The sequence below is a fragment of the Pongo abelii genome, chromosome 5, assembly GCF_028885655.2.
Source record: "Pongo abelii isolate AG06213 chromosome 5, NHGRI_mPonAbe1-v2.0_pri, whole genome shotgun sequence".
In the NCBI taxonomy this organism is placed as follows: Eukaryota; Metazoa; Chordata; class Mammalia; order Primates; family Hominidae; genus Pongo; species Pongo abelii.
In genome coordinates this window covers 6,813,187-6,877,500 of record NC_071990.2, presented here as the reverse complement: position 1 = coordinate 6,877,500, position 64,314 = coordinate 6,813,187, and the positions used below count along the sequence as shown (strand labels likewise).

Sequence of the window (64,314 nt, the reverse complement as noted above, 5' to 3'; positions counted from 1 at the left end):
CGGGGTTTCTCCATGTTGGTGAGGCTGGTCTCGAACTCCCGACCTCAGGTGATTTGTCCACCTCGGCCTCCCAAAGTGCTGGGATTACAGGCATGAGCCACCATGCCCGGCCTCATATCCTATTTATTTTTCTTTATCTTTGACTTTGTGTGTGTGTGTGTGTTTGTGTGAGATAGGGCTTGCTCTGTCACCCAGGCTGGAGTGCAGTGGCATGAACACGTCTCATTGCAGCCGACCTCCTGGGCTCAAGTGATCCTCCTGCCTTAGCCTCCTCATGCAGTTGGGACCACAGGCACGTGCTACCATGTCTGGCCAATTTTAAAATTATTTTGTAGAGATGGGGTTTCCCTATGTTGCCCAGGCTGGTCTCAAACCTCTGGGCTCCAGGGGTCCTCTCATTCTGGTCTCCCCAAATGCTGGGATTACAGGCATGAGCCACTGCACCCAGCCTTATTTTGATTTTTAAAATTTCTTTTTTATTTTCTATTCCCTTTAAGGCATTATTGGCTGTATTTATTCATTCTAGTTTTTCTTCATTTTTGAAATGATGTTATCTTTGATATACAATTAACTTCCTGAGTTCTATCACCTCATTTCTAAGTTTTTCCTAGTTTTAATTTATGTTGTTCTTTTATGTCTTATAACCTTTTAAAATGTATTTTAGTTTTTTTTTTTTTTTAACTAGAAAGTGATATTTTTGATATTTTCTTTGGGCATGTCTTTCAGTAGATTTTCATTATATAGATGTTTTTCAGCTTCTTATTCTTTTTTTTCTTATAATAACTTCAGATGGGATTTGATCTTTTTTTCTGCTTACTTTTAAAATTAAGGCCGGGTTCGGTGGCTCAGGCCTGGAATCCCAGCATTTTGGGAGGCCAGGAGTTCGAGGCCAGCCTGGCCAACATGGTGAAACCCGACTCTACTAAAAATACAAATATTAGCCAGGTGAGGTGGTGGGCGCCTGTAATCCCAGCTACTCGGCAGGCTGAGGCAGGAGAATCGCTTGAACCTGGGAGGTGGAGGTTGCAGTGAGCTGAGATTGTGCCACTGCACTCCAGCCTGAGCAACAGAGTGGGACTCTGTCTCAAAGAAAAAAAAAAAAAAGAAAATAAATAAATAAATAAATAAATAAAATTAAGTCTCTTGACCTTTTAGGAGGAGGCATGGTTAAGAGTACTGTTTCTAATTTTATCTCCTGCCGAGCATGGTGGCAGGTACTGTAATTCCAGGTACTCTGGAGGCTAAGGTGGAAGGATTAAAGCCCAGGAGTTCAAGACCAGGCTGGGCAATGCAGTGAGACTGTGCCTCAATTAAAAAAAATAAATTAGGCTGGGATCAGTGGCTTATGCCTGTAATCCCAGCACTCTGAGAGGCCGATATGAGAGGATCTCATGAGCCCAGGAGTCCAAGGTTGCAATGAGCTATAATTGTACCACTGCACTCTTGCCTGGGTGACACAGTGAGACCCAGTCTCTAGAGAAAAAAAATTAATTAAAACAAATTTTATCTTTGGCTCTTTTCTTTTTTTTTTTTTTCCTGAGGAGTCTTGCTTTGTTGCCCAGGCTGGAGTACAATGGCACAATCTTGGCTCACTTCAACCTCACCTCCGGGTTCAGGCAATTCTCCTGCCTCAGCCTCCCGAGCAGCTGGGATTACAGGCACCCACCACCGTGCCCGACTAATTTTTGTATTTTTAGTAGAGACAGGGTTTTGCCGTGTTGGCCAGGCTGGTTTCGAACTCCTGACCTTGTGATCTGCCCTCCTTGGCCTCCCAAAGTGCTGGGATTACAGGCATGGGCCACCACGCCCGGCCTTTCGGCTATTTTCATGCAGCATTTAAAAATATGTTAGTTTCGTTTCCCAAGATTTCCTCTCTTCTTTCTCACTTTTAACTGGACTCTTTCCTCTGTCCCTACCCACCTTTTTAAAAAAAATTCCACTCCCAGAAGTGTCTCAGTGAGGAGTCCTGTCCTGAAAGGGAGCCTGACTTGCTGGTTTCTAGAATTCATAGGAGCTGGATTTCTGCAGACCCATTGATCCTTACTGAAAGCCTCTTACACTCACCTACTCAGCGAAAGCCCTTCCAGTTCAGCTGCTATTCCCAGATGGCCTCACTGAGCTCTCTGTTAAATACCATAGCTACTTTCAGGTTCTCCAATTTTCAGACCCACTGGAACACCCTTTTGTGTTGCTCTGCTTCCTCCCACAGAGACGATGCAGCTTATGTGACTACTGGTGCCGTATCCTCATGAGCTTGTATTTTGGGGTCTGTGGGGAAAATGTTGTGACCTAATTTTGTTGTAATTGTCCATGGTAACTTGGTTTTGCTTTCTAGTTGCTTTATCTGTTTTGTTTGTTTGTTTGTGGGAATTCAGAGAGATAAACAAACTGTGACCCTGCCTCCATCGTCTCCGAATTTCTCTCTATTATTCCTGTTTGGAACTTTTTGTAACACAACTGGAAAAATAAGGCACGCAGGTATATCTGATTGGTTGAGGTTAAAACCATGTTTTTGCCGTAGTTGCAGAGGAAGGAGGCTGGCTTCCACCTTGGGAAAGTGGGGCTCATAGATTTGGAAATGCCCTAACATGGAAGGATATTGAAAATGCACGACATATATCCACTATGGATCTATCTGCCCAGGCTTGGCTTTTGCACACATAAGCCAGGTTGATGCCTTTGCAGTGTCATTTGAAGGGCCTCAAAGTTTCCATTTGCCTAAAATATTTGTCCTAATAACTTCCCAGAAATGAGAGACAACAGAGTTACTCCTAGGATAAAGATATTGTCTATTAAAGATTCCACATTTCATTTTATTAATGAAATTATGATATTTAGGAGGTTAGATTGGTTTATCTGATCAGAGGACTGGGAAACCAGTTAAATGTTCATCTCATAAACTGGCCTTTGTGACAACTGGTTTTTGGATTGACTTGAGCTTCATAAATTAGCTATGTGTATACACAGAACTTTTGACTCTGGAGATTAACAGAAGCACCTTGAGTTGACTCTTGCACTGTAGAAATCTTGAATATTTCTACGGACTGAGGACAAACTAGGCTGCCTTTCTTAGGACCCTGCATATTGTAGTTCTGGTCATCTTCCTTGCTTGTGCTAGTAGTGCAGTTCAATTGATTTTGACCCTTCCTTGGCATATCCCAACATGTTTAGCTTCCCCACTGGCCTGCTACAGGAGTCCTAACATGCTTTGGATAAACTCTTACAGCTTATAAATCAAGACTTTTAGGAAAATACATTTAAAATCTGTATTTATCTGCCAGTTAACTAAAGCACACACAGTTTCATCAATCCTTTCATCACAATGGCCTAAGTTGCATAGGGATTCAATAAGCATCCTAGGGATGAAATCAACAAGTTTTCGATGTACAACATCTATCTAATCCCTTTCAGTAAATAGACCATTTGTTTCTGCACCAGCCAAGGTTTCCTGGTAGTACATGTTATTTATAGCACCACATACATGTGCCTCCCAGTACCGTGTGAGCAATGCAACATGATGAATGCAAGTTCATTCCTGGGGGAGAGAGGCTTCCTTTAACATTGACTTGTTTCCTGTTTTGCTGCTATATTTACAAAAAGTGTCCAAAGCATGTCATTTTATGAGTGCCTAGTCTGAAAATGTTTTTCACCAAGACAAGCCAGGACTACCACTGACTGTCTTCTAAGGAGCTGTTGCTTCCCTGCAGTGGAGATCACTATTGCTTCTGAGAGCAGATGGAGCTGAGAAGTGGATGCAAAATCCTACCAGGTATTGAGCTCCTACTATATGAGTCAGGTTCATTGTATACACATGCTTATCATTTCATTCTCCCTAGAACATCACGAAACAAGTACTGTTAGCTTCACTTTACAGGGGAGCACTTTAAAGCCTGGAGAAATGAAACTGTCTGAGCTCACAAACCTGGCAAGTGGCAGAAGCGAAATTCAGATCCAGCTCTGGCTGATTCCTAAGTCCAGGCTCTAAATGGCTACACGACCCTGGGCCTCAGAGCTGAAAGGCAGGGCCAGCTTCATGGGCAATGCACTGGTTCCTGCGCTTAGAACATCTCGGTGTTTGGTTTAAGGCTCTACTATCACAGTCTTGAAATTCTTTTTTGTTGTTGTTGAGACGGGGTTTCACCATGTTGCCCAGGCTGGTCTCAAACTCCTGGGCTCAAGCGATCTGCCCGCTTCAGCCTCCTAAAGTGCTGGAATTACAGATGTGAGGCACCATGTCCCTGGCCACCTTTTTTTTTGGAGGAGGCTTTGCATTTTTATTTTGCAGTGAGCCCCAGAAATGATGCAGCGCTAACCAAACCACTGACGTTTGCACTTACCAAATGCCCATGACTTTTTCTATGGTGGTGCCGACTGTATTCAACCTCCCAGACCTCAAGAGGCAGGCTGAGCAGCTCTGCTACGTGATGAAAGGTGTTTCCTGAGCAGGAGGAAGATGATTATAGGGGTAAGAAGGAGGTTGGGAGGAATTCCTGTAGGTGCTAGCTTCACCCTGCTCCTGGCCTACACCTCTTTCTCTCCAGCTATCCTTCCTTTCCCCCCAACTTTGCTTGCCCTCACCATACTGGAGTATATAAGGTGTGGAGTAAGAATTCTGGAATTGGGACCCAGTTCTCCTGGTTCCTAAGCCCACGCTCTCCTCACTAAGGATACCTGTGGACAGAGAGGTGTGCTTCAGACTTCCGAATGTCTTAGCAATGTTGAATTAGCCCAGATTCACACCCGCTACATGCAACATTTTGTGTTCTGCCTGGACTCCTTTGCGCTTGGAAGGACGCCTAGCCCAGAACTCTATTCTGAACTCCAGACATTTATTTCTGGAAACCAACTGGACAAATGTTCCTGGAAGTTCTGCAGGCACCTCAGGCACATTGTCCCCTCTCTGGCAACTTGCTGTGATCTCGGTTAAAGGATCACCTCTGGGCCAAACGCCTCAGCTGAGTGTCTTAAAGTTGTCTTAGCTCTTTCCTGTCTCTTATTTTCAACATCACCAAATCTCACTGAATCCTATGGATTTCTTCTTTTTTTTTTCCTGGAAAAGCCGGATCCTTTAGACTACTGCCTTTGTGTGTCCCTTGGCCACGTCTGTTGGCTTCTACAGCTGTGGAACTGGCCTCTTTGTCCTACAATCTCCTCTTCCAGGCCATGCTCCACCCCACTGCAGAGTGAGCCATTGATAAGACAATCCTGACCATTCACTCTCTTGCTCAAAACCTCTATAAAATCTCCATGGGCTCCCTGTTTGCCACAGGACAAAGTCCAAACGCCATCTGGCCGCATTCTGCCTTCTCAGCTTCATCTCCTTTCGTTTCCCTACCGTATTCGGCGCATCAGCGTTTCCCAATACAAGTACCCTTGAAGCCTCTCTGCGCGTGTGCTGTTTCAGCCTGGAATCCGTCATGTTGCCCTGCTCCATCCGCTTAGTTATAGATGCATTCTCCAAGGCTCAGCTCCAACATTGGCAGTGCCTGAACATTTTCCCAGACTCCCACCCACCCACCTCCCGACCTCTTCTTACTCATTGCCCTCATTGCCTGTCACACTATCCTGTAAGCATTGGGTCAAGTGTCTATCTGTCCACAGTTGGATCATGGTTCTTGATGTTTGTATTCCCAGTGACTAGCACGATGCCAGGCACACAAAGGGGTGAATGATGTGTGTGTGTAACGTTTGGAATGACTATATAGTTCTTAAAAGTTATTTTGATTTTTGAATTTTCAAACAGATAATTGACACATGCAGTACTTTTAAATCAGAAAAAAATGCTGTCAGTAGATGCATTTCAAAATGTTATGTGTGCGTGTATATATATATATATACATATGTGTGTATGTGTATATATATATACAGAGCCAGACCCTATCTCAAAAAAATGTATTTTATTATATATATATAAATAATAATATTATATATATAAAATATATAAATATATATATATATATTTTTTGAGATAGGGTCTGGCTCTGTATCCCAGGCTGGAGTGTTAACAGTTTAATCTTGGCTCACTGCAACCTTGCCTCTCAGGCTCAAGCGATCCTCCCACCCTCAGCCTCCCCAGTTGCTGGGACTACAGATGTGCACCACCACACCCGGCTAATTTTTGTATTATTTGTAGAGACAGGGTTTCGCCATGTTGCCCAGCCTGATCTCAGACTTGTGCTCAAGTGATTTGCCCACCTGGGCCTCCCAAAGTGCTGGGATTATAGGCGTGAGCCACTGTGCCCAGACTCATGGCACAACCCTTCCTGGCATGGATACCTCGTCAAAGGTACAGTTTAGCTGTACTAGCCAGACAGCTAAACTGTATAATTAATAGACAATAAAATGGCTGAGCACAGTGGCTCATGCCTATAATCTCAGCACTTTGGGAGGCTGAGGCTGGTGGATCACTTGAGACCAGGAGTTCAAGATCAGCCTGGCCAAGACAGTGAAACCCCCACCTCTACTAAAAATACAAAAAAAAAAAAAAAAAAAAAAGCTGGATGTGGTGGTGCACGCCTATAGTCCCAGCAAGTCAGGAGGCTGAGGCAGGAGAATCACTTGAACCCGGGACGTGACAATTGCAGCGATCTGAGATCACGCCACTGCACTCCAGCCTGGGTGACAGAGCGAGACTCCATCTCAAAAAACCAAAAACTAAATACCATAGACAATAAAATGTACAGACCTCGTGTTTAGTTTGATATGTTTTGCAAATTGGCATGCACCTGTGTAACCACCACAAGGAAGACAGATGCTTCTGTCGTCTTATTTTATTTTGAGACAGGGTCTTGCTCTGTCACCCAGGTTGGAATGCAGTGGTGGGATCATCGCTCCCTACAATCTCCAACTCTTGGCCTCAAGGGATCCTCCCACCTTAGTCTCCCAAGGGGCTGAGACTACCGGTGTGCACCACCATGCTCAGCTGCTTCCGCCATTTTAGAAATTCCTTGTGTGTCACCTTTCCAGTCAAATCCTTCATGCCCTCCAGAATGGCTCACTTTCTGCTTTCTGCCATCACAAGTGAGTTTTACCTGTTCTAGAATTTCATGCTAATGGAATCATATGGTATAAATTCTTTTACATCTGCCCCTTCCCCCTACATCACAATGTTTTTGAGATGGTTCTGCTTAGTAATGGTTTGTTCCTTTTTGCTGCTGAGTAGTTCATTGTATGAACACACCACAGTTCATTCACCGATTCTCCCAGGATGAGTGGGTGTGTGGGTGAGTGAGGGAGGGATCTTGAACATCTATAAGGCATAAGTCATCATGCAAACTTGAAGCATGGATCAATGAGAGTGGAACAGTCTGTCTGGCTCTGATCTTGGACCCTCAAGGTCTAGGTAAACAGGTTTATGGTAAATGGCCCCAGACAGATCTGTTCTTTCTTTTGTATTTGTTTTCTCCATTGACTGATGGTTAATACACCTTTCTTCTCAGAGTGCCTGTGATGGCACTTCTTGTGCTAATTTTTGGCGTCTGTGTTGCAATGGAAGACAGATCACAAAACGTCTTAGAATCGTGATCCGCGTCATGGTATAAGAGGGGGTCTCGTATGGGGACTGCAATGTGGGTTTGGGCTCCTCTGAGACCTTTTCTTCCCTTCATATTGTGAGTTTCTCAGCTATGTTCCCATGGCTGAAATGGCTCCTGGATGGTACCCTCTAGGCAGTTTGGGTCTCTGAGCTCTGACTTCCTGCTGCTCTGAACACGGGCCTCCCGTGCCTACCACCCAGCTTGCCTCTCTCTCTGCCTGCCCCAGCCTGCACACCCTCCATGCCCGGCTCATCCTCTTGCTTAGCATCTTCAGCACTGACCCAGTCTCCTGCTTCTATATTGAAACTTGTTCATGTCCTTGAGCTCAACCTGGTGTTCCAGACCCTGACTTCAGCTTTGCCCTCATGACTCATGGCACAACCCTTCCTGGCATGGATACCTCGTCAAAGTGCAGCTCTACACAGGGCCAAGGTGTGAGCACCGGAATTGGGCAGCCACACCTTGGCTCATCACACCTGCCCATTACCCCTCCTGATGCGGCAAAGTACTGGCTCTGCGCTCTCACACAAAGGGAATCCCTTAACCCTCACAGGGGAGCTCTGAGGCTAGTGATAGTATCCCTGCTTTAGGACACATGCAGAAAAGAAGTGCAGAAAAATGAAGTGACTTAACCAAGAAAAAACCCCCATCCCCAAAGGCCAGGCACTTCACAATGCTTAACAAGTTTCCCATCATGGAACTGGGTGACTAACTGTCCCCATTTGCCTGGGACTCTGCCAGTTTTACCACCTGAAGTTCTGCATCCTGAGAAAACCCCTCCAATTCTGCACAAACTAGGATAGTTAACCTAAAACTTAAAGACAACTTTGAAAAACACAGCCTATTTTAATTAGAAGACCCCCTTGCATTTAGTTCACCCATTGAAACAATGATACTGTCATCTCGAAGTGCATTTATTAACCCAAAGGAGGTAACTGTTTAAATAGTACAGCTTGTGCAGAGTATGCCTGTCCATAGTATCCACCAGCTGCATGACTATTTGTCAGATCATCAGGGTTTGGACTAGGCTGGATTGAGAAGGGGTCAGGGCTTGCCTCCCCAGAGTCCAATAACTCACGTGATCATGTCTGGAATTTAACACACTGTCGAATCACTACTGCTTTGGGCACTGTGTTCCTAGAACGTATGTAATACACAATACTGCACTATGGGAGGGGCGTTTACTCCATCTCCCCATACTCAGGAAGTGCCAGCTTGCAGGATCTCTTTATTTTGGAAAATCTCCTAGAAGAAAGCCAAAACAAAAACAAGGAACGCTTTCCATTCTTCTTGCACAGGAACGCATGCCCTGGGCAAGGGAGACGTGGCCTTCTGGCTTTCAGACTGCAGAGATTTGTAGCTCTTTGCTTCATGTTTTTTCAGCCTTGGGAGAAGGATGTTGCAATATCACCAAGATTTAGGCTGTTATCAATGAAATGATTTCTTCTCCACAGATGTGTAAGGTTTGGGGAAGACTTATTTGTTACAGTTTTTATTATTTTATTTTATATTTTTTCTTTTTCTTTTTTTGTTTTGTCTTTTCTAATTTTTTTTTTTTTAATTTTCTATTTTCTGGGGAAGACTTTTAAAAACAAATCTGGGCTGGGCGTGGTGGCTTATGCCAGTAATTCTAGCACTTTGGGAGGCCAAGGCAGATGGATCACTTGAGCCCAGGGGTTTGAGACCAGCCTGGGCAACATGGTGAAACTCCGCCTCTACAAAAAATACAAAAAATGAGTGAGGCATGGTGGTGGGCACCTGTAGTCCCAGCTACTGGGGAAGCTGAGGCAGGAGGATCACTTGAGCCCAGGAGGTTGAGGCTGCAGTGACCTGAGATCGCGCCACTGCACTCCAGCCTGGGCGACAGAGCAAGACTCCATCTCAAAACAAAACAAAATACCCCAAACAAACAGAAAATCTGGAACTATTGTGGCAAGCAGAGAAAGTGCAGAACAGAATCAGACTTAGGTGCGAGCAGGGATGGCTGAGATCCATGAAACTGAACAACTCTCTAGGCAGAAAGGGATTTGTTTTCAAGCAAGTGGTAGACACATCTCGGAAGAGGGCAACTCATCATGGGCTATGAGGCCTTGGGGGAGCAGAGGTCACCTAACTTCTGTACAGAAGGGAAGCTGTATATGAGAGAAGGCAAGAAGGCAGGGAAGTGTGGCATTGTGTATGCATGGGCACAGGCGCTTGTGTTTCTGACTCCCAAGGCCACCTGCTTTTCCTTCCAGTGGGGTCTCCCACTTTTGTACTCCCCCTGGTGAAGTGTCATACAAGTACTAAGTACATTATATACGATTTTACTGGAACCAGTAACTTTTTTATTTTTGTGAAGGATCTTGGAGTCCCACAGACCTGGTTTTGATTTCTTGCTCTGCTACTTAACAGTTTCATATCCCTGGTGAGTTGTGGAATCCCCTGGCCCTTGGATTCCTCCTCTGTATGATGCGGCAACACGTGCTTGTCTATCTCCAGATGTGTTGCAAGGATAAGAAATGAAATATGAGAGTGCTTTGAAAACTATCAACTGCAAGGTAAATAGTGCAGCAAGTTGTTATGGATTGGATTGGATTTCCCCAAATTTCCTATGCAGAAGCTCCAGCCCCCAGTGTGACTGTATTTGGAGGCGGGCTTTAAAAAAGATAATTATGATTAAATGAGATAAGAAGGATGGGGCTCTAATCTGACAGAATTGGTGTCTTTATAAGAAGAGGAAGACACCAGTGATCTCTCTGTGCGCAATCACAGAGGAAAGGACGTGAGGATGCAGTGAGAAGACAGCCGTCTGCAGGTCAGGAAGAGAGGCCTCACCAGGAACCAGCCCTGCTGCCACCTTGATCTTGGACTTCCAGCCTCCAAATTGTGACAAAATAAATTTCTGCTGTTTAAGTCACCCAGCCTGTGGTCTTCTGTTCTGGCAGCCCTAGCAGACTGATAAACAAGTTAGCTAACAATTACAAGTTACATAGCAATTTAAAGCTTGCAGAATACTTCCTTTGTGCAACTTCTTTTAAAAATTGTTATGTTTTGTTAAAGGGGTAACAAAATACTGTCAGGTGGCATGTAAAAATCTGTTTTCTTTTTAAAAAATTAAAAAAAAATTTTTTGTAGAGACTGGAAGTGGTGGGGGGGCGTGTGCCGAGGGTCAGGGCAGCAATTGTCACTATGTTGCCCAGGCTGGTCTCAAACTCCTGGGCTCAAGTGATCCTCCTGCCTTGGCCTCCCAAAGTGTTGGGATTAGAGGCATGAGCTACCATACCTGGATGAAATCTATTTTAATTAAGCGCATACATTTCTTGCATCATGAAGTGTTATTGAGAAGTGCTATAAAGCAGGTGGAAATGTTTGACAATTAAGTAGTGAAGCTAAAAGTGCAGTACAATAGGTATTCCTTGGGAGAAGCTCCTTGTGCTGTTTACCCTAAATCTCCTACTCTGTGTTTCCCTGCATGTTGCTAGTACTTCTGGGGCTGATATAATTTTTTTTCCAGCTACAGTGTGCAATGCTGCTTCAAGACAAGAGGCTACAGTTTTGTGGAAGGACTTCCAGAAACACGAATTCCTCCTTCCACACCCTAATCTTGACTTCTTGGATTAGTGAATCACAGACACAGTCATTGTGCTCTGGTACCAGCTTGTTGGTCCCAGCTGTTTACACGAATTTACCTTTCCTCCCTTCCTCTTTGCGCTCTACTGACACTTTTCCTTTTGCACGTAAGCTCCTTCCTCTCCCTCATAGTTTTAGTAAGAACCATGGGCAGCTGGAGGTGAGGGACCATCTCCTGTCCCCATACTTCAGAAGGGCCTGGGAAAGGTAGGAAGAAAGTGTCACCTTTGTCCTACCAGTGAGATACACTAGGTACTTAGGCACTTTGGCTTATATCAACACTGTTGGAGTTATGAGTTCAGTCTTGGAAAACGAGGTCTCTTCAGGCCCTTTCTTTCTCCTTTATGAAATGTGTTAAACTTGTCTGGCCGGAGTAAATTCCCATCCTCCCAAGCCTTTGAGCACCTCCCTGTTGCCTATGAGGGTGACGGTTTTTAAGATCCGGGTAGGAAGGATCAGTGCCTGGGTGGCCCCAGGCATTAAGGGTTTGGAGGGTTGGATTATCCTCAGGGCAGGCTCTGCTTTTCTTTTCCTTTATTATAGTAAAACATACATAAAATTTACCATTTCAACTATTCTTCCAACTCAGTGGCATTAAATGCATTCATGTTGTCCTGCTACTATCACCACCATTCATCTCTAGGAATTTTTCATCTTCCCAAACTGAAACTCTGTCCCCATTAAACAATTGCTTCCCATTTTTCCCTCCCTCCAGCCCCTGGCAACCACCATTCTATTTTGTGTCTCTAGGAATTTGATGATCGTAGGTGCCTCGTGTGAGTGGAAGGACATTTGTCCTTCTGTGTCTGGCTTATTTCACTGCGTATAATGTCTTCGAGGCGCATGCATGCTGTAGCATCGGTCAGAATGTCCTTCCTTGTTAAGGCTGAATCGTATTCCATGGCGTGGATAGACCACATTTTCTTCATCCATTCACCTGCCGATGGACACCTGGGTTGGGTCCATCTTTTGGCTATTGCCAATAGTGCTGCTATGAACATGGGTGTACAAGCATCTGTTCAAGTCTCTGCTTTCAATTCGCCCGGGTGTACACCCAGAGGAGAATTGCTGAGTCATATGGTAATTCTCTGTTTAACTTTTTGAGGAACCCTCAAACTGGTTTCCACAGAGGCTGAGCCATTTTACATTCCCACCAACCATGATAGGCACCTTTTTAATATGTGTGGTAATTTATTGGGCACCTTCAGCTGCTCGATTAAAGCTATAGGGAAACAACAGGAACACTGTGTAAAATGTGCAATGGCTATATATAATGGGTTATGTGCCAAACAAAAATCTATTTTCTTCAAGTTTTCTCTTCCAAACAGCTTTAGGTTTAGGATTCATTTTGAACTTTTTTGTTTTGTTTTGTTTTGTTTTTGTTTTTAAGACAGGGTCTCACTCTGTTGCTGCTCAGGCTGCAGTGCAGTGGCACAATCATGGGTCAGTGCAGTCTCAACTTCCTAGGCCCAAGTGATCCTCCCACCTCAGCCTCCTGAGTAGCTGAAACTATAGGCGTGTGCCACCATACCCAGCTAATTTTTGTGTATATACATTTTTTTTTTTTTTTTAAGAGAATGGGTTTCGCTGTGTTGCCCAGGCTGGTCTCAAACTCTGGGCTCAAGAGATCCTCCTGCCTCAGGCTCCAAAATGTGGGGATTACAGGAGTGAGTCACTGTGCCCATTTTGAACCCTAATACATAGAAATATTTGACCAAAGAGAAACCAAACTCTCCCTGCTCTATTGAAAGTGATCTTCTAACAAATTCCTTGGGCCAGACTTGTGGCTTTCTGTGCAAATGTGACATAGCAGTTATATATTCAATAACAAAGTTAATTTCCTCACTTATTCCACATGTTTGTTGAGCTTATTAGGAAAAATTATTCTTTAATCGAAGTTTTTACCCTTTGCTTTGAAATCAAATAAATACATACTTATTATGCAAGTTAAAATTCTTATAACAAACTGTGCAGGCATCTGGAAGGTGGTATGTAAAGGTGCTCAGTAAGTCTCTGAGAATGGAACAGATTCTTTTTTTTTTGAGACAGAATCTTACTCTGTCACCCAGGCCGGAGTACAGTGGCGTGATCTCGTCTCACTGCGACCTCTGCCTCCCAGGTTCAAGCAATTATCCTGCCTCAGCCTCCTGAGTGGCTGGGATTACAGGCACATGCCACCATGCCCAGCTCATTTTTTGTAGTTTTAGTAGAGACAGGGTTTTGCGATGTTGGCCAGGCTGGTCTTGAACTCCTGAGCTCAAGCCATCTGCCCGCCTCGGCCTCCCAAAGTGCTAGGATTAATAAGCGTGAGCCACCTCGCCTGCCTAGGAACAGATTCTTTCTCATTAGGTTTTGGAACCAGTGGTACATCACCTCCTCTCTTCCCCTAAAGCTCTGGGGTAGAAGAAAGGGAGAATTTAGTTCCATGTGGCTGTTTTAGAGAGGTTTTTAAAGTGTGACTGATGTGCTTGCCAGTGACAAGCCGAACACTTTTTAAAAATTGATTGATGATGGAGACAGAGTCTTGCTCTGTTGCCCAGTCTGGAGTGCAGTGACATGATCACGGCTCACTGCAGCTTTAGACTCCTGGGCTCAATGGATCCTCTTACCTCAGCCTCCTGAGTAGCTGGGACTACAGGTGCACATGGCCACTCTCAGCTAATTTTTTATAGAGTTGGGATTTTACTGTGCTGCCTAGGCTGGTCTCGAACTTCTGGACTCAAGTGATCCACCCACCTCAGCCTCCCAAAGTGTTGGGATTACAGGCGTGAGCCACCGCACCCAGTCAGAACACTTGTTTTTGAAGTGACCCTCTGCTTGGCTCCAGGTGACTCTGTGACACGGCGCTGACTACGTTGTATTTATCAAGGGAAGCTGAGAGGCTTAAAATAAAAGCTGATGATGCACAAGATAGCCCTGTGCCAACTGCAATGGGCTGTGAGCAGGTGCTGTATGTTTCTCTACTAGCAGAGGTGAAGCCAGAACAAGGCTCTTGTATAGGAGCTTCCTGTTCCTGACCCTTTACTGCCCTGGTCCTCCCATGGGAGAGAATGCCACTTCCGATGATAACTTTGGCTCCATTGGTGAATCTGCCTTCAGCCTGAGGTTTCTTATTTGTCTCTTTGATAATGGTACTTAAGAAGCTACCAAGGAGGTTAGGTCCAGTCTAATTTGGGGACTAAAAGATAAGGGTTGAGGATTCTTTTGCAACTCTTTATCTACTACTATGGAAGTTGGTCTCAAATTAAAAAAAAAGAAACTGGAACTAGAGGAGACTAAAATAGGTTGTGTTCCAGGATTATATGGAGCAACCTAATTTGGACTAGAAACGGTGGAGAGAAAGTTCATGGCCTTGACCTGAAGAACTGTAGGCACTTCCCCTTTGGTCAATAGGCACCGACTTTGCACCATATCACATTAGGGCAATCATCCAGGAAAGATTTTTAAGTTCAAGAACTTCTAGGTAACTCTGCTGTACTTTGTATTTCAGCATCTTCTTCTTATACTCACTGGCTATGGAGACATGAATTATGCCAAGCCCTGGTTACTGTTGTCACTTCGTTATCCTCTTTTTGACCCCTTTTACATAATGACTCCTCATTTCATCTTCAATATATTTTTCACCCATTTAACTGTGTCTGCATTCTGAAAGAGCAATGCATCAATTAAGAGTGCATTTAGCTGCAAGTAACAGAAAAAACCCAACTATAGTTCCTGCATCAAATTAGGATTTCTTTTTTTCCACTTAACAAGAAGTATGAAGGGGGCAGACCAGAGCTGGCACATCTATTCCACATTACCACCAGGGATTGGGGTCTTTCTGCTTTTTCATTTTGCCATTCTTGGTCCATTGGCTTTCATCATATTCTCTTCAGGGTCACCAGATAGCTGCTGTGCCTCCAGGTATCGTGTCTGAATTCCAAAGAGGAAGAAAGGGGCAGGGAGAAGGGGAGTGTGGATGTAGGTTGGGAGAAACCAGGAGAGACAGCCTTGCAAAATGCTGTAGTAATCATTTTTTTAGATGAGTAAGAACATTTATTAATTTATTCAACAGACATGTAAAAACTACCTACTACGAACAGTGTTAAGTTCTAAAGATACAGAGATAATAATTATAACGTACTCCTCAGCACATGATAGTTTGTCTAGACTTTACATCCATCATCTCATTCTCTTGAGCATTAAACTCAGTTCTAAAACGTAGTGGTGCGATCTCAGCTGATTGCAACCTCTGCCTCCTGGGTTCAAGCAAGTCTCCTGTCTCAGCCTCCTGAGTAGCTGGGACTACAGGCGCCCACCACCACACCCGGCTAATTTTTGTATTTTTAGTAGAGAGGGGTTTCACCATATTGGTCAGGCAGGTCTTGAACTCCTGACCTCAAGTGATCCGCCTGCCTTGGCTTTCCAAGGTGCTAGGATTACGGGTGTAAACCACCACGCCCAGTCCAGAATTCTTTTTGGTGGCATCAAGAAGACAGGTGGACTGCCCTTGCAGTAGTCCAGTTGCTAAAGTTTTGCCCTTTCATGGCAGCAGGCTGGGTTCCACTCTCAGTCAGGAAAGAGTTTGTTCTGGTTAAATTTTTAAAACAGAAAAAAATAAAAATAAAAAGACATTTGGTTAAGCTGGTTGGGACCAGAGCAGATTTGTTTTACATTTTCCTTACTTTTTCTCACACAGGCTTCCCTACCAATGGACTTGAATTAGTCATTGGAATCGGGGTAAGTCAGCTGTGTAGAGGATGCTTTGTTTTGGGGAAATTTTGCCTTTTTCCTTCTACAGCTTTCGTGTCTGCTTTGTGGCCAAGTGGGAGGGTAGTTCCTCCTGGGGTTCTTTTTTTTTTTTTTTTTTTTGGAGACAAGAGTCTTGCTCTGTCACCCAGGCTGGGGTGCAGTGGCGTGATCTCGGCTCACTGCAAGCTCCACCTCCCAGGTTCAAGGGTTCCTCCTCTCTCAGTCTCCTGAGTAGCTGGGATTACAGGCACCCGCCATCACGCCTGGCTAATTTTTGTGTTTTTAGTAGAGATGGGGTTTCGTCATGTTAGCCAGGCTGGTCTCGAACTCCTGACTTCGGTTGATCTGCCCCTCTCTGCCTCCCAAAGTGCTGGGATTACGGGCATGAGCCACCGCATCCGGCTCCTCCTAGGGTTCTGAGGGCTTTTTCTTTATACAGTCTTCCCAAGAATGTGTTCTTCTGACTGATGCTCCTGTCTCCATTTCCTCACTTTTCTCAAGGCAGCACATGCACTGAGCACGGATATGTATTTTTTGTGGTTGGCTAAGAGCAATAGTTGATATTTGAACTACTCTTTTGACTTTGATATACTGACTCACCAGCTAGTTTTAATGTGTAAGCTGAAGTGAAAAACAATTGTGTCTAAAATCTATGTTCTTTGGGATACTTAGCACATGGCAGTCTTCATATGTTAAATGTCACTAGTGATTATATGTTGCTTGTCACTCGTGATAGTGTAAATAAGAGAGTGTGAATCTTGGTGGGTAGACGTTATTCTTAGATGCATTATATAATTACTTCTGGCTTTGAACAGACGCAGTTATTTTTTTCTTTGAATGTCAGTCACTGAGACCTTACGATGTGTTATGTTCTGTGTCATAAAGAGATTAAGAAGACACGGCCGGGCGCGGTGGCTCACGCCTGTAATCACAGCACTTCGGGAGGTCGAGGTGGGTGGATCATGAGGTCAAGGGATCGAGGCCATCCTGGCCAACATGGTGAAACCCCGTCTCTGCTAAAAATGCAAAAAATTAGCTGGGCGTGGTGGGCGCCTGTAGTCCCAGCTACTTGGGAGGCTGAGGCAGGAGAATGGTGTGAACCCGGGAGGCAGAGCTTGCAGTGGGCCGAGATCGTGCCACTGCACTCCAGCCTGAGTGACAGAGCAAGACTCCGTCTCAAAAAAAAAAAAAAAAAAAAAAGACACATTTCTTGCCCTCAAGGAACTTAGGAAAGGGCCTGAGAAGAAAACAGTCACGTCAATGTGATCATTGCTGCAAGAGAGTTTTGGACCTGAAGCAGGAAGTCTGCTGCTCTTGGTTTCACGGAGGAGAAGAAAACTTCTGAATAGCCGGGTTGGGGAGAGTTAAGCTGAATCTGGACCAGAGTTCTCCACCTCGGCACTACTGACATTCTGGGCTGGATAATTCTCTGTGGTGGGGGCTGCCCTGTTCATTGTAGGATGTTTAGCAGCATCCCTGGCTTCTACTCGCTAGATGCTAGTGATAGCAACCCTGCATTCTCCAGGTTGTGTCCATGAAAAAAGTCTCCAGGCATTGCTGGGAGACAAAACTGGCCCTGATGCAGAATCACTGGGTCACCAGGGAAACCAGAGGGGACCACATCATGGTCAGACGTGGAGGGAGGAGAGAGCACGGTCCATTCCAACACCCTCAAGTGGATCAAAACTGAGTGGAACTTGGTGTACCTGGAGGCTGGAAGGTAGCTGGGCCTGACCTTGAAAGTCTCATCTGCAGATCCCAAATGAACTACGTGGGTGCAGGGGCAGCAACAGGAAACAGCACTTTCAAATCAACTCGGAGAGTCCTTGGGTGGCCTTCCAATGGGTGTCATTAATAATATGAACCATCTGGCAGCTTCCTATTTTAACTAATTAGTCTTGCTAAGTACATGCTAAGCTTTTAAAATCATTATTTTAAAATGCTGTGCACACTATAGTTCGGTGCCTTGGGGCAAAGCCCAGGTCTCTCAGTTTATGGCCATGCTTTGAAGAGAGGGTTTCATGTGTGTTCACCACTGAAGGGTTTAGTAGAAGATTGTTTTTGCTTCTTTGTTTGTTTGTTTGGTGTTATTGTTGTTGGCAGACAGGGTCTTGCTCTGTTTCTCAGGCTGGAGTGTAGTGACATGATCATGGCTCACTGCAGCCTCAGACTCCTGGGCTCAAACAATCCTCCTGCCTGAGCCTCCTGAGTAGCTGGGACTACAGGTGTATGCCACTGTGCCCAGATAGTTTTTTATTTTTTGGTAGAGATGGGGTCTTGCTACGTTGGTCTTGAACTCCTGGTCTTAAAAGATCCTTCTGCTTTGGCCTCCCAAAGTGTTAGGATTACGGGCATGAGGCACCGTATCTGGCCAAGTAGAAGACTGTTTTAGCAAGACTGACCTGTTATGAAAAGTCAGAGGGTACCAAGACCAGAGTTTGGGCAACCCGGAAGAAGGCAACAGAAATAATGAGTACTTGGGGTGGACAGGAGGGCTGGCTTGTGATCAATTAGAGGGTACGGCGGGCTGGGCTTGGACACGGGGCAGCAGGAGGAGGAGTCTAGGATGAACCCAGGTTGTCTGTGTGGGCCTCTCACTTTGGTAGGTGCACAGCAATGGGAGATAGGCAGGTAGCCAAAGCAGGCACAGCAGAGAGAAAAAAGATGGTAAGTTAGAGTCTCTAGTTAGGATGGAGGGAAGTTACCTCACAGACCACTGGAGTCTGGAGTTGAGGAGAAAGGGCCAGACTGGAGATAAAGGTTTATGAGTCATCCTGTCGAGGTAGTAGTTGGAGCTGTGGGTGAGATTGCCCAGGGGGAGTGTGGAGAAAGAGAGTCAGGAGACTAGGATGCAGCTGGGAGAGTAGCAGCTGTTTTCCATTCTGATTCAAAGCCTCTTTAGTAAGTTCTTTGTCTCACCATCCCTTTCCAAACCCACAGCCCACAATGATTACTCTTCTTTATTATTTTTTAAATTAACAAGATTTTTTTTTCTTTTAGAGAGATGGAATCTCTCCATGTCCTGGGCTCAAGTGATCCTCCCACCTTGGCCTCCCAAAGTGCCAGGATTGCAAGTGACAGCCACTGCTCCTGGCCTGCCCTGTCTTCTATGGAAACCCCCAATCCGCTTTTAAAAATCTAAGCTGCTCGCTTTCCACCTAAACAATGACCATACTGGAGAGGCCTTGGGTCCAACAACTGTGTATTTTTGTTACCTTTTCTGTGTTTTGCTCTTGTCTTCTGAACTCCCCTGGAAGCTCACAAAGGCTTGGGCTGCATTTTTGTATCCTGCACCCCCCTTACCCCAAGTCAGCTACACCTAGTAACAGTCTCCCCTTTGGATGTTTTGATGGCCCATGCTAGAGGATCCTTAAAGATTCTAGGTCCGGTTGAACATTTTGGCCAGACGACAAAGTTCAGGTCCCCTTGGAAGAGCCCTATACCTGTATCCCTGATGCCAGCAACTGGAGCTCAGGGGTGACTCTGAATATCAGCATTTCCTAGGTCCGCTTGGTGAATCCCAAACCCTGATTCCACGAGCAGCCTGAAAGCAGAAGAATCTCCTTGACTTTACCTCTGAAAACACTGCTTGGAAGATGGGAGGTTTATTTCACTAAAAATAAGCTAGATGTTGAAGCAGTGTGTTGGAAAATAAAACACCAAGCTCATTGTTTATTTTGGAAAAAATTGTTAAAATTCTGTTAATGCAGTTGTAATTGGTGATCAGTACAGAAAGACTGGTTAGAGGCCTTCATGAGTGAGGCTGCTGGAAGAACAGCTCAGAGGTGGTGTAAAATGTTTTCACTCGTGCTGGGGTTATCTGCCAGGAAAGGTGCAGCTTATCACCAGGGATGTTTTTACCAGGCCGCTTCTGAACCTTAACCCACTGTCGAAACCAGGGTCATGCCAGGGAGCCACAGCTTCTGGGCCCCCAGCACAGCTAACCCAGACTGCAGGCCTGATGTCAGCCACGTGATGTGACCTGCAGCTGGGGCATGGGCTGGCGAGGGATGCTGCGGCCCCGTGGGTTAGTTCTGGTGCCCAAGTCAGGGTGTCACAGCAATGGGAAAGGGTGATGCCAGGGAGAAGCCTGTGTAGTCCAGAGAGAGCTCGGCTTCTCCACCTGTGGCTTTCCTCTGCTCCAGGGGGGACATGTAGACATCATTTGGAACAGAAAGTGGGCTGAGCAGCCACACCATTTGTTTCTCCATCCGTGTATTCCGAGGTTGCGTGCTCTTCAGTTTTTGCCCAGAGTGCTGGGCCCTGGATGATTTTGCTTCTTGCCCAAGTGCTGGTTTAATAACGGTGTGAATCAGAGGGGCGATGAGCCAGCGCCCACAGCGCAGAGCATCCAGGCATGTTGCAGCGGAGCAGAAGCGATGTGAGTTCCAGCTCCCGAAAGCCAGGGCTTTATTTCAGGGCTGTGGCCGAGGGCTGGATTGACTGTGGCCGGTGCCTGGCACCCTCCCTTCTGCCCAGGGGTGGTTCTCGCCTTCCTCCCTGAACTACCCTGAGCCGATTTCACCTTCCTCCAGTACCCCTTGCTCAGGGGTGGGAGTGGCTTTATTTGAACTCACTGAGGTTTCTAACACTCTTGGGAACATCACAGTAGAGAGGATGGCTGCACGCGTGCCAACATACCCATGCCTGTCTCAGCATTGCCCAGTCTCTTAGATTTAAAGGCATCCCTGAGAAGCAGGGCAAGCTTCCATTCAGGATAATGAGATTTAAGTTTGTTGGTCCTACTCTCTCTCGTGTTTGTTATCGCACATCACATTTTCATTTGGTTTTGATGAGAGGCACACAGGGGCAGGAAGAAGGGAGCTCAGTTTCCCCATCCTCCCTAGAGACCTTCCAACATGAAAGCCCCAGGTGCTGTCTGGACAGAGGGTGAGGGTGGAGCGAGGGGCAGGTTGACCTGGGGCCTTGGCCTTTGGAATCCTCACGCTCGCTTTGGAGGTCCTGAGCACCCTGCAGGGTAGCATTAAGCCCTTCCTCGTTTCTGCCAGTGCGCTTTTTGTAAATCTTCACGCCACAGCATCCCAACCTCCCCTTGCGTGTTAGTTGGTGTGATTGGGTAAAAGCAGATCAATCTTTTAGAGATGTAAAAGGCAGAGGGGACAGTGGGAAGCCATCTCATGGAAGCTTTTTGTGAAGCTGCTCAGAATTCCTTCTCCCTCCATTGCTAACAGCCCCTCCAGCCTCCCTCCTCCAATGGAGACACTGAAAACAGCAGCTTCCCCTTCCTTGCCCTAATCAGGGGTCTCCTCCCGTTAGCCCGTAGGACACAGGAGGCGCCTGCTGGCTGCTGCTGCTGGGAGCTGTGGAAACATGTGGCTGCCACGTAGGCTGTGAGTCAGCATCCCACCTTCCACAGGGGCCTTGGGAACCTGAAGGTGCTCAGTGCTCGTTAACATTAACCGTCCCAGGCAGGCCCAGGGCAAATCCAGGAAGAGAGGCGTGGCAGCCTCAGGGCAGGGTGGTGGGTGGAGACGCCAGAAGCCAGGTGTCCTCTTGGCTCTTCAAGTCACCTGGCTTATTCCCTCCTGAAAATGCATTCTGTCTTTCCCTATTTGGGTGAACGGCTGCTGGCAGGGCCGTGGAAGGGAGGGGCCGGAGATTAAGAAAGGCTTTGGAGTCAGAGCTGAGTTAGGGTTATGGTCCACTGTAGGATCTTGGAAAAGATATTCTCTTTTGTTTTTTTGAGACAGAGTCTCGCTCTGTTGCCCAGGCTGGAGTGCAGAGGAGTTTTCTCTGCTCAATGCAGTCTCCGCCTCCAGGTTTCAAGCGATTCTCCTGCCTCAGCCTCCCAAGTAGCTGGGATTGCAGATGCCCACCACCACACCCGGCTAATTTTTGTATTTTTGGTAGAGACAGGGTTTTACTGTATGTTGGCTAGGCTGGTCTCAAACTTCTGGCCTCTAGTGACCCACCTATCTCGGCCTCCCAAAGCGCTGGGATTACAGGTGTGAGCCACCACACATCTGGCTGGAAAAGTTACTCTCTAAGCCTTAGTTTCCTTATTTTGAGGAACGGTCATCATGATGTGTACATTTTAGGCTTATGAGTGTTTCCCTGAGATAAAATGAGCACCAGTTGGTGTGAGAAGCAGCGATAATCTTTCTTTTTTCTGAATGGCTGTTTCTCTTGTCTCTTCCCCCAAGATCTGCCTTTCCTGCCCTTTTGACTAATAAGGGAAGAACTTCTCAAACAATTCTGCTATGTAACCTGGAGATGGGACTTTATGCATCATAATGACAACCGGCTTCTGCTTCCCTGGGTGTGGTAGTTAGTGGAGAAGGGGAGGGTGCCCTGAGGAAGGGAGGACTCTGCAGAGGAATGGGCGGCCAAAAGTTGGTTCACCTGTACAGGGAATCTCCTTGGTAATCCTGAATCCATTCATGAGTCCAGGATGTCTCGGTGGTGGAACAACATCAGGCCTCTGAAATAGGGAAAGGTGAGTTCAGCATGATTGTGAGGGGGCACTCCAGCCTTGGGGATTTGGGCGAAGGGGACATGGGGTCAGGCTGTGCCGCATTCACCTCCTGTCCTTGGAGCCTTATCACCCAGTAGATAACCACCTGCTTGCCCAGATGACTCACAAGGGTGCTTTAACTTCTGGGATTGTTCAGGGCTAGCTCCTTGGAAATTGAGGAAAACAAGCAAATATAGAAGATTTGTTTGTTTATTTGAAAAATATTTACCGTGCACCTATTACGTGATGGCTGCTTTCTAAGTCACAGAAGGTGCAGAGCCCTGAGCCACATGGACAAGGTCCCAGCTTTCATGCAGCTGAAATCCTCCAGTGAAAGAGGACAAGAAAGAAGACATTTAAATAAATAAGCAAGACAACTCAGCTTGCAGTAAGTGCTGTGATAAGGAACTAGGCAGTGGCTCTCAAATTTGAGTGTGTATCAGAATTCCCTAGAGCCTTTGATAAAAACACTGATGGCTGGGCTCCACCCCAGTATTTCTGATTCAGTGTGTCGGAGTGGGGCCTGAGAATCTGCATTTCTCATAAGCTCTTAGATGATGCTGATGCTGCTGGTCCTTGGACCACCTTTGAGAACCACAGACTTGGGTAATGGTATCAAGGGGTTGGGTGGGGTGGAGCCTAGTTTAGAAACAGCTCAGAAAGATAAAGTCAAGAGCCTGTGGACTGTGTTCCTTTTTAGTTTAGAAGGCAGAAGGGATGGAGGTGCTGTGTTTTTTGTAGTTCTTTTGTGGAAAGGACAGCTGCAAACAAAACAAAAACCTGTCTCACTTCTCACCCTACGTTTATTCCTATTCAGATCAGCTTCTGAGGCCGGGAGTGGTAGCTCTCATGCCTGTAATCCCAGCACTTTGAGAGGCTGAGGCAGGAGGATCTCTTGAGTCCAGGAGTTTAAGACCAGACTGGGCAACATAGGGAGACCCTGTCTCTGCAAAAAATAAAAACAAGTGAGCTGGGCATGGTGGCACGCACATGTGGTCCCAGCTACTTGGGAGGCTGAGGCAGGAGGACTGTTTGAGTCTATCATCAGTTGGAGGCTGCAGTGAGCCATGATCTCACCACTGCACTTCAGCCAGGTGACAGAGTGAGACGCTTTCTCCAAGAAAAAAAAAAAAAAACAGAAAAAATCCTGAAACAGATGAACTTCTGGAATCTCATTTCTCTGGGGAGCCTGAAGCCAGCAGGCACGATGCTTGCTTGTAATACAGAGTATTCTCATCTATTTGTTGATTCTCACAAAGCAGGAGTTTAAAGGTCAAGTCTGGATCTAAACATTTCAGAGACACCACTGATAGCACAGAGAAGGACATTCTCATTCTAGTGAGAATCAGCTTCATGGCTCATGTTGGGTAGCTGTGTTTTTATAAAAGTCTATCTATATGTGAAATAAAGATAAGAAATCATTGTGGATTGATAGATGACAATTTGTCCAAAGGCAGAGGGCGTAAGTTTATCTTTCTATCCTGTGTCCAGCAGCAGGCCTGCTGTAATGGTAAACCATAGATGTTTATTAATTTCATGTATTCACTTGCTCATTTATCCACAACCTGATGCTATGCAGGGTGCTAGAGATACAATGGGTAAGAAGACAGACCCAGCTCCCGCCCTCATGGAGTTTATGGTTTAAATAGAAGAGGCAGACAAGTTACCAGGTAATTACATGTAGAGGGTAATTTTGTGTCCTATGATAGGAGAAATACAGGGTTACACAGAAACACATAACTGAGAGAGGCCAGGAGGGCTTCCTGGAAGAAGTGACCTCTAAGATGGGGAGAAGCTGGGTGTGTAAGGAGTGGTGTAGACGAGGGTACCAAGAAGACAGTTTTCTGGATAGAGACACGAATGTGCAAAGACCCAGAGGTGAGAGAGCACAGAACATTCCCTGGCTAGTATTAGTTCAAGATGCCTGTGGGGCCAAGAACTGAGACAGGAACCTGAAGGGCCTTGTAGGAATCAACGAGCAATGAATTTTAAGGGATGTTGAGAAAATGTCTTAGGATTTTGCTGGTTGGTTGCTGTTTACACTGAGAGTAAAGGTTCTGACTTATGCCCAGAATGGGAATTAATCTCACACCCAGGTTGAGGAAACTTGCTAGGGTGATGATTGGATTCTGTTTTGAGTTGGCTCTGTTTGCAGGTCCTGGTTCCCAGATTTGCCCTTCCTCCCACCTGTTGAGCTAGGACATCTGGGCAAACCAGTTTTGATAGAGGAAGAGGCTTGTTGAACTCTTCGCCATCAAAGAGTATTCTTGGAACCAAAGTGACAACTTTATTACAATGTGGTTTGGAGAAAGATCGTGTCCAAGATGGTTGTTGAAATGTTCAAATATAATTTTTGTGATGCTGGCCCCCAAGAGACACAGGTAGTTTGCTGTGTGCTCTGCAGGCCTGGCATCAAGGCCCTGACTAATGGCTCTATGACCTTGGGCAAGTCAGGTAGGTTTTGGCATCTCACTTTTTATACTTACAAAATGGGGACAGTCTAGGAACATCCTGAGAATGTTATGTACAGAAATGAGATGGTGTCTGTAAAAACACTAGGCTCCTGGAGGAAATGTTCAAACCTCCAGGATGTTGATTGTTAAAGGCATTTAGTCATTGGTGTGGCAATGGCCAGGACTCTCTGTGTATTTAATGATTAGCTATTTAGCCTAGAATCTGTGTCTAGTTTATTTCCATAAAAATACATTGTACTTGCTTTTAGATAGACTGTCTTCTCTTTTGTTTATATAGAAAACAGTATGTTCAGAAACTTCAGGGTAATGAAATTTCCCAAACAAGAGTGGGTCCAACCAACTTTTTCTTTTAATTAATTTTTAATGTACTTGGGAAGGCTACACATTTTTAACTAAAAATTAGTGCTGTGTATGAGAAGTGTCTATCATCTTGAAAACTCTTTGAACCCTTTATCTTCCTTTTTTTTTTTGTTTTTTTTGAGATGAAGTCTTGCTCTGTCACCCAGGCTGGAGTGCAGTGGTGTGATCTCGGCTCACTGCAACCTCCTGGGTTAAAGTGATTCTCCTGTCTTAGCCTCCCGAGTAGCTGGGATTACAAGCACGCACCACCAGGCCCAGATAATTTTTGTATTTTTTAGTAGAGATGAGGTTTCACCATGTTGGCCAGGCTGGTCTCGAACTCCTGACCTCAGGTGATCCTCCCGCCTTGGCCTCCTAAAAGCGCTGGGATTATAGGCGTGGGCCACCGCGCCCGGCCTCATCTTCCATTTTGAAATGCATGTTCTTATGAGGAGTGAGGTTTTCTTATACCCCCTGTGCTTTATTGGGCAGTGTCCCTTTTGAGGAGTGCAGGTCTTGTTTCAACTTGAAGACGACAGAATTGCTTCCTCTGTCTTGATGCGCTTGTTTTCTGCCCAGGCTTCCTCATACTACAGCTGGTCTGAATTTTTTTCCCCTTCTACAGTGACTTTTTTGACCCCAAGAAATACTGAAGTTCACACTGAAGTTACCTGCAGTGGAGATAGATACCTGGACTTTTCCGATTGTTTGGGATGTTTCTCAGGCTGGCTCACACGTGTGCCTTGCAGCCCTGAAAGATACTCTCAGCTCAGAGACACAGCCTTGTTACAGGGTTTCTCTTTCTGCATGCTGGATTTCCTTCCGATTTCTCGCTACCATTTTGAACAATGGCACGGAAGGTAGAGAAACAGCCACCTTCAAATGTGATCTCTGTGCCCAACGCAAGAAAGATGGAAGCTGCTTATTCTAAGTGGCAGATGCCAAATGCAAATTATAGTTCTTGGCTGAGAGAAGAGTTAACCTTAACTGTTTTTTTTTTTTTGATCCTGAAGTCCAATGGGCAGATTCCTAAAGGAAAGCTAAGTGCCTTTAATCTATCTTTGGATGAAGCATATTCAACAAAGTCTCCTGTAGAAAGGCCTTTAGTTTGTATTCGATTTTTTAAAAGTACACACAGTGGTGCAACATGTATGAATACTCTGCAGTATAGGTTTATAGATTCAGATGAAAGGGTACCTAAACTTTTACATGCTTGTGGACAATGTGACATTGTCCCTAAGGAGTCTGTGCTGAGTTACACTCCTGTTTCCCCACATCCTTGCCAACGGTTGACATTATCGTTCTTTTATATTTTTACCAATTCAATGGAGAAAAAACGGCATCTCATTTTAATTTTAATTTTTCTGATTGCTAGTGAGGTTAAGCATCTTTTTATATATTTATCAGCCATTTGTTTTTTCTTTGCAATGTATATATTTACTATTTCTATTTTTAAAATTGGCTTAATCTTTAATATGTACTGATTATAATTATTATCTGATTTTTTTCAGCATATACTTGACTCCTGTGAACTATGCTTTGGAAGTAGATGATGGAGGAGGAATAAAGAATGCAGTAAGGAAGATCATAGCATTTTGGAGTAGAAAGAAGGTTGTGGAGATAATTTTGTGCAAATGCCTTATTTTATGGATGAGAAACTAAAGCTTTGAGAGGCAAAAGATGTCTCATAGCTGGCTAGTAGCAGTTCTGAAAGTTGGTTCTAGTGCAGGCATTTTTTTCTCTGACTGCTGTTCCTCATGAAAGTGTTTATGGGGAGTGTCACTGGTTATTCTTTTCTGAGTACTGTGTCTTCTTCATCAGTTTAACAGCTAGCAATGTATATCTGTCTGCAAGGGGAAGAGGGAAGCTTTCCCAGTCACATGGGAATGGACCTTGAGGTCTGTTACTGGGCATAAAGTGAAGTATCATTTCTTAGACATATTGAGTGAAAATCAGTAGGTTTTGCAGGAAAAGGGGTATTGTAGGTTGATGAAAGAGATTTTTTATTTTTTTTGAGATGGAGTCTTTGCTCTGTGACCCAGAGCTGGAGTGTGGTGGTGCAGTCTCGGCTCACTGCAACCTCTGCCTTCTGGGTTCAAGCAATTCTCCTGCCTCCGCCTCCTGAGTAGCTGGGATTACAGGCGCCCACTACTATGCCTGGCTAATGTTTGTATTTTTAGTAGAGAGGGGGTTTTACCATGTTTGCCAGGCTGGTCTTAAACTTCTGACCTCAAGTGATCCACCCTCCTTGGCCTCCCAAAGTGCTGGGATTACAGATGTGAGCCACCACGCTCAGCTCGGATTCCTATTTTTAAAAAGGGGAGGGGGCTGCTAATTGGCTCACTGCTCACTTGTGAAGCTTACAGCGGCTGTACATTTTCTGTTTTCCAATCCTTTCAGAATTGACAGCAAAGTATTAGTAGATATCAACTAATTCAGAAATCCCTTTTTTTTTTTTGAGATGGAGTTTCATTCTTGTTGCCCAGGCTGGAGTGCAATGGTGCGATCTTGGCTTACCACAACCTCTGCCTCCTGGGTTCAAGCAATTCTCTTGCCTCAGCCTCCAGAGTAGCTGGGATTACAGACATGCACCACCACGCCCGACTAATTTTGCATTTTTAGCAGAGATGGGGTTTCTCCATTTTGGTCAGGGTGGTCTTGAACTCCCGACCTCAGGTGATCTGCCTGCCTCGACCTCCCAAAGTGCTGGGATTACAGGCATAAGCCACCGTGCCCAGCCCGGAAATCCCTTTTTATACTTAAAAAAACACTTCACATGATCTAAGGATGTGCTTTCAGATATGCAAAGTATTTGGCTTGCAAAGACGACTGAGTGTGAACCTTCTTTGGGAGGAAAAAAATATGTGATGTGAATCCATTGGTCAAATTAAAATTGTGTGGTGTGTGTGTGTAAAAGGAATTCAAAAAAAAAAAAAAAGCAGAAATGGTGGGGCGAAGAGGCCGTCTTCAAGTCAGGTTAGAGACCAAAGCAGAGGGGTGCCCAGGTTCAGGGGCTGAACACACAGATAACGTGCTTTCTCAGAGCTGGAAGCAAAGGCAGGCTTGTTAAAGGCAGAGAGACGCCAGCGATGTTTCTCTGCTGCACACAGGGTGGGAAGTAGAAGTGCATGAGTTATCTTGGTGCTCACACAGTATCAGAAGGAAGGGAGGTGAGATGAGAGAGCTGGACAGGAATGTCCCTCGGCCTGTCAGCTGTACTCGCCAGTGTGGCCTGAGGCTGAGCTTCCCACACACAGTGGACAGGAATTTGGAAAAGTGGAAGAGAGTTATTGTCTAAATTGGGTCTGCAGTGCTGGGGCTGGAGATTTTCCCGAATTCTTAGCAGTTTCCAGATCCACAATCTAATTTCCTTAAATCATGTGGCCACTAGAACCATTCCAGAATAATGTGTTTTACTGCGAGTGACCAACCATCCCCGTTTGCCAGAGATGCTGGTTTCCTGGGATGTGGGACTTTTGAGGTGAAAAGCAGGACAGTCCCAGGCAAACCACGATGGTTGGTCATCTTGTTTGGATAACTAAGATAATTTTAATAACCAAAATTAAAAACATCCAACATTAAGTGTCAGAGCTAAAAGCTCAACAGACAAGAATCCATGAACTGGGCACAAGACTATGAAATAAAAGATGAACATGGAAGTACAGGTTCATGCACAGGGCATGTTTCCCCGCAAATACATAGAAACTCATACAGAAGAAAACTGTCCCTTTATCTTCTCTACACAGCCTTAGTATTATTTCTTAATTTGCCAGCTGATGGGACACGCTGAGCCATTTGGTGGACTACCAGTATCCCGTGCCTGAGGCAACGTTGTCTACTCTGGCTGTACATCAGAACTACGTGGAGAGTTAAAAGAAAAAAAAAGGGGACAACTAGGCCCTCTTCTCCACCAAGTAAACCAGAATTCCCAGGGAAAGCAATATTCCCAAGCAGGGGATTCTTAAAAGCTGCAGAGGAGATTGGACTGTGTAGACTGGTTGAGAGGTACTGGTGCAAGCCGGAAAGGGATCCCAGAAGTCAACATCCAATAAATTAAATCAGGGTAGCCACACAGCCTGGCTTAGGCCTGTTGTTCTGACATACTACTTTTTTTTTTAAATATTTTTTTTCAAGAGATGGGATCTTACTTTGTTGCCCAGGCTGGTCTTGAACTCCTGGGCCCAAGCAATCCTCCCACCTCAGCATCCCAAAGTGCTGAGATTGCAGGCGTGAGCCACCATGCCCAGCCTGACGTATTTCTTCATAGCACTTGTTTTTACTCTTAGAACTCTCCAAATTTGGCTAATATATGATCATCCAACACATAAGACTCCCTTAGAATGACAAGGTGCGGTGGCTCACGCCTGTAGTCTCAGCACTTTGGGAGGTGGGAGGATCGCTTGAGCCCAGGAGTTTGACACCAGCCTGGGCAACACCTCATCACTACAAAAATTAGAAAAAAAAATAATTAGCGGGGCACGGTGGTGCCTGTCTGTGGTCCCAGCTATTCAGGAGGCTGAGGTGGGAGGATCACTTGAGTCTGGGAAATCCAGGCTGCAGTGAGCTGATTAAGCCACTGCACTCCAGCCTGGGCAACAGAGCAAGACACTGTCTCAGAAAAAGAGTAATTAAAAAAGGACTCTCTTAGAAAAATTTTTTTTCTTTCCTGTATTTATTTTTTGCCTCCATTTCATGGTGTTGGGAATAATAAAACTTTTCTCTTAAATAAAAAAACCCCACAAGATTGAAATATAACTCACAGAGCACACAAATCTTAAGTGTATAGTTGACCAAATTTAACATATATGTTTTCCAAGTAACCACAAGGTATAAAACATTTCCAGCATCCCCAGAAACCCTCATGCCTCTTTCTGGTAAGTAGCCCTTCCTTCCCCTAACACACTAATTTTGGCTTCGTATGAATAGAATCAGATAATATATGGTCTTTTGTCTCTGGCTTCTGTCACTCGACATTTTGTCTGTGAAATTCATCTCTGTAGCAGCATGTATGTGAAGTTTGATCTTTTTCATGGCTGTGTAGTATTCCATCACATAATTATACCATACCTTATTTACCCATCTGTTGTGGATAGACATTTGGGTGTTTCCATTTTTGGCAATTAGGAATATAGCAACTATAAACATTCTTATAAACAGTCTTTTGTTGCACACGGGCATGAGATTTTCTTGGGTCTCTCTAGCCTTTAGAAATTGTGAGCTCACTGGTTGTTTACCATCCACAGTCAGGCACGTTGGCTGGATGCCCTCAAGCTGCGGAAGGTCAGGTGGGCCTGGAAAAACCTGCTTTTGGCTTTAAGCACTGGAGAAAATCAGCATTCCATTTAGTGATCACTGGAGGGTCTGAGGATGTCCAAGAGATTCCAGGTAGGGGATGGGTGGATTCCAGTCAACGTAGTAATTGTGGAGGGAGTGTCCTGGAGGAGTTTGAGGCAATGCTTCAGAATCATTGGCAGGTGTATTTGCAACCTTTTATTATGGGAAATTGCAACTGTACGTAAAACAGTGTAGTAGAGGGAACAGCATAATACATCTTTATGTACCCATCACAGCTTCAAAAGTTGCCAAATATGGACAGTCTTTTTTCACCTCCACCTCCTTTCCCCCACCCCTTGATTATTTCTGAAGCAAATTTCAGGCATCCTATCATTTTATCCATAACGATTTCAGTACTTATCTCTCAAAGATAAGGGCTCAAAAAAGCCCACAAAGCAATTTCATTATGATGCCTAAAAATAATTTGTAGCAATTCTTTATTATTGTTAAAAGTCCAGCCATTGTTTATATTTTCTCAGTTATAAGATGCTGATGAATAGTTGTAAGACAGTTTGCTGGTTGGAACTGAGATCCAAATAAGGTTTTTATAGTGGGATTGGTTGATCTGTTCATGTCTTAATCCATAGGAGCCTCTTCATTACCTCTTTCTTGCAATTTTTCAGTTTTTGAAGAAACTAGGTCACTTTTCCTGTAGTCTCCCACAGCCTTACTTTTGCTGATGATAATCTCAAGGTATTACCATGTTGCTCTGCCCCTGTATTTCTGTACCTTTAAGTTGATGGCGAGACTTGATCAGATCTGAGTTTGGTTTGACATTTTCTCCTCCACCCCAGAAGCAGTCTTGCCTGTCTGACCTTTACTCCCATCCCGTTCCCTCTGGCTCACTTTGTTCAGCCCCTCTGGCCTGGAACGTTCTAGGCTTGCTCCTTTTCTAGGGCGGTTGCATGGCTGTCTCCTGTTTCTAGCCTCGTCAAGTCTTTGCTCAAGTTTTCTTTTCTGGGCAAGGCCTGTCATGGCCACCTACTGAACACCTGTAACCTCAGAGCAGCACTCCTGATCCTTGAACTGTGCCTGACACATCATAAGTGCTCAATGCATGCACTCGGTGAATTACTGAAGGGGAGGACTCTTCCTCCAGCTGTTACTCGACCTGTGATGACAATGACAATAACGGCAAGCATTTATTGAATTCCTGTTCTGTGCCAGACATGCTATGTGCTAAATGTTTCATTTATGTCATCATTGCAACAACACAGGGTAGGTCCTGTGATTACCTCCTTCTATAAACAAATGCAGTGGATATGGAGGTGTGCAGCCCAGAGCCTCCAGCAGTCGGCCCCTTCTATGCAGTGTACACCCTGGGGTGTCTACATCGATGACTGATCCAGGCAAGGGGATAAAGCCTTGGCCATTCTGGCCAATAGGGGACAATTTCGGGGTTGTCACATAGGCCCCAGAGTTTTCCATTGGGTTGGCTGAGGCTTGGTCCCTCTGCCCAGCTGTGATTCCTCCATCTCTTTTCTGTAAATGTTGATTTCTAATAAATATCCTGCAAGCCAAACTCCATCTCAGTGTCTTTCTCCTGGAACCCCCAACTTGTGACACCAAGGACAATAAAGTTTAGAGAGTCAGATAACCTTCCCAAATTCCTTCTAAGTAGGTGGTAGGGCAGGGACTTTATTGAGCTGTGGTCTGTTTGATGTGCTGTTTCTGGAAGCATCATGCCTCCCCAAACCCTGAATGTGGGAAGGGACCGTCAGCACTGTGGTTCAGCTCTATTCTGGGTTTAAGCTACTTGTGATACAGGCTGTCAGCAGTTAACATGTTTCTAGAGGATTCGGGGTTCTTGGTCACAAATGGCTAACTTACATTGAAATTAGGAGGACAAGTTGCAGATTTCCTGTCCTGTAACCAGGAAAAGGTGCCGAGAGGAGCTCCAAAGTGTGATGCCTTAAAGAGAGAGCAGTGTTGGGTGGGGATGCAGGGATGGGAAGAGGCCGGGCTGAGACAAGGGGTGGTTGGATGTTAGGCAGGAAGGGTCCCCTCTATGGATATCCTGGAAAGCTAGCAGAAGACTCAATCTGTTGAGCAACCAGGAGCCTCAGAGCTTCTGAAGGAGGGAGTGATCTGATGGAAGGGCTGTCTTAGCAGGAGAAGCAGGTGCACGGAGCAGGCTGGAGGACTGGGGCCAGGGGTACAATTTAGGCCAGGAAAATAGGGAGCAGTGATGTGGGCCTGGACTGGGTGGAGGACATCAGAGATGGAGAGACAGGGACAAAGTAGAGACATCAAAGAAAAAACAACATAGCTCCAGAGCAGGGGACAAAAAAGGAGTCAATTAAAGACAAATTCCATGTCATTAATCTTGAAAGCATGTTTAGTTTTACTAGTAATCTAACAAATATAAATTAGCACAACCATTTAATTCCATTTCAACCTATCAGAGTGACCTTCTCATTGTTTCAGTGAGAGTGTTCGGGTTTCTAAAGGGTTTGGAGAAGTAGACATTGTCTCATTGTCCAGCAGGATCAGTACCTCTCTAGACAACCATTTCACAATTCTGATGTGAAACCTTAAAAACAGTGACCTTTGATGTCAATTTCAGTAAAGTGAGCTGTTTGGGGATGAAAAAAAGGTGAAAGGGATCAATCATATTTTATAAGGCTGGAGTCCCTGCTTTCATCCCTGAAGCTTTCGGCATCCTCAGGACCATAAACCTTGCCTTATCTCCTAGCCCCACAGAAGGATCCCTTCTGGGTTCCCAAAACACTGGTTACCTGCATTCTATTTTTTTTTTTTTTTTTAATCACAGGCTTCACTTTATAATCTGTTTGGCTCTCTCTAGACTTTGGGCTCTCCAAGGTCAAGGGCTGTGTCATGATGTGTGTTGTGTGTTTTTTTTTTTTGAGACACAGTCTTGCTGTGTCACCCAGGCTGGAGTCAGTGACGTGATCTCGGCTCACTGCAACCTCCACTTCCTGGATTCAAGTGATTCTCCTGCCTCAGCCTCCCGAGTAGCTGGGACTATAGGGATGCGCCACCATGCCCGGCTAATTTTTGTATTTTTAGTAGAGATGGGGTTTCACCATATTGGCCAGGCTAATCTCGAACTCCTGACCTTGTGATCTGCCCGTCTTGGCCTCCCAAAGTGCTGGGATTACAGGCGTGAGCCACTGCGCCCAGCCCTCATGGTGTGTGTTTCTCTAACTCTTATCATGAAGTAGGCATTGATGACGTATTTGATGAGTGAATGATGGGAGGATAGGCAACAATTTATTTTCAAGTCTGGCTTCTAGAATCCACCACCAGCATGCCATAGGTGCGGATGTGTGAGGGTACAACACAGGGCCGCGGTAGTCCCTACAACATTACGCCGTTTCAGCAAGGACTCTTAGAGCAAAAAGCTCCTGACTCCTTTCTTCAGTTACAAGGTCCAGCCCGTGGGGCTGTTCTCTGTGTTTGAGAGGTATGCATGTTCTCCTGGTCCTGTCTGCTTTCTGCTTTAGGCCCCAGAGGAACTCCCAGCTTTGCCACCGACAGAAAAAGATCCCTTCAAATCCCCAGTTCTTGGTGGGCAGGTGCTTCCCAGGTGGAACAGAGCCAACCCTTTCTTCTTCATTGGGCCTCCCTTGGCTTATGCGGGCTCCTCTTTGATCTATTGTCTTATGGATACTGGAGGTTTCTTGAAAAAATCCTCCTTTGTTTACCCAATAGCAGTGAACTCAAGTAAACCGCCTTTTACCAGTGTTCTCCCGCAGGCATTGAGCACAGGTAGTCTGAAGGCTGTGGTGCCATTGCCTTGGAGAGGTGTTGGGAGAGGCCTTTTAACTTCCAGCGAGTAGGTGTCACACTGTGGCAGAAATGGGGGCTGAAGGCAGGGACCACTTGCTTGTGGAATTGGAGAGCAGAGGAAGTGAGACGGGATGAGAGTTGGAAGGACAGAGAAGTGGATGTTTGGCATCGCGGTGGAGAGAGCTCTGTCCATATGTGAGGTTTAAAATCCATATCAGGGTTTTCTCTGAATTCTGGTCAAGTGAAAGTCACAGGACTGTTCTAGGAGTCAAAGGGAAAGGCAAGCCAGGGATGACGGGGTGAGGGGTGCTTGGTGATGCAGTGTGGGGGCGGTGAGTAGAGAGTGGAGAGGTACAGGTGCGGAGAGGCAGAGGTGAGGCAAATGGTGTGGCAAGGAGCTCCCTGGGAGACGGTGGAACTGAAGAGTGGAACCATAGTGGGGTTGGCTTGTAGGAGCTTTCACCCTGGACCCACGAGAATGATCTAGGGAATTAAAAAATAGCCGAATGTGGGCCAGGCGCAGTGGCTCACGCCTGTAATACCAGCACTTTAGGAGGCCGAGGTGATACAAAAGGGGGTAAGGAAGTGCTGGGAGAAGGGCAGGTCCTTGGTGGGGGGGGCTCCACCCCTGGGCCTGCGCCCATGGACCTAGGTGAGGACAGGCACTCCTGCCTTCATGCGCAAATGTTGCATTTTCCAAGACCATCCTGGCCTGCCATGCCCCCATCCTGTGCCTGTAAAAACCTGAGACCCCAGCAGGCAAGCACACAAGCGGCTGAACGTCTGGAGGAACACATCGGAGGAAGAAGACTCATGCAGCTCGACATTGAGGACCCGAGGGGAGCACGCTGGCACGCCTGCAGGACTTCTACCCACAGAATGACGCAGAGTTTGGCTGGGGCGGTCAGGACCACTGAGCAGCTTGACTTCGGGGGCAAACCATCTCCCTTCTGGCTCCCCCACCTGCTGAGAGCTACTTCCACTCAATAAAACCTTGTACCCATTCTCCAAGCCCACGTGTGATCTGATTCTTCTGGTACACCAAGCCAAGAACTCGGATACAGAAAGCCCTCTGTCCTTTCGACAAGAAGAGGGTCAAATTGAGCTGGTTAACACAAGCCGCCTATAGACGGCTAAACTAAAAACGCACACGCCCACTGGGGCTTCAGGAGCCATAACCATTCACCCCTAGACCCTGCCATGGGCTGGGAGTCCTACAACCTGCCCACCTCTATGCTCCCCTAGAGGTTTGAGCAGCAGGACCCTGAAGAAGTGGGGCACTCCCCGTCACAAACCCTGCGAGGGGGGAAAAGGGAACTTTTTCCGTTTCATAGGTGGGTGGATCACCTGAGGTCAGAAGTTCGAGACCAGCATGGCCAACATGGTGAAATTCCATCTGTACTAAAAATACAAAATTTAGCTGGGCATGGTGATGCGTGCCTGTAGTTCCAGCTACTCAAGAGGTTGAAGCAGGAGAATCACTTGAACCCAAGAGGTGGAGGTTGCAGTGAGAGCAGATTGCACCACTGCACTCCACCCTGCACAACACAGCGAGACTCCATCTCAAAAAAAAAAAATAATCCTTATGCGGGGCCCTTTCTGAGATATTCTAATTTCATTGGCCTGGGGTCTGGCCTAAGTGTTGATGCAGGTCATTCTCATGGGCCAGCTGGTTAGGAATGACTGCTCTAGACAAGGGAGAGGACAGCATTTCTTCTGGAGGTGGGAAAGCACTGGGTGGGTGGGGGTGACAGAACAACTTGAAGACAGGTACATATGTAGTGTCTCCCATTCTTCTAGTTATTTAAATCAGCACCTCTCAAGACGTTACAGATGCATCCCCTGGGACCTTGTTAGAATAGAGATTCTCATTCAGGGGCCTGAGATTCTGCATTCCTAACAGACTCCCAGGGGATGCCACGGCTGCTGACCCACAAGTACACTGTTTCGTAATTTTTTTTTTGAGATGGAGTCTCCCTCTGTCACCCAGGCTGGAGTACAGTGGTGTGGTTATGGCTCACTGTAACCTCTGCCTCTTGGGCCCAAGTGATCCTCCCACCTCAGACTCCCAAGTAGCTGGGATTACAGGTGTGCACCACCATGCCTGGCCAATTTATTTTTTTATTTTAATTTTTTTTTTGGAGACAGGGTTTTGCTCTTCTTGTCCAGGCTGGAATGCAATGGTATGATCTTGGCTCACTGCAACCTCCACCTACTGGGTTCAAGCAATTCTCCTTCAGCCTCCCGAGTAGCTGGGATTACAGACATGCAACACCACACCCGGCTAATTTTGTATTTTTAGTAGACAGGGTTTCTCCATGTTGCTCAGGCTAGTCTTGAGCTCCCGACCTCAGGTGATCCGCCTGCCTCGGCCTCCTAAAATGCTGGGATTACAGGTGTGAGCCACCGTGCCCGGCCAATTTTTGTATTTTTAATACAGATGGGGTTTCACCATGGTTGCCAGGCTGGTCTCAAACCCCTGATCTCAGTTGATCAGCCTCCCAAAGTGCTAAGATTACAGGCATAAGCCACTGCGTCTGGCCATAAGCCACACTTTGGCTGGCAAGTCTTGACGTTTATAAAGTGTCCACTGTCTTGTTCTGCTTAAGATCTGGCCTGTGTGAGGCAGGCAGTAGCAACCTGGTTTTAGAGATGACGAGATACTCAAAAGAACGGAAGAGGTGCTGGGCATGGTCCTAGAAAGCCATGTGTGGAACGGCTTTGAGCCCTGGGTCAGATACTTCACACCTGCTGGTCATTTAACTGACTGGCCGTAGCTCATACAGCAAGCACCTGGTAGGGCCCAGGGCTACTCACTCCAAGCCCAGGACCTGACTTTTTGCACTTCAGCAGTCTTCACCAGGACATGAGACGACTTTACTACATTTGAAAGGAAGAATAAGGAATAAAGAACGCTCAGGGAGGAAGGAGAGCATCTACATATGCTAGTATGGGAACTCAGCCCAGGGACAGTGGAGGGAGACATCAGCGGCTGAAGCCAGCTTATAGGTGGGCTTCCTAAGGCTACCATGGATCAAATCACAGTTGCCTGAAACGGAGTGTCTCTAACCAAGCCAGGGTGGACGCCTAACAGACACGGGTAAACTTTGTATAGCGGGAAGATGACAGTTACAACGTAGGACCATGGTGCCCAAGCTTCAATGTGCATCAGAACCACCTTAAGGACTTGCTAAACCCAGAGAGCTGGCTCTGGGCTCCACCCCAGAATTGTGGACTCAAAAGGTGTGCGGTGTAGTTAGATAATTTACATCTTTAATAAGCTTCCATGCTATACTAATACTGTTCTGGGTGTGTCCCGAATAGATGGGTTCATCTCTCACTGACTTCAAGAACGAAACCACTGACCCTCGCGGTCAGCGTTACAGTTCTTAAAGATAGCGTGTCTGGAGTTTGTACCTTCAGCTGTTCAGATACATCCAGACGTTTTCTTCTCCTGGTGGGTTCGTGGTATATGCTGACTTCAGGAACGGAGCTGCAGACCTTCGCAGTGTCACAGCTCTTAAAAACTAGGCGTCTGAAGTTACTCGCCCCTTCTGATCGGTTCACGGTTTTGCCAGCTTCAGGAATGAAGCTGCAGACCTTCAAAATGAGTGTTGCAGGTCATAAAAGCAACACAACCACGGAGAGTGTACAACAGCAAGATTTAGTGCAAAAAAAAAAAAAAAAAACAAACCTCCCATATGATAAGAAAAAAACCCCAACAAATCACCACTGCCGCTTGAGCCGCCTGCTTTTATTCCCTCATCTGACCCCACCCACATCCTGCTGGTTGGCCCATTTTACAGAGAGCTGATTGGTCCATTTTTGACAGGCTGCTGATTGGTGCATTTACAAACCTTGAGCTAGACACGGAAGTTCTCCAAGTCCCCACTAGATTAGCTAGACACAGAGCACTGATTGGTGCGTTTACAATCCCTGAGCTAGACACAGAGTGCTGATTGGTGCATTTATAATCCTCTAGCTAGACACAAAAGTTCTCCAAGTCCACACCAGATTAGCTAGATACAGAGTGCTGATTGGTGCATCCACAAATCAACCCCCCGTCCCAGCTAGACACAGAGTGCTGAGTGGGGCATATACAATCCTCCAGCTAGACATAAAAGTTCTTCAAGTCGCCACCTGAGTCAGTAACCCAGCTGGCTTTCCCTGGGGGATCCCGCGTCACGACCGGGGCTGGAGCTCCACGCCAGTTCTGCTCCGCCCGCTTGCACTCTTTAGCCGTTGGGTGGTCGATGGGACAGGGCGCCGCGGAGCAGCAGGCGGCGCCCTTTGGGGAAGCTCCGGCCGCATGGGAACCCACTGCGGGGGTTCTCCGGCATGGCGGGCTGCAGATGCCGAGCCCTGCCGCACTGGGAGGCGCACTGGGAGGCGGCTGAGGCCCTGCGAGAATTCGAGCGCCACGTGGGCGGGCTGGCAATGCTGGAGGACCTGGCGCCCCCTCCGCAGCTGCTGGCCCAGGTGCTAAGCCCCTCACTGCCTTGTGTCTGCAGCAGACACAAGACCACAGCCAGGTGAAGTAATAGAATTGGATGAGCTATGACAGAGAGGGTGCCAAGTGTCACAGGGGTAAACTGATGGTCCATAAATCCCTCTTGCTTGCAGCTGGTCCTGTTTCCTCTGATCCTGGATTCTAAGGGTAGGCAGGGAAGGGTCCGCGGGCCCGGTTGAGAGGGTGGGAGGGCTAGGGACAGTGACAGGCTGACTAAGGCAAGTGCAGACAGACCCATGTGCAGCAAACCAGGAAAACACCATGGCTACACAGAAAGGGGCATTTGCACATAACACATACTGTTAGGACCCATTATCAAAGGAACAGAATTCTATCCTTAGTTGTACATTCCTAAATGCTAGTACAAGAACCTAATCCGTGAACACTTTCCTAAGGCCACCCTTAAGGAGATACCCATCAGAGGTTAAATGGTCAGAAGCTGCAGGGTAGGGACTGCAGCTTCATGGAAGGAGAAGGTGGGCAACAGCTGGCAAGTCCCCTGAGAATATTCCAGAAGAGGCTGAGGAATCACTGACCAGTTCTGCTGATGGGGTGAGGTTTGGGGTTGGAGCACTTGGTCTTTGAGGACCCTCCTTGTTCTGACCGTGTATGGTATGGTATGTCCCAGGTCCTGTCTGTGCCCTGCCTGCTGTTCGTAAGGCTGCCGCCGTCCCCTCCTGTCAGGAGCAGTAGGTGCCTTGAAAAAGAGAATTCGGTTGAGTTCCCGGCTGTTTCTTGGGTAAATGGCAACTTATTCAAGACGTACAATTGTCTGAATAAAATGTAGTTAATTTGTGTTTATGGTATTGTTACTGAAACATCAGGGGTTTGGTCTAGGTCCTGCTGCCTGCAGCACAGAAAGCCAATGACTGAGCTGACGAGTACTGCCAAGGAAGAAGACTTTAGTCAGGTGTTGAAGCAGACAAGATGGGAGCTCAGCCTGAAATCCATCTCCCTGACTGACTAAAATTAGGGGTTTTATATAGCAGGGAAGAAATGTAACAATGTGTAAGAAAACAGGAACTAAGAAGAAGCAAGGAAGCGATCCTGATGAACTAGAAGTCCAGCATCTCATTGTCTGGATTCTGTGATCTGGTGAGTTTCAGTCCTTTGATACTTTTTTTTTTGAGAGGGCTGAAGGTAGTTTCCTGAAGAAGGAACTCAGATAAAAAAATATAAATGTTTATATGTTTTAAAATTTCAAATATGAATTTCAAGCTTTAAGGCCAGAAGGGTCAATTTCTATGTTTATAAAAAAGAACTGTCTATGGGACTATTGGGTCAGTTTCATTATAAGGGTCCAAGTTCATTCATTTACTTATGGATATCCTGTTTTCCCAGAACCATTGATTAAGAGACCATTTTTTCCCCATTGTGGATGTTGACTGCATATGCTTGGGTTTATTTCTGGGCTCCCTACTCTGTTTCATTGGTCTATGTGTCATGTCTGTCTTTATGCCACTACCATACTGTTTTGATTACTATAGTTTTGTAATATAGTTTGAAATAAAAAAGTATGATGTCTCCAGCTTTGTTCAGGATTGTTTTGGCTATTCAGGGTCTTCTCGTGGTTTCATACTGCATGATCTCACTTGTATGTAGAATCTAAAAAAGTCAAACTCACAGATGCAGAGTAGAAGGGTGGTTACCAAAGGCTGGGAAGTGGGAAATTGGGAGATGTTGGTCAAAGAATACAAACTTTCAGTTATAAGATGAATAAGTCTTGGAGATCTAATGTACAGCATGATGACTATAGTCAATAATGCTGTATTGTCTACTTGAAATTTGCCAAGACAGTAGATCTTAAGCTCACTACAAAATAACTGGGAGATAATAAATGTGTTAATTAGCTGATTGTGTAATCGTTTTGCAATCAATACATATAGCATAACATCACATTGTATACGTTGAATGTATGCATTTTTTATTTGTTAACTGTTGATACAGTTGTAAAAAATTCAAAACAAATACAAAGGAAATAAACTATATGTGAACATTATGGCTGTTTCTCATAAAGCCTCCATACCACTGGGCCCAATGGCTCACACCTGTAATCCCATTACTCTGGGAGGCCAAGGCAGGTGAATTGCTTGAGCCCAGGAGTTCACTCAGCCTGGACAACATGGTGAGACCCCCTACTCTACCACACACACACAAAAAACAACTAGCCGGGCATGGTGGTGCACACCTGTGGCCCCTTGAGCACTTGAGCCCAGGAGGTCGAGGCTGCAGTAAGCCGTGATCATGCCACTGCACTCCAAACTGGGTGATAGAGTGAGACCCTGTCTCAAAAAAAAAAAAAAAAAAAAAAAAAGCCTCTCATACCAAGGCTAACTAAAATAAAAGCAAGTGTATTCGTTTAAACTCCGTGGGTACTGCTGTTATGGTGGATCATCTCCTACACTGGGTTATAGTTATTTGTGCACTTGTGTGTCTTCCCCTACTAGACTGTGGGTTATTTAAGCAGAGTTCACTTCTCTTAATAATAGCTTCGTCTTGCATGTGTGCACTTCTTTAGAGAGACTGAGCCTTCCTTATCCATCATATTTGATCCTTGGTGAGGGAGGTCAAGTGGGCATTACCATTATATACTCATTTGGTAGTAAGGATTAAACACCTTGCCTCAGTGGATATGGAATAGTGGTTTCCAGTGTTACAGAACAGCTGGTCTGTTCACTACTCTGTCTGCAGCCTTATGCAGGCCACTTGACCTCTCTAAGCTTTGGGGTTTTTTCATCTTCAAAAAGAAGATAACACCTCAAACAATTTTTGTAAGCCTTGAGGTAGTGTGTATATATATAAATAGAGCTTTAACACAAGTACCTTTCACATAACAAATGCCCAATAAATGTTAGCATTATAGCTGTAAGCACAAAGACTGAGTCTTACTCCTCTGATAGCTCTCATTATTATTTATTGAGCCATTACTATATGCTAAGCCTTGTGCTGTGTGCTTCGCCTCAGCTACCCTTCACAAAACCCTGTGAGCTTTTTAAAAAAATTATATTTATTTATTTATTTTTGAGACAGAGTCTCGCTCTGTTGCCCAGGCTGGGGTGCAGTGGCGTGATCTTGGCTCACTGCAACCTCTGCCTCCCGGGTTCAGGTGATTCTCCTGCCTCAGCCTCCCGAGTAGCTGGGACTACAGGTGCCCGCCACCACACCCAGCTGATTTTTTATATTTTTAGTAGAGACGGGGTTTCACCGTGTTACCCAGGATGGTCTCAGTCTCCTGACCTCATGATCCAGCTGCCTCGGCCTCCCAAAGTGCTGGGATTATAGGCGTGAGCCACTGTGCCTAGTTATTTTTATTTTATAGATGAGGAAACCTTGACCCAGAGAGGTTAAGCTCCCAAGCCAGATGTGGTGGCTCACACCTGTAATCCCAGCACTTTGGGAGGCTGAGGCGGGAGGATCGCTTGAGCCCAGGAGTCCAAGACCAGCCTGGGCAACGTGGCAAGACCTCGTTTCTACAAAAAATACAAAAATTAGCCAGGTGTGATGGGGTAGGCCTGTAGTCCCAGCTACGTAGGAGGCTGAGGTGGGAGGATTGCTGGAGCCGAGAGACAAAGGTTGCAGTGAGCCAAGATCACACCACTGCACTCTAGCCTGGGTGACAGAGTGAGGTGATCACTGCACTTCTGCCGTGGCCTCTCAAAGTATGCAGCCAATATTTAAACCCATGTCCTGCTAATATTTGTGTTTATGCTTGTTCCCATTATGCTAAGTTGCCTCCCCAGGTTTTTCATGTGTCTACTCCCCTTGGGGTCTAAGCTCAATTCTGGATTCAAAGGTAGGCAAGAATGACCTTTCGGGCTCTGTCCAAGTTACTTTCAGTTTGGTTTATTTCCAAGCCACCCCAAAATACAATGGAAATATCAGTTATAGCTACAAAAGAGTGAGTCGACAAGCTCCCAGGGCGGTCCTCATTCCACATGGAGGAATGTCCTGAGACCTGTGGCCAGAGCAACCCTCAGCAGATAAGGCTGCTCGGCTAAGGGTGGCTAGGGGATGGGCCATGCCCGCACGCTTGGTCCTTGAGAAGTAAGTCTGTTCCTTGTCTAGTTTCCACGATTTCAACAGCTAACAGGGGGCCGCCATGGCCCACCCAACTCATCATACAAGATGCTCAAGAAATACAACTTAGGAGCAAATACATGCATGACAAAGGCCAAAGAGCTTGGAAGGGAGAGATTTGAAGGACATACAAAAAGAATGATAGACCCTGACCAGAAGAGACCTCACTCAGAGGTACTTTGTTTAGAGGCCTGAAAGAAGCTAATATGAATAATATTGATTGCTTATTAGGTGCTCTGCCAGATGCACTCAACATCTTTCCACATTAGATCCTCCTAAAGTTACCATGATAATGATCCTCTGTTGTATATTATAATGACTTGGGGTGGGGGGTTAAAAATACAGAGGTCATGTCAATTCCAATCTTCCCCTCCACCCCCAGCAGGACTTCTGTGAAGAGGTGGGGTGGCGGGAAGTGCAGTCTACCTTCCCTAGTCCCCCATATTGAGAACTCTGCCCTATGAAATTATAATTCTTCTATAATTCTAGATTATATTATTATATATATATGTTCTTTATATATATTATAAAAGAATCTATCATTCTTTTATAATTACAGTTGACCCAGCCAGGTACAGAGGCTTATGCCTGTAATCTCAGTACTTTGGGAGGCCAAGACAGGAGGATCGCTTGAGCCCAGGAGTTCTAGACTAGCCTGGGCAACATAGCAAGATTTTGTCTAAACACACACACACACACACACACACACACACACACACATAGAGCAATTAGCTGGGCATGGTGGCATGCACTTGTGAGCCCAGCTACTCAGGAGGCTGAGGTGGGAGGATGGCTTGAGTCCAAGTTGAGGCTGCGGTGACCCATGATCATACCACTGCACCCCAGCCTGGGCAACATAGGGAGACCCTGTCTCAACAAAAGAAAAATACGGTTGACCCTTGAACAACATGAGAGTCAGGGGCACTCACCCCACCCCTGCAAAGTAAATAATCTGAATATCTCTTTTGACTCTCCCCAGATTTAACTACTGATTGCCTGCTGCTGATTGAAGTCTGACTGATGACATAAATGATTAACACCTATTTTGCATGTTATGAGTATTATATACTATATTCTTCCAACAAAGTAAGCCAGAGAAAACAAAACATTAAGAAAAGTATAAGGAAGAAAACATATATTTACTATTCATTAAGTGGAAACGGATCATCATAAAGGCCTTCATCCTTGTCTTCACAATGTTGAGTAGTCTGAGGGGGAGGAGGGAGAGGAGGGGTTGGTCTTGCTGTCTCAGGTGGCAGAGGTGGAAAAGGTGGAAGAGGTGGAAGGGGAGGCAGGAGAGGCAGGCACACTCAGGGTAACTTTTATCGAAAATAATTGCACGTAAGTGAACCCACACAGTTCAAACCTGTGGTGTTCAAGGGTCAGCGGTATTTTCCCCATTTGAAGTCTGAGACTACAAGGTTCAGAAACTTGCCCTTACCCAAGATCGTATAATTAATTACATGGTGGAGTTAAGATTACAACTCACTTCTGTCTAGCTTTTCCCACTACAACACACTGCTGTATGCTGTTTTGTGAACTGGAACTTAAAGAGAATTAGATTCATTTTTAACTTGACTATTGACTTATGGAATCACCCTCAGAGCCTACCTTCTCAGTCTCTTGCATTTTTCTCCCTCCCCTGAAGAAAGCCTGGTCTGCATGTGGTCCATTCTCTCAGACTGAAGGGGGAGGACTCCAAGGAGCTCCAAGGAGCTCAGCATCTTCCGAAGGTGCCTGGGGTCACGGTTATATTTAACACGGAGTGTGCCTGCTTGTGAACTGGAACTTAAAGAGAATTAGATTCATTTTTAACTTGACTATTGACTTATGGAATCGCCCTCAGAGCCTACCTTCTCAGTCTCTTGCATTTTTCTCCCTCCCCTGAAGAAAGCCTGGTCTGCATGTGGTCCATTCTCTCAGACTGAAGGGGGAGGGCTCCAAGGAGCTCCAAGGAGCTCAGCATCTTCCGAAGGTGCCTGGGGTCACGGTTATATTTAACACAGAGTGTGCCTGCTACCCTTAACGCATTTTCATTGATTATTTGCAAACATATTTTTGCAAACAGGCAAAAATGATGAAAGCCTGGAAATTAGCACAGAAGCAAATCAGTTATTTGGAGCATGTATTCTGTCTTCAGGATTCTCAACTTTGGGAGGGAAATACTTACATAATTGAGTGTACCTTTGTTTTTGTTGAGATGTTTGGCAGCGTGTGAGCCAAATCTGAATCAGATTACTAGTCCTGTTTTCTCAATGCATGGCTTGGCTTGCTTGTGTGTACTTAATGTGGAATAGATGCTCACATAGAATTCATGTTAAGAATATTCTTCCCTGCTTATTTTTTAAATTAATTAATTGCTATTTTTTAAAAGTAAAGACGAGGTCCAGCCCAAAATCTCCTTAAGCTGATAAACAGATTCAGCAAAGTCTCAGGATACAAAATCAATGTGCAAAAATCACAAGCATTCCTATACACCAATAACAGACAAACAGAGAGCCAAATCATGAGTGAACTCCCATTCACAATTGCTACAAAGAGAATAAAATACCTAGGAATCCAACTTATAAGGGATGTGAAGGACCTCTTCAAGGAGAACTACAAACCACTGCTCAACGAAATAAAAGAGGACACAAACAAATGGAAGAACATTCCATGCTCATGGATAGGAAGAATCAATATCATGAAAATGGCCATACTGCCCAAGGTAATTTATAGATTCAATGCCATCCCTATCAAGCTCCCAATGACTTTCTTCACAGAATTGGAAAAAACTACTTTAAAGTTCTTATGGAAGCAAAAAAGAGCCCGCATTGCCAAGACAATCCTAAGCAAAGCTGGAGGCATCACGCTACCTGACTTCAAACTGTACTACAAAGCTACAGTAACCAAAACGGCATGATACTGGTACCAAAACAGAGATAAAGACCAATGGAACAGAACAGAGGCCCCAGAAATAAAACCACACATCTACAATGATCTGATCTTTGATAAACCTGACAAAAACAAGGAATGGGGAAAGGGTTCCCTATTTAATAAATGGTGCTGGGAAAACTGGCTAGCCATATGTAGAAAGCTGAAACTGGATCCCTTCCTTACACCTTATACAAAAATTAATTCAAGATGGATTAAAGACTTAAATGTTAGACCTAAAACCATAAAAACCCTAGAAGAAAACCTAGGTAGTACCATTCAGGACATAGGCATGGGCAAGGACTTCATGTCTAAAACACCAAAAGCAATGGCAACAAAAGCCAACATAGACAAATGGGATCTAATTAAACTAAAGAGCTTCTGCACTGCAAAAGAAACTACCATCAGAGTGAACAGGCAACCTACAAAATGGGAGAAAATGTTTGCAATCTACTCATCTGACAAAGGGCTAATATCCAGAATCTACAAAAAACTTGAACAAATTTACAAGAAAAAAATCAACCCCATCAAAAAGTGGGCAAAGGATATGAACAGACACTTTTCAAAAGAAGACATTTATGCAGCCAATAGATACATGAAAAAATGCTCATCATCACTGGCCATCAGAGAAATGCAAATCAAAACCACAATGAGATACCATCTCACACCAGTTAGAATGGCAATCATTAAAAAGTCAGGAAACAACAGGTGCTGGAGAGGATATGGAGAAATAGGAATGCTTTTACAATGTTGGTGGGAATGTAAACTAGTTCAGCCGTTGTGGAAGACAGTGTGGCATTCCTCAAGGATCTAGAACTAGAAATACCATTTGACCCAGTGATCCCATTACTGGGTATATACCCGAAGGATTATAAATCATGCTACTATAAAGACACATGCACACTTATGTTTATTGCAGCACTATTCACAATAGCAAAGACTTGGAACCAACCCAAATGTCCATCAATGATAGACTGGATTAAGAAAATGTGGCGCATATACACCATGCCATAAAAAAGGATGAGTTCATGTCCTTTGTGGGGACGTGGATGAAGCTGGAAACCATCATTCTCCACAAACTGTCACAAGGACAGAAAACCAAACACCACATCTTCTCACTCATAAGTGGGAATTGAACAATGAGAACATTTGGACACAGGGTGGGGAACATCACACACTCGGGCCTGTCGTGGGGTGGGGGGATGGGGGAGGGATAGCATTAGAAATACCTAATGTAAATGACGAATTAATGGGTGTAGCAAAGCAACATGGCCCATGTATACATACGTAACAAACCTGCACATTGTTCACATGTACCCTAGAACTTAAACTATAATAATAATAATAATAATAAAGTCAGTTTAGGGTGCATAGGAACTCTAGTCCCTGAAGAAGAATAACAATAAAGGCCGGGCATGGTGGCTCACGCCTGTAATCCCAGCACTTTGGGAGGCTGAGGTGGGTGGATCATGAGGTCAGGTGATCTAGACCATCTTGGCTAACACGGTGAAGCCCTGTCTCTACTAAAAAATACAAAAAATTAGCTGGGCGTGGTGGTGGACACCTGTAGTCCCAGCTACTCAGGAGGCTGAGGCAGGAGAATGGCATGAACCTGGGAGACAGAGCTTGCAGTGAGCCGAGATTGTGCTACTGCACTCCAGCCTGGGTGACAGAGTGAGACTCTGTCTCAAAAAAAAAAAATCAATAATTATATTACTAACTTGTGAAATAATTATTTAATAAAGATTTAGTTGTAAAATGTGAAAAAAAAAAAAAAAAGTAGAGACGAGGTCTCCCAATGTTGCCCAGGCTGGTCTCGAACTCCTGGGCTCAAGTGATCCTCCCATCTTGGCCTCCCGAAGTGCTAGGATTACAAGCATGACTACTGTGCGTGGCCTGATTATTTTTTTATTGTGGTAAAACATATGTAACATCCATTTTACCATCTTAACCATTTTTGAGTGTACAGCTCAGTGGCATTAAGTACATTCACCATGTTGTGCAACCATCACCACCATCTATCTCTAGAACTTTTTCATGTTCCCAAACTGAAACTCTGTACCCATTAAACACCAACTCTCCATTCTCCCTCCCCCAGCCCCTGGCAGCCACCATTCTACTTCCTGTCTCTGTGAGTTTACTCTTAGGGACCTCATACAAGTGGAGTCATGTAGTATTTGCCCTTTTGTTTCACTGAGCATAATGTCTTCAATGTTCATCCACGTTGTGAATAATGCTGCTACGATCATGGAGGTACAAATATCTATTCCAGTCCCTCCTTTCAATCTTGTTTATTTATTTTTGTATTTTGTTTTTATTTTTGTGTTCTGCGTCATTTTTAGCACTGAGAATTAATACTCTTTCCAGTTCCCCAGAATAGCATTTTGGGGTCCTCCTTCATTACTGTATTGCAAAAGCAAAGCAAAAAAAAAAAAAGAGTGGAAAGATGTTTCTGACAATAAACTTGTAGAAAAAGCTATTTGCTTCCTGCTTTGAATCTTGCTATTATATCGCCCACTGGTAATTCCATTTCAGGGCACGTCAAGCGGTTGGTCTTTCTGTTTACTGGCCAACATGTGGTTTGTAGGGGAGGCTGTGGAGAGCACAGCCAGCCGCTCTGGCACGACGCTGGGGCTCCTGCCAGCCCTCCCGCTCTTCTGCAACGGTCTGACCATGTTCCACTTGAGACAGGCACCTGCCTGGCTGCATCACACTCTGTCACTTCCTTCCCTGTATTTCAAATTGAGCTTTCAAAGCCCTAAGCAGCCGCCTGGTTGAGAAGTCATTAAAAACAAAACAAAACAAAACAAAAACAAAAAAAACAGCACGTACAGAACAGCTCATTTCTACGAACTCACTTTTAAAAGGTTGGCTTTATTCAGGTTTCAACCCTAACGCCTCTCAAACCCTCCCATCTGGGTGTCTTTGTGCATTTTAGCTTTCCCTGGGCCCTATACGCCATTTGGAGGGGGTGGTCTTGCTTGCGCTTTATTACAGGAAAGTTATTCTGCATCTCCAAAGGCTTATTAATCTGCTCCCCAGATGGAAGTCTCCATCAAAGGTTCCTGTCTTTGTGCAAGTCTCAAATTTCCCTTCAATTTAAATTCAACAAATGAATAATCAAGTGGATGAGGTAAATTGTAATACCTACCTCTCCTCCCACATTTTTTTTTTTTAAACTTTAAAGTGAACACTGTTGTGAATTCTGACTTTTTCCCCTTGGTTTATGATTAGCCAAGTCTGCAGCAGGTGATTCCTCAAGAAGAGACGGCAAGGATAAGTCGAAGGCCTTTAACCAATGCACAGCCTTGAGTAAGCAAAATGTCTCCAAGTCACAGCATATTTACTAGCAAAGGAATTTCATAACACGAGTTTGAGTTTATTGGGGTGGTTTGTAAGAACCTAAGATTTAATTCTAAGGGAACGTTAAGGGACAGGTACATCTGGGGCCAAAGGCCTGGGGACCTGCAGTGTGACCTTGGAGTGAAAAAGCAGGCCTCCCAAGCTGGACACGGGTACCCCTCTCGGCACAGCAGACTCAGAGAGGCATTGTTGGGGCATTTAGGACTGGTGACCTGATGCTGTCTGACACCAAGAGGGACATGGAGCGTTGGACTCTTCTCTGAATCACACAGCTGTGGCTGGATTTTTCACTCTGCCTGTGCGCTGCTGCTTTGGATCACGAGTACAAAAAATGTGCAGTCCTCTTTCTAACTGGTATACAATTGTCTCAGCTTTTTATATTTAAAAAAAATCAGAAAAGTACCACATATTGATCAAAACAATTTAAAACAATACACAGCAGCATCAAGAAAACACTTAAGGCTGGGTGAGGTCCCTCACCCCTCTAATCCCAGCACTTTGGGAGGCCAAGGTAGGGGATCACTTGAGGCCAGGAGTTCAAAGCCAGACTGCACAGCATAGCAAGATGCCATCTCTACATAAAATAAGAAAATTAGAGAACCGTGGTGGGGAATGCCTGTAGTCCCAGCTACTTAAGCTGAGGCAAGAGGATCACCTGAGCTCAGGAGTTTGAGGCTGCAGTGAGCTATGATCACATCACTGCACTCCAGCCTGGGTGCAATGCAGTCTCTTTCTCCCTCTCAAAAAGAAAGTATTAATAAAATTTAAAAGAGCAGAGGTCTCCTTCCTTCCTTCAGGTTTCTCCTCACCCCCTCCAGGCTCCATCATGGAATTGCTAATGATCCTGTTTTCCTTTGTGTGTGTCTTGCTCTGTTGCCCAGGCTGAAGTAGTCATGCAATTTAAGCTCACTACAACCTCCACATCCTGAGTTCAAGCCACCCTCCTCCCTCAGCCTCCCAAGTAGCTGGGATTACAAGAACACACAACACCTAACTGATTTTTGTTTTATTTTTAGTAGAGATGGGGTTTTGCCATGATGGCCAGGCTGGTCTCTGACTCCTGACCTCAGGTGATCCACCCGCCTCAGCCTCCCAAAATACTGGGATTACGGGCGTGAGCCACTGAGGTTACCCTGTTTTCCTAGAAACAAACCACATGTGCCAGACAGTTACATGTTAAAAAGTGGAGCCGCAGTGTGCCCACAATTGGTGGGTTCTTGGTCTCACTGACTTTAAGAATGAAGCCGCGGACCCTCTCGGTGAGTGTTATGATTCTTAAAGGGAGCGTGTCTGGAGTTTGTCGTTTCTGATGTTTGGATGTGTTCAGCGTTTATTTCCTTCTGGCAGTGTTCGTGATCTTACTGGTTTAAGAACAAAGCTATAGACCTTCAGCAGTAAGTACTGCAACTCATAAGGGCAGTACGGACCCAGAGCCAGCAGCAAAATTTATTGCAAAGAACAAAACAACAAGCTACCACAACGTTGAAAGACATCTCAGCGACTTGCCACCACTGGCTCGGGCAGCCTGCTTTTATGCTCTTATCTGACCCCACCCACATCCTGCTGATTGGTCCATTTTACAGAGAGCCGAGTGGTCTGTTCTGACAGGGTGCTGATTGGTGCGTTTACAATCCCTTAGCTAGACACAAAGGTTCTCCAAGTCCCCACCAGAGTAGCTAGATACAGAGTGTCCATTGGTGCATTCACAAACCCTGAGCTAGACGCAGGGTGCTGATTGGTGTGTTTACAAACCTTGAGCTAGATACAGAGTGCTGATTGCTGTATTTACAATCCCTTAGCTAGATATAAAGGTTCTCCAACTCCCCTACCAGAGTCAGGGGCTTAGCTGGCTTCACCCAGTGGATTCTGTATCGGGGCGGCAGGTGGAGCTGCCAGCCAGTCTGGCGCTGTGGGCCCACGCACTCTTTAGCTGTTGGGTGGCCGATAGGACTGGGCGCCCTGGAGCAGGTGGCGGCGCTCGACGGGGAGGCTGGGGCCGCACAGGAGCCCACGGAGGAGGGGGGAGGCTCAGGCATGGCGGGCTGCAAGTCCTGAACCGTGCCCTGCAGGGAGGCAGCTAAGGCCTGGCGAGAAATCGAGCGCAGCACTGGTGGGCCGGCACTGCTGGGGGACCTAGCACACCCTCCGCAGCCGCTGGCCCGGGTGCTAAGCCTCTCATTGCCCGGGGCCGGCCGGGTCGGCCGGCCGCTCCGAGTGCGGGGCCCGCCGAGCCCACACCCACCCGGAACTCGCGCTGGCCTGCAAGCACCGCGTGCAGCCCCGGTTCCTGCCCGCGCCTCTCTCTCCACACCTCCCCGCAAGCTGAGGGAGCCGGCTCTGGCCTTAGCCAGCCCAGAAAGGGGCTCCCACAGTGCAGCGGCGGGCTGAAGGGCTCCTCAAGCGCGGCCAGAATGGGCGCCAAGGCAGAGGAGGCGCAGAGAGCGAGGGAGGGCTGCAAGGCTGCCAGCATGCTGTCGCCTCTCACTGGAATTATAGACGCCCGGCCATACGTACTGAAGCTTTTACTTCTGTGGAATACATATCTTAAAGTAGGATTGCTGGGTATGCCCAATTTTAATTTTAACGCATATTGACAGTTTAATTTCCAAACAATTGAGCAATTCGAGCAATTCACACTGCTACCAGCAGTGTGTGAGCGTGCGCATTTCTCTACATTCTCACGAAGACTAGATGCGGATAATGTTTTAACGTTTTGTCAACTATATCTCGTTGTTATTATTCTTATTATTTTTTGAGACGGAGTCTCGCTCTGTCGCCCAGGCTGGAGTGCAGTGGTGGGATCTCCGCTCACTGCAAGCTCCACCTCCCGGGTTCACGCCATTCTCCTGCCTCAGCCTCCCAAGCAGCTCGGACTACAGGCGCCCACCACCACGCCCGGCTAATTTTCTGCATTTTTTTTAGTAGAGATGGGGTTTCACCGTGTTAGCTAGGATGGTCTCGATCTCCTGACCTTGTGATCCGCCCGCCTCGGCCTCCCGAAGTGCTGGGATTACAGGCGTGAGAAACCGCGTCCGGCCTATTTTTTTATTTTTTTAAAATATTTATTTATTTATTTATTTTTGAGACAGAGTCTCACTCTGTGGCCAGGCTGGAGTGTAGTGGCTTAATCTCAGCTCTTTGCAATCTTCGCCTCCTGGGTTCAAGCGATTCTCCTTCCTCAGCCCTCTGAGTAGCTGGGGCTACAGGTATGCAGCACCAGGCCCAGCTAATTTTTGTATTGTTAGTAGAGATGGGGTTTCACCATGTTGGCCAGGATGGTCTCGATCTTTTGACCTTGTGATCTGCCCGCCTCGGCCTCCCAAAGTGTTGCTATTGCAGGCTTGAGCCACTGCGCCCGGCCGTCATTATTGCTTTAATTTATAATTCCCTTGTCACTAGAGAGATTGAGCCTTTTTTTCCATTAACTTACTGGTCATTTGTATTTCTTCTTGTGTGAATTGCCTGCCTATGTATTATGTTTCCTATGTCTTCGGGTTGTTTCTCTATTGATTTATAGGATTAAAACATATTAAGCTTGGTGTAGTGGTGCATGCTTGTAGTTCCAGCTACAAGGCTGAGGCAGGAGGATCGATTGAGGCCAGGAGTTCTGGGCTGTAGTGTGCTATGCTGATCAGGTGTGTACACTAAGTTCAGTATCAATAAGGTGACCTCCCGGGAGTGGAGGATTACCAGGTTGCCTAAGCAGGGGTGAACTGGCCCAGGTGGAAATGAAGCAGGTCAGAACTCCCGTGCTGATCAGTAGTGGGATCACACCTGTTTATAGCCACTGCACTCCAGCTTGGGCAACAGGAGACTCCATATTTTTTTAAAAGGTAAATAAAATTAGAGATCTTAATATTAACCCAAAAGTTATCATAGTGTTAAGTATTTTCTTCTAGCCTCTTGTTTATCTATTGATTTTTTGGGTGTTTTTTGTCATGCAGACACCATGACACTGGCAAAATTTTCTTGCAGTGAAATCTCTGAATCTTTTTCTTTGGCTTCTAAGATTTCGGTTTTAAGACTTTCTATTTCAAGAAAACATTTTCCCCCTGTATTTCCTTCTAAAGCTTGTATTGATTATTTTTGACACTAAAACTCTTCATCTCTCTTGGACTTTATTTTTTAGTATGATATGGAGAAGGAGGCATCTAATTAATTTTTTTTCCAGAGGCTTTTTTTTTTTTGGAGACGGAGTCATGCTCTGTTGCCCAGGCTGGAGAGCAGTGGTGTAATCTTGGCTTACTGCAACCTCTGCTTCCAGGGTTCAAGAGATTCTCCTGCTTCAGACTCCAGAGTAGATGGGATTACAAGCATGCCCGCCCAACATGCCTGCTGAATTTTTCCACTTTTAGTAGAGATGGGGTTTCGCTGTGTTGGCCAGACTGGTCTTGAACTCCTGACCTCAAATGATCCGCCAGCCTTGGCCTCCTGAAGTGCTGGAATTACAGGCGTGAGCCACCTCACCGGGCCTTTCAGTTGCTTTCGAGTCATGCCAACATTATGTATGAAATAAATGTTTTTGTCCCCCCTTGGGTTGATGTGCTTCCTTTATGATATAGTTAAGTTTCCATAGATTGTTGAATCTACTTCTAGGCTCTCTATTTTTTATTAATCTATTTGTTTCTGTGCCAATTCTATAGAGTTTACAATGACTTTCATAGTTTTAGTATACGGAGGGCAAGCTCTCTCATCATTTTTGTTTGAAAACTTTGTTTTCAGCCATTAAAAAAAGTCTGGTGGGCCGGGCGCGGTGGCTCACGCCTGTAATAACAGCACTTTGGGTGGCTGAGAAGGGCGGATCACGAGGTCAGGAGATCGAGACCATCCTGGCCAACATGGTGAAACCCCGTCTCTACTAAAAATACAAAAAATTAGCCGGGCGTGGTGTCAGGCACCTGTAGTCCCAGCTACTTGAGAGGCTGAGGCAGGAGAATGGCGTGAACCCGGGAGGTGGAGCTTGCAGTGAGCAGAGATTGCGCTGCTGCACTCCAGCCTGGGCGACAGAGCAAGACTCTGTCTCAAAAAAAAAAAAAAAAAGTCTGGTGGACCGGGCATGGTGGCTCACACCTGTAATCCCAGCACTTTGGGAGGCCAAGGTGGATGGATCATTTGGCCAGGCCCAGCCTGGCCAAAATGGTGAAACCCTATCTATACTAAAAATACAAAAATTAGCTGGGTGTGGTAGTGCATGCCTATAATCCCAGCTACTCAGGAGGCTGAGGCTCGAGAATCACTCAAACCTGGGAGGCAGAGGTTGCAGTGAGCCAAGATCGTGTCACTGCACTCCAGCTTGGGTAACAGCGAGACTCCATCTCAAAAAAGAAAAAAAAAGTCTGGTGAACATGACTTTTAGTAGCTCGGTGAAATTCCCCGGTGCACATGCCCGCGTTTGCGGTAGCATCTGAAATGACCACTCGTTTCTCTCCAGCCATGTGTCTTTCCATCCTGAGCCTCTAGCAGGCTTTCCTTCTCACCCTCCCAGTTTTGATCCCGACATTTCTGTCTACCCTAGCCCCAGGCAGGCTAACTTGTCCTGCCTTTTAGCTTCCAGCTTAGCAGATATTTCTCCTGGCAAGACTGCCACAGCTCCATCCCTGTTGGCTAGAGTTCCTTAGCCAGGCCTGGTGGCTCATGCCAGTAATCCCAGTTACTCTGGAGACTGAGGCTGGAGGATCACTTGAGGCCAGGAATTTGAGACCAGCCTGGGCAACATAGTGAGACCCCATCTCTTGAAATAAATAATAAAAGAGTCTCTCTTCATAGTCCCAAGGCACGCTGTTGCCCCATGCAGGCTCCAGGTGGCAAGAAGAAGGTATGGTCTAAATAGACCATTCAGGAGAACCTCAGAATCTCTTTACAAAGATGGGGGCAGGTTTATGGAAAACCAACTGGCTAGCACTGGGGAAACTGGCCAGCTGAAGCCTGAAGGGGCAAGAAGAAAGGGTCCCTCAAGTGCGGGGAAGCCTCCTGATAGAAGCATTGGTAAGGAGTAGATCGTGTGCCATCCTGCAGCCTGGTAGGGAGGGAGTCTGCCTTCTCTCCACCCATTCTCCCTTCTCCTAGAGCCTCCTTCTAGTCAGCCCTAAGGGGAACCAGAAGGAAAATGAGCCCTTTGATAGAGTTCTTAAAGGCCAGGCAGGGCCTGGGGCTGGAGCAGGAAAGAGAGTGTGCCGGGAGGGGCAGAGGGTGTGTCCAGCACTTGCCCAAGTAGTGGCCCTGCAGGGTGCCAACTTCCACATGCCCACGAAAGATTCCTCAAGTCAGGAACTGTGCTTTATCTCTTTGGGGATATTCCACCAGGAAATAACCTGGAAAGGGGAAAATCAGTAACTTCCACAATAATATTCATAATACCTCTATTTATAGTGGTGGAGAATTAGAAAGGGCTACAATAGGGAATCTGTCCAGCAAAGCAGCCAGAATGGGTCATTTATGATTTATGATTATGATTCTCAGGTGGACCCTGTCAACACCTGCAAAATGGGGGCATACAATTACAAATGACAAAAGCAAACCTACTGATGGTACATATGTCAATAGGTATACATGTGTACTATATAGGAAGAGACTCAAGGCATATACGTTCATAAAAAAAGGGCTAAATGTCAAATCCCACAATTTAAGAGGAAAACAGCAAACTTCTTTTTTTTCAGATTTTTTTTTTTTTTTTTGAGAGACAAGAGTTTCACTATTTTGCCCAGGCTGGTCTTGAACTCCGACCTCAAGTGATCCTCCTGCCTTGGCCTCCCAAAGTGCTGGGATTACAGGTATGAGCCACTGCACCCAGCCCCAATAGAGCAAACTTCTGATATAATGTATCCCCAAATTAGTGCAAAGTGGTTAGAATACTTAGGACTATGCACAGTATAAAAATGTAGGAAAGACATCTTACTTAAGGAAACTACTGGGAAAAGCCACTCGGCTTTTGACAGCTATTACCCCAGCTTCCAATATTTTCATTGGATATGAAGCTCCTTTTCCAATACACTGTCATAGGTATGGGGTGAATTTATTGCAAAGGGTCTTTAAAGTTTCTCAAACTAACTTTCTTTTTTTTTTTTTTTTTTTAGAGACAGGGTCTCGCTCTGTGGCCCAGGCTGGAATGAAGTGGTGTGATCATGGCTCACTGCAGCCTCCACCTCCCAGGCTCAGGTGATCCTCCTACCTCAGCCTCCCAAGTAGCTGTGACTACAGGCAGGCACCACAAAGCCTGGCTAATTTTTTAAAGAGATGGGATTTCGCTAAGTTGCCTAGGCTGGTCTCGAACTTCTGGGCTCACGAGATCTGCCCGCCTCAGCCTCCCAAAGTGTTGGGATTACAAGCGTGAGCCACTGCACTCAACCAAGTTTCTTAAACATTCACGTGCATGGGAATCTCCTGGGGATCTTGACAAAATACGGATTCTGATTCTGTAGATCTGGGTGGGCCTGAGAGTCCCCCTTTCTAACAAGCTCCATGGGGATGCCCACACAGTGGGTCCTAACTATAGCCTGAGTAGCTGCGGTCGGTGGAGTTGCTTGTTTGCTTTTTTACCTTTTAAAACATGTATATGAGGTTTGCAGATATAAAATTTATATGTCCTTTGTCATCCACCCTCTCCTTCCCCTCCAGATTCTGGTATGCCTCTGATACAGTGGTTTATCCTCCTGTTAAGAATCCCAATATATTCTGGGCCTCCTCTCTTAATCAGCCAAAGAGAACCAGTCAAATTTTGCTGTTTATTTTTATTTACTTTTTTTTTTTTTGAGACAGGGTCTCGCTGTGTTGCCTAGGCTGAAGTGAAGCAGTGTGATCATAGTTCACTGCAGCCTCGACCTCCTGGGCTCAAGTGAGCCTCCCACTGCAGCCTCCTGAGTAGTTGGGACTACAGGTGTGCATCACCACACCCAGCTAATTTTTAAATTTTTTGTGGAGATGGGGTCTTGCTGTGTTGCCCAGGTTGGTCTTGAACTCCTGGGCTCAAGTCATCCTTCCACCTTAGCCTCTCAAAGTATTGGGATTACAGACATGCACTGCCGCACCCAGCTGAACTGTACTTTTTATAGTTTTATCCCCAAAACAGTACTTCCAGTATCCCTGACATAAATATAACCTTGAGCAGGCTTTTTCAAATTGCATACAATCCCCACCTTTTCCATTCTAGCCACAGTTATTTTTATGATTATCATCTTGTATTTCTCACACTGTTTTCACATGAGAAACTTAAAATTCTCTCTTATGAATCCAGCCAATTTCATGAATTCTTCTGGCAATCCTGTGGAGGAGATGTGAGGCTTTGATAATGTAAAATTCCAAATATTATAGTATCTAGTGACCCAGTGTGATTCACTCAAACAATAGAGGAAACAGGCCCTTATAAAGTTAGCATTTGCTGTTTGTTTCCATAGTTCTCAAAGCTTGAGTCAGGTACCACTTCAGCCTGGAGTTGCTGTAGAATGAGCTCCCAGTAGAAGGAAGCATCACCCATTGAAACAAGGGTGAATCTTCCTTTTTCAGGCTTCATTTGGTTTCCACTGAATACCCTTATTTTGCACACGTCAACAAAGAAAATATTTCTATTATGGGCCGGGCGCGGTGGCTCATGCCTGTAATCCTAGCACTTCAGAAGGCACTTCAGAAGGCTGAGGCGGGAGAATCGCTTCAGTTCAGGAGTTCGAGACCAGCCCAGCCAACATGGCCTGGTGGTGCACGCCTGTAGTCCCAGCTACTTGGGAGGCTGAGGCAGGAGAATAGTTTAAACCTGGGATGGGGAGGTTGCAGTGAGCCAAGATTGTGCCACTGCACTCCAGCCTGGGCAACGGAGTGAAACTTCATCTCAAAAAAAAAGAAAAAAGAAAACATTTCTATTATGGTTATAGTCAAGGTGTTTTGGGTTTTATTCTCTCTTTTTCTCACTTCTCATTTAAAAATTATCAAGTAATCATGTCAATTAAGTTTCTATTTGCCTAAGTAGCCTTTGTTACTGATTATACTTTCTAGTTGGGATTTTAAGAATTAATTTCTACATCCAGCAATTTGAGAATAATTTGTGCAACTTTGCCCTATTTTTTTCTTCTCCTTGCTTTATCCCTTTTTGCTGTGTTTTCTTCTCCTAGCTGATGTCGCTGTTGATGTGCTCTGATGAACAGTTGGAGAGTAATGTGTCGTCACCACCTCCTTATGAACTCCCATCATCATCGAGGGTGAACACATCCTAATACCGGAGCACAGCAGTTGTCCTCTGTGAGCCAGGAGTCCTCAGGGACTGTGGTTCTCTCCACGGCTGCACCCCTGACTTGTTGTGTGAGCTTGGTGTGCCATTTAGCCTGTTTGTGTCTTTTTATCTCTGCTCTGAACTATATATGTCCCCCATCAATCTAGAAAACAATTCCCAAAGAATTATGACATCTTTGTCCTCGCAGAGGGTTCATGAGGGTTTAGGAAACACTATGTTAGCAGACGTATTCTCTGGCCCTAGTTCCTTGTGTTGTTGGTACTCACACCTCTCACATGAGAGGGGATCGACTCTCACAGCTGTTTCGTATGTGTGTGTATGGGTGTATTTGTGTGTGTGTGTGTGTGTATGTGCATGTGTGTGTGCATGCGTGTGTATGTGTGCGTGTGTGTGTATGTGTGCATGTGCATTGTGTGTGCATGTTTGTGTGCATATGTGTGTATGTGTATTGTGTGTGTATGTGTGCATGTATGTATATGCATGTGTGTGCTTGTGTGTATGTGCATGTATGTGTATGTGTGTATGTGTGTGTGTATTGTGTGTGCGTGTGTGTGTGTATGTGTGTGGGTGTGTGTATGTATTTGTGTGTGTGTGTGTTTACAAACACAGAGAGGCTGAAAATGAAATGCATCTAACAGCAAGTAGACATTTGCTCAAGACCCCTTCTTTGTCATCACTGCTCTCTGCAAAAACAGAGCCACTGGCCAGTACCCCTATTTAAGACACCCTTATAGTGAATGAACTCTACACTAGCCTCACATTTTTACCAGAAATATAAGTAACTCATTAATAAATACCCCAGATCTGTTCAATTTTTTCTTTTTTTTCACCCTGTACCCTACAGACACAGTGTTAACAATTTTCTTATTTCTCAAGCACCTGCCTGATTCTTTGCCATCCCAAACAATTAAATATTTTTATATCAACATTTGCCTTTCTTGCTCTCTTTTTAAAACTTAATACCCCGAACCCCCTTTAAAACCCTTTGTGCCTTAGTCTTGCCACACAGGCCAGAAAAGCACCAGGTTCAGAGACTGTGCAGGATAGGAACAAAGCTGTCTGCTGAACCATCTGCCTTTCCTTAGCTGTAGAAAAAGAGAGGATTTACAGGTTTAGAAGGGATTATTTTTCACAGCTTCCAGGCTACTAATATTCTATCCTTGTTTGCAAAATTCCTCCCACAGGTTGAGCAAGTCACTGCGACCTCTACAGAGAAGAAATGTCCCTGAGATGCACTCTCATTTGGAAAGATTCTAAAAAATACAATTTGGAACTTCCGGGTTTGCCCCAGCCATGTGCAGTCCTGTTTGTGCTTCTCTCCTCCGTGCTAGGAACCTCCACCTTGACTCCCTATTTCTAGCAAACAGAAGGACCGCTGCTGCCTTCCATGAAAGGCATTCTATATCAGAGAGGCATGGAGGAAAGGGAATAAAACAAAAGTGAAGTCAATTTGCATTCAGATGTTGGCATTAAGTATTAATAAGGCTTGGGGTGAGGGTAGTTTCTCTTTTATTCATGCTCAGGTTGCCATGGCTGTCCGGGTTTCCAGGGATGGCAGAGGGGGATGGTGAAAAGGAGGAAAGGGCTACTGAGCCTTCGTGGAGCAGTTCGAGGTCAGAGCCTCACCCTGTGTCCTGACACTGTGGTCCAGATGGCCGAGAGCGAGTTCAAGGAACTGAAAGATGCAGAAGTTTCCAGCGCAACCAGAGAACATCTGATTGGCTTCTCTTTAACTGATAAACACCCTTGTGCTTTAAAAATAATACCCTGGCCAGGCATGGTGGCTCATGCCAGTAATTGTAGCACTTTGGGAGGCTGAGGTGGGAGGATCACTTAAGGCCAGGAGTTTCAGACCAGCCTGGGCAACACAGTGAGACCCCCATCTCTAAAAATAATAACTAACAAAAAATAAAAACAGCAATAACCCTAGCTTAGGCTCAAGAGGGAATGAGAGATGGGAAAGTGAAGAGTGGTACCATGGGACGGCTCAAGTTCAGATACCCTTTGAAGGCAGGGCTGGAGCCTGTTCGATTGGGAATGGGAGAGGCGCTGTCCTCATGTTCGATTGGGAATGGGAGAGGCCCTGTCCTCAGCCTGTGGAGCCACCGGCCCCTGTACTTTCTTGTTCTAATTCACAGAACCAGGAAAGAGGAGAGGGTGGGATGGGAAGGGCTGCCACCCCTGCTGCATCCACCTCTAGCCTTTGGAAGGCGATCAGGAAGCTGTGGTGATGGTACTGGACAGGGGCAGCTGCTGACTGAGGAAGCGATGGCTCTGTGCCCAAGGTGGGCTTTGTGACCAGGGGAAGTCCTTTCCAGAGGAAGCCCTTGAAGCCAAGTATCCTGTAAGGGGAGGATTCTGTGTCTTCTTTTTCTTTTCTTTTTTGAGAAAGCCTCTAGACTCGCACCACCCGAGTGACTGTTTATTTAGCGCTCTTGCAAGGCTGGCTCTTGTCACCCATGTCTGAGCCTGTCCCTGCATTATCCTCTTCCAGGGAAGCCTGGAAATTTCCATCACTCCTCTCTAATGCAACCCTACTCTCCCCCAGCCAGACTGCCCTGGGAATGTGTTAGCTTGACAGCAGAGAGCAGTCGTTCTCATTCTTGACTGCTCACTTGAAGCACCTGGATGGATTTTAAAAGTTCAGATGCCCAGGTGATACATGGCGCAGTCAAATCAGAATCTCTAGGGGTGGATCCCAGGCTCGGTAGTTTTTAGAACTCCCCAGGGTGATTCCGATGGCTGCCAAACTTGAGGGTCAGCATGGGGCTTCTGAGTGCATCCAGATTGCCTGGACTCGATTCTCATCTCTGCCACTGGTACTAGTCTTGGCCCAGTTTTTTCCACTGTCTGCCACAGTTTCCTCATCTGTAATATGCAAATCATAATGGTAGCAATAGCATATAGCATTAGTATGAGGATTAAATAAGTTAATATGTGCTATGGGCTTGGAAAGTGGCTGGCACAGTCAGTGCTCTAAGTGTTTGCCGTGTGTGATGTCAGGGAGCACATCTTAAGAGGGACCTGGGCAAGAGGAACAGGCAGGGGATGGAACCTGAGGATGTGTCTCACGAGCAGAAGTGTAAACACCTGGAGGTGTATTTCTCCTGGAAAGGGGGAGGCTTTGTTGAGATAGGATGGTCATCTTCAGATTCCTATCAGATGGGAAAGAAATGACGCTTGTTCTGCATGACTGTGGAGGAAAGAACAAGGATTCAATAGCGAAAAGTTTCCAGCAGAGCCATTCGTTCACTCTGCAGTGAGATGGACAGTGTCCTGAGGAGCGAGTTCCCAGGCTCTGGGGTATTCTAGCAGCAGTGGGTCAGTTTTTGGTGGAAAGGTTATAGGAGAAATCAGAATGGAACTGAAGGACTTTCAAGGCCTTTTCTAGCCCATGCCTTGCATGTACTGAGCAGTGCTAAATGTTAGTTGTTATGAAATGCTGTCTTGAAGTGGGCAAGGCCTGGCAGGGGATGGTGGTGGAGGCCGTCATTGAGTCTAAAACTGTGTCCAAGAGAGTATGAGGCTGAGCATGGAGGCTCAAGCCTGTAATCCCAGCAATTTGGGAGGCTGAGGTGGGAGGATCGCTTGAGCCCAGGAGTTTGAGATTGCTTGGGCAACACAGTGACAGCCCATCTCTACAAAAAATAAAATAAATTAGGCAGGTTTAGTGGGGAGCAACTGTAGCCCCGGCAACTTGGGAGGCTGAGGGTGGAGGATCCCTTGAACCTAGAAGTTGAAGGCTGTAGTGAGCCATGATTGCACCACTGCACTGCAGCCTAGGCAACAGAGCAAGACCTTGTCTCCAAAAAAAAAAAAAAATAAAGAAGACCAGAGTCAAATGACATGGAGTCAAACCTGTCTCAAGTTGAGGGGTGAACGCGGGGCTGGGGTTGGATCCTGGCCCGTGCAGGCACTGGAGAGGATCCAGTTAAGATGCCTGCTGAGGCCGGGCGCGGTGGCTCACACCTGTAATCCCAGCACTTTGGGAGGCCGAGGAGGGCAGATCACGAGGTCAGGAGATCGAGACCATCCTGGCTAAAACGGTGAAACCCCATCTCTACTAAAAATACAAAAAATTAGGTGGGCGTGGTGGCGGGCGCCTGTAGTCCCAGCTACTCGGGAGGCAGAGGCAGGAGAATGGTGTGAACCTGGGAGGCGGAGCTTGCAATGAGCCGAGATTGTGCCACTGCACTCCAGCCTGGGCGACAGAGTGAGACGCCGTCTCAAAAAAATAAATAAATAAATAAATTAAAAAAAAGACGCCTGCCTAGGGGTGAGTATCGGGCTTCTGCTGTGAGGAGGGGTCGAGATATCCACAGGCCCTCTACTGTTAGTTCTGGATACAGGATAGATGGCTGGGCTGGCTTTTTTTAAGGCATAGGGTCAAAGAGGGCACTTTCTAAATCCGAAGAGCTCAGCCTTAGCAGATTTCCACCCAGGACGTCCGTGCTCCGTACTGTGCCCTGTGCCTCCTTCACTCCCTCTGGCCTCCCTCTCTGTGCAGATTCCTAGCATTTTGCCTACGCTGGGGGAATTCTACCAAGCCGATTTCACTTGACTTTTCCTTTTGGGGTGGGGCAGAGACAGCACTAGTTGTGACACTATGGTATTTCACTAAAAATCAAGCCACATTTCCCTTTTACTAAGTCAGCCCCGCTCTCACCCTCTAGTGTTTGCCCAGCACATGTTCAGCCACATCCCTTGTGTGAGCTTGGTGGGTGGCTTCCGCACGGCGCCTGGTCCTCATTCTGCCCCACCCCTGCTACCCTCCTCTGCAGGGCTTCAGGGTTGTGATCCTCCGTCCTACTTCTCCCTGGCTGCCCTGACCCCTCAAGCCCAGTGACCCCCTTCCCTCAGCATCTCTGCCACTCTGCATAGCCACACCCTGTAGGAGGCTCCACCCTCCGGATGGCCACCTCTGAAATGCCTCTGTAGCCACCATCCCTGTCCTTCCATGGGTCCCACTCACTCGTTCCTGCTAAGCCTCTTCTTTGCCTTTATCATGGCCCCTGGAGCCCCTCTTTGTGTTTGGCATTGTGGACCCATCCTGGTTGCATCTGTTCCCTCCCTCCCTCCCTTTGTGGTGAAATGATTTGGCAAAGTTCTCAAAAGCACCTCCCTTTTCTTACCCTCTTGACCTTCCCCTGTGTCTCCCTGGGCGATCCTTTCATCTACTCCTGATCCCAAAGTGCTGAATTCCACTGAAGAGATTTGTGCCCCAAAAGTAATTGGACGCCCTGCCCAGTCCTGCTGGGGACGCTCCCAGTGCCTTCAGGCATGGTCCTCTGACTCCGTTTTTAGCTCGCTATCAGATTCCCAGGACAGCTGCTCCAAATCTTTTCCACTCTCCTCCAGCCCTAATTGACCCTGCTCGTTCCCCTCTCCAGAACAGACCTCTTCACCGCATTGGCTAAGCAAACCACCCCTCCCCACTACCGAGATTGCTGACTTTTTTTTTTTTTTTTTAATGGGGATAATTTCTCATTCTCTTTTTCTTTCACTTTATTTTGGGGGAGAAATGTGCCTTATTCTTTCTAAGGCTAAAGCTCCCACCCTTGCTGCTAACCTTCTTATTTATTTATTTATTTATTTATTTATTTTTATTTTTGAGACAGGATCTCACTGTCACCCAGGCTGGAGTGAAGTGGTGCGATCATAGCTCACTGCAGCCTTGACCTCCCAGGCTCAAATGATCCTCCTGCCCCAGCCTCCTGAGTAGCTGGGACTACAGGCGTGAGCCACTGTGCCTGGTCTCTCTTCTTTCTCTGCAATCCTGCTCAGCTGTCACTTCTTCTCATCTTAAACCTCCTTTTCCTCTGAGCCCTGAATCTTGAGACTTTCTCTAGTTTCCTTCATCTTACAAAACAACCAGCAGCAAAGATCTTATCTTGTTTTCCTCCTGCCTCCCTCCTTTCTCTGTCACCTTCCTCATTTTCTCAACCCCTTACCATCCGAGCTCCCCTGTCCCCATGAACTAG

At 46.0% G+C, this 64,314-nt stretch overlaps 1 long non-coding RNA gene across 1 annotated transcript; it reads left to right on the top strand.

Moving 5' to 3' along the window:
• The first annotated feature begins 22,155 nt into the window (after nt 1-22,155).
• LOC129059868 (uncharacterized) lies at nt 22,156-29,326 on the top strand. The gene is made up of 4 exons (XR_008525957.2): nt 22,156-22,335; nt 23,933-24,023; nt 26,678-26,777; nt 28,940-29,326. It is a non-coding gene; the product is annotated as an uncharacterized LOC129059868 (long non-coding RNA).
• The last annotated feature ends 34,988 nt before the right edge of the window (nt 29,327-64,314 follow it).